Here is a 72,089-nt window from a genome sequence, read left to right on the forward strand (position 1 = left end):
GCACGCAATTCCGGTTTCTTTCCCACCGTTGACAAACCAAGCGTTTTCAATTCTTTTCTCAATTGATCCACCTTCATTGCGGCTATCGTTTCCTCGTCCAGCTTCTTAATTTGATTTCCCCTCTTGTCGGATCCACTTTCGCAATTCGTTCCGTCTGTACTTTTTCCTGGTTCCATGGTTTTTCTTCGTATATTGTTCTTTCACGAGATTCACAATTTAGGCACAACTTATAGACACGTGGTCAACTTTCCACCGCGCCGCAACAACGTAAAACCTGTATGTTTCACTCGCGAACCGAACAATCAACGTACAACGTTATACCACGTTTTCCCAACCGACGTGCAAACTTCGCGATCCGTCTGAATCTCTCGATCCCGGCTGAGCCCCCAATTGTAGGATCGGAAATTATCGAGGTTGACGGAATTAAAAAGTTTTTTAGGAATAACAATAATTTTAATAATTTAACAAGGGTATAAGAATCAATAGGAATATAAAAAACAAATACAAACACTTAGGCTACAACTTTTCGGACAACTTTTCGGACAACGTGTTACTTCAACGGTTACGACTGGACTGTCCCGCGACGCCACGCCGTTTTCCTTATTCGTTACCAATTCCCGCGTAAAACGAAACAATTGCTAATCGCTTCTTTGTTCCCTCGCTAATTTTCGCGCCAACTCGTAGTAACGCCGAATTATCTTGGCGCCAATTGTCCGCGTTTCCCGCTCGCCCGTTCGCGCCCGATCGTATTCGATGGACATCGAATAAACCGATCCCACATAAATATATTGAATACTAAGTATAGGTACTTAAGATAAGTATTAACAGCGCAAAAAATTGGCTAACGCTAATACGTTTAATAGCTTGGTTTCTCCTACTCGCGTACGATGCACATTTACTTTGAAATTGAAAAATAAATAAACAAACTATAAAACATAAATTAATATAGATCTGAAGAAGACCACCTTAACGAACTTATAACTTAAAACAAGAAGCTTGTTATATGTAAAGTCGTTTAAACTGTTTTGATAGGTTTCTGATCAGTATTATGTTATTACGTACTAGTGGTAACACTCTCATAATTCCAACACTTAATTTCAGTATATAAACAGAATTAATATGAAATAAAATTAATGTGAATTATCTATTATACATATAATAAATCTAAAAAGTCCTTACTACTTATAAAATTATATAACATGAATTAATTAGAACTGTAATAAAAATATTGTTTTACTTGCTGCAAACAAGCATAAAAACTTTGAATCTTCTAGTATTGTACAATAATGTTTTTACATAATATAAATATTGAATTATACAAATTTATAATTACATCTGTGTAAAATTAACACATTTTGATTATTTAAGACGTCCAAAATAAGCAGAAATATTATTAATTAGATTTTCACTCGATTACTACCGGGACTTGTAGAGCACTAAACATTTATTTTATTAAACAGTAACGTATTTTTCACACATGGTCTCAACATATCTTGATGAATTTTGGTAGTGTACTTAATTTTTCGACTTATTTAGCTGTCTTTTATCGTACTTATTTCATGTTTTATATTCTCTGCTTAACCCTTTGTACATTAAAAATTTCATTAACATCTGTTTAGCCGTTTAAATGTGAAAGAAAAGCAAACAAACAGATATATTTTTAGTGTTATTACATTAGAAATGATAATTTTATAAGAAATAATGTAGGTGGTGTATGGTATTATACATATGTGCATGTGCGCGCGCGCGCATGCACGAAACGACAAATAGAGGTTTTCGACGGCGCATGACGCCTAAAACTGACATGTACATAGTGTTCGGATGAAGAAACGAGCCCTTATCGTAGGATTTGGTAAATGCGAGCTGTGTGAATATGTAAGCATAAGAAGAATATTTTGCGTATCAATGTTTTATGGAGAGCGGAAAGTCGGAGTTAGGCAAAGCATCGTACAACGTCGGTGTGTAAACAGCGAAGAAAATAAATCTGGTGAGATAGTGAATACTGTAGCATGGGAGAATTGTAGACAGCATTTTTAACTGGAAGAATTTGTGTATCAAACCTGTCTGAATATACTTATTTTCTTTTTATTATTTACTTTCATAACTAAGATTACTTCGAAAAAACCTTCAGTTATCTAAAACACTACAATGACATACAAGATTTGAAACTATTTGGATGAAGTGATTTGGAGACTTGTTGAATGCTAATTAAAAAGTTCTAGATTCACATTTCTCTGAAATTATATAAAATTTTTTTAATTTATTTTTCGAATTTATTTATTTCTGGCTAAAACATCTAATTGGATAATCATTCTGCTTTAAAAAATCTATCGGCTATTTGTTTTTGAGCTTCTTTACCCATTTTATATCGGGACCTTCTCCCTGGCGTAGCGAAAGTTTTATTTCGATAAATTCTTTATACAAAAATGGAATTCTTACAATTCTGTTGTAGTGTTATCGATCAATATTAACAACTTACAATAAATGTAAAAGTTATGATATTTGTGAGATTATATGAATGAAAATAATAATGAAACATATTTTTTTATAAAATCAGCAAGAATTTGATTGCTTCAATAACAAAAGTGTAAGTGCATGTTTTATAAAAATTTCATATTTTGTCGTATTATACAAAACAATTAAAGGACTGGCCTGTTATCGAAACGCACAATATATTATATTTTTCAACCTCGAATAAAACTTTAAAATAAAAAAAATGTTTGCGTAAAATCTTAAAGGGTTCGTAGCTAGAAGAGTTAACTTTTACGGACGCATAAAAATACAATAATACGCGTGCTGGAAAAAACCTGAAATCTCCATAATATTTTATTAAAACTGACTGCTTCAGATTCCCGTCGAATAAAAATTGTAAAAATAGTGTACAATATTTTTTATTTGTTATTTTTAGCATTCTATTCTTCTTACAATCCATCAACTCCAGGGTTCATCCAATCATAATCAAATCACAAACGAGATATCTTTCGTTTAAATATCGTATTTTTAATTTCGCACTGGCACCAAATAGATTATATATATATATATTTAATACGCTATTACTACATATGTATATGTAATATACTACTTACTACAATAATAGATTTTCATAACTATTGTTGGATATTTGTGTGAATACAAACAAACCAAAAATTACTTTCACGTTTCTAGCACAGTAAATATATTTTCTTTGTGGTTATTGCATGTTTGCAACATATTATACAATTAAATTATTACTTGCACACGTTTTTAGCACACTTCAAAGTCGGTCACATTTTTTTTAAACAAAATTTTTATTTTACACTTTTTAGTGGAGTAAGCAATATTAGGAAGTTAAGCTATTACGATTGTTATTTGTTCGGCAGAAATCGTCTCCAAAATAAATTGCTTCAGTGTTAATAAGTTTCGACGGTATTGGCCTAGAATATTTTACATTAATAGTAGTTAATACTAAACTAATCTGATTATTTTACAAACAGATCCACCGTAGGAACATCATCTACAAGTTACAGAAGGTTCCATTCAAATTTATCCATTACTAACAATAAGTAAGTAATTTTACATGGAACACGTATTAACAGTATATGTATAAAGATGGAGCACATTTAAAATGAAATACAATTATCGAATTTTTACCCCATTTTCGATAATAACAAGTGTAGAATTGTAATAAAAAATATATTATTGTAACAAATATAAAGTTCAATATGAAAACATTATTCTAATTTCGCTTGCAGTTGCGAATGATCACAGTAAATGTGGAAATATTAATGCACTCTTTAAAACAAAATAACTTTTTGAAAATTGGCCTTAACGATCTGATTTTGTATAGGAGCTAAATAGGACAGCTTATTAGTAAACGTGATTCTGTTGTAATCTTCATTTATGATTTTATAAAGTAATCTATAATTATTAAAAGAAACTAAGACGTTTATTCTAATCTTAAAAAGTTACTCTATCTTAAAAAATGTGTGAATATGTTTTACACTGACACTGTAATAAATAACCTGTAAAATTTTTGGGTGATCGAAATAACCATTTAACGTACGTTTTTTTTAACCGAGGGAGAAATTATTTGTTCATCTATGAAAATCATTACTTAAACAGATTTTTATAGAATATTTATATTTACCAGGACAAAACACAAAATGTTTAATTAAAAATATTATTTTTGCTCTCTGGAGTCAAAATTTAGGCACAATAATTATAAAAGCAGATACTGATAGTAAATATGATAACAAAAAAACTCTTTTTAATTTTTTTAATAATAATATCGATTTATGTTATTTGATACACTTTAACGTTTGATTATAATAAATAATATACAATGGTTTTATTGGAATTGTATTTTAATTCATACTAATTTTGGCGGTTCGGTTAGCTATGGTAGGGAGAGGCTAGGAAAAGTAAAGGAGAAACGTTTCGTGTCCGGGGCCTGCTAGTGGACTCATCAAAAGTAAGGCGTTCTAGCAGGCCCTTGCCTTAAATGCGGGGATGTAAGGAAAGGATGGACAGGAACTATATATATGAATAGGAAGGCTCTTGGAGTACTAGCGAGAAAGTCTAGGTCTCGATTCTATGCGCCGTCTAGTGGCGATGAGCATGGGAGTGAAACCGCCACATAATCTTAAAGAAATTTTTGTTTTGCCTTAACTGTAACAAATTCATCAAATGCTTCAGTTAAGTGTAATGTCTTCATATTCAATCGCTGAAATTGCTAGTGATTTTAACTTTCCTTTTAACGTAGTAATACTTAAATAGTATTTTAATTTACCAAAATTTCGTTCTTTATATATTTGCAACAGTCACCAAAGTTATATACTGATCCATATATGAATGAAAATGTTATCCAAACAATAGTCATAAATAAACTTCAGTATTAAGTAGTGTAACATCTTAAGTCTCATACTTTGTGGCATATTAGGCGAGTATCAGGTGCGTGTAATTCATTAATAATAATTAATCGCTTTTTATTTATGCAGTAACAGATATATTAGAAATTAGAACAAATAACGATTTTTTATTGCCACGCCCAGCGCCCCCGCGAAGTGGCGCCCCAGGCAATCGTCCGAGTTGCTCGTACCTTGAGTCAGCTCTGTTCTACAGATAACAAAAATAATTAAAAATGCAGTCAAGCTATACAAATGTTAAGATAATAGTTCTTTTGTACAATCATAACTCTCTAGAAATTATTTTCCATTGCTCGTGTTTATTTGAGCATGCACTTAAATTACGGTTACATGAAATGCGATGCTGTTCGAATTAATTCGAGCTTGCCAGTGGGTATTGCCTGCTCGAGTTAATTCGAGCGTGCGCGTTAAAGGGTTAAAGATTTAAGAATATAATTTCTGTAATAAACACACGAGTATTTACAATTAATCAACGATTTCACTTTCCTCGCAACGCTCGTCAGTCTCCAATCTGATTTTCCTAAAAATATCAAATTTCTTTTTGGAGACGCTTAACATTTGACGGTAAGTCAATTATCCAAAGTCTTCATATTTTTAATGGCTGTAACGTTCATCATTTGTAAGATGGTTTTCGATTGGACAAAGGTGTCATGTTCCAGATTCATTATTTGGAGAATTAAAGATTTTCATACGAAATATAACCAGCAATTTTTGCATAATTTTGTAGTTGTTATTACAGTAAGTGTATATGAATGTATATAACAAATATATCTTTTCTCTTCTAAAAACGTAATTAACGTAATCATTGTAAATTTTCCGAAAATATAAATATTACTGTCCTTTGCAATTCAGAATTATTATAACAATAAGGAGAAGATAAAGATAATAAACGAATATTATGCTATTTTATGATTTCTGAAGTAATACTGTACGACATCTTCGACTTTTCCATCTCACACTTTTAATAATATCTCCTATTCCTCTCTTCATTTTTATATTCAGTGTACCTTATTTATTTTTTATTATGTAACCTTAATCTCTTTGTATTTAACGATTACAAAAACAGTAAAGTTAAGCGACAGATGGTATCTGAATGGTATCTGAACAATTTGAATAAGAAAGTGCTTCCTTAACTGTACGTAACTGTTCACAGTTTAGAAAGAAAGCAAAAAAGAATCTAAGCAACTTATAATTATGTAGAGTTTCCTAGATCAATATCAGTTTTAAAAAAATGTACACCTTTCGATCGTTCTACCATCTTCCTAAAAGTGATGTAAAGTAGAAGAAAGCCATGAAGGTTTTAATTATATTTAAATCTTATTTGATTCGAATTTAAAAGTATTAGAATTTGCTTGATTTATGTAATATTCATAATATGAGTCATATTGCACAGTCACTTATTTTTCCTTGAAATCACATATAGATTGGCATTTATTTATGACACTGTATAACAAAAGATAAAAATGTTTTGCATTTACAAACATATTTTATTGATTTAACAAAAATAGATTTTTTCGATCATCTTAAATTAGGAAGTGCAACATAAAAAGATTCTTCGCTGATATTTAAATTAAAGCGTGCAATTGAAAACAGTTTATCCATTCCAATTATATCCTTTCGAACGGTCTATGATCATTTGTTTATAAATTATAATAGCGAAAAATCAAAAATGAGCTTTTTGTTTTTTGAAAATTTCAAATTAAATTTCATATACATATATTTACATTTGTGAATATATTTTTTACTTCATATACTTACCGAATAAAACATACTGACATTTTTTCAATGGACTATAATTCTTCAAACTCTTTAACACTTCGAAGTGTTTAAAAAAGCGATGTTACAATAATCAAAACCCAACTTTATGTAGAAATATCATTATTTTGTCCTAAACAAACTACGTCTCTGTTGCACAGTCATAAAAATTTTTGTTGAAGTTTTGCTTTTATAAAATGAATAATAAATTTAAAAAAAAAACGTCATGCTCTTAGATTGAATTTGGCAAAAAGAGAAACTGAGAAAGTAAGAAAGTTTTACTACCATATCAACGATTTAGAGGTGATATTATTTTATATACTTATAAATTTTTTATGTTTTACAACATGTATAAATAAACTTATATTTTATAACAGTAAAGATCTTATTAATAAATTACTCATAGAATATAACTTTTGGTTTGAATACAATTTAACAACAAGTTTACATTACTAACATGTTAATTTTACTAACTTTGTTAATTTTGCACAAATTTTCCAATTACTTTTTTCAATTATTTCCGTATTTCATTTCTACCAAATCCCTCAAGATATACATATTAGTACTGTGAAGTATAATAATTTCCTTTTCTATTTAATTCTGAAATGAACTGTTTTCCATCACTATCTATTAAATTATGACCACAATAAAAATTATTAACTTTAATGAAAACAATTTCTTGCAATCTTTTCATCGTTTAATACCTTATTATTATTTTTTAGTATCATCCCGTTGTATTTTCGAAGCTTCATCCTTAACGTCCTCATTATAATCAGGAACATTGAAAACAGATTGATCACGTATTTTCTCGCAAACGTAGCAAGTTCAAAATTTCATATGGTCAACATAATCATTCTATTGGTGGAACGAACAAATACAAACGGCATATGATCCATTATTACGTGGAAACATCGCGTGGACTAATACCGCTTGCGGTGAACATAAAATACAAGGTATTAACGTGGGATAAGTCGGTCGATACGGATTTGCCATGATTATTTGATACTACGTGAAACATTTTACCACGTGTTGCACTCTCCGCTTCCGGCTACGTATGCATGAACGTTTGAAAACACCGTTACGTGTTCGATACTCGAATTACAGAACGCTAAAACCTCGCTTCTCCATACTCCATAGCGCGAAATGACAACCCTATAGGAAATCAATTCTGATAATGATTAAGCATTATACGTTTATAGTTCTATTCGCACTCGTAAACAGATCACTAATTCAAATTATCAGTTATTACTTCAAAAGCAGAGATTTGTAGAAAAAGGTTAATTATAGTTGGAATAGGTTTAAAAGTTAATGAACTTTTCACAATTAATGTTGTTTCTTACAGTTCTGTCTAATTTCTTTCTTGAATATTATATGTTCTATAATTTTTTCTCGACCTTTTATCTATGTTGTAAACAATCTCTCTGTACAAGTGGATTATTTCAATTTACATGGTCTTATTTTTAATGATTATTTTTTATAAGAAAAAATAACTCCATTTACGAGGAAATCCTTGTGATTGACACACGTCGATTTTATAATACACAGAACACAAAGTGATAATTGTATACAGAGTGTCTCATACAATTTTGACATCTTGATTCTGTCACTAATGTTACATGTAGCGAAAAATATTTCATAGGAGACTTAAATGGTATCGAGTTAAGTATACTGTAGCGTTATTAGTTGCTCTGTAAATGGACGCACCAGGGATATATGAACGTCATTTTTATTTTCTTAAATAGAATAAGGTACTTTTTTATACATTAATGATGCAGCGGTACATTCTTTATAAAAAACATACTGCCCTATGCATGTCGAAAAGCTAGCACTAAGGTCTGTTTATGTATATATTCCAATGTAAGATTTATAGCGACGATTAATTGAGATTAGTATAGTTGAAATTTAAACCTTTAAGAATTATTTAGCCATTTTTCATTTTAAATTCATTATCAGTATCTGTAGACATGTGATAGCTTTATCTGTTTGATATCAAATGAAATATGGGATGTGGACGCGACAGGGAAAAATAATGACTTTACTTTTCCACCTTTAACTTTCCGATTTATTTTACAAGAGTGATCCACGACCGAACTCTAGGACCGGCAGTGATGAACTAACCTTCATGCTTACAACGCTCACCTCCACACACCCTGATGCATTCTCACTCGGAATCATTCTTTCCTCGTCCAAACCGAATCGCTCTCACTCTATACCAATCATTCAACGATACACGCGTATTTCTTAGGCATTCCTTGAACTCGGACACCCAACGCGACACTCGACTCGATGATCCAAACATCCTCTCGCAAACGCTACACAGCATTCCCTGGACTCAGGCAAACAACTCATTATCACATCTCATTCACACCGAAAATCTTAAGACTAGACTAAATACAATAACTTAGGCAGGGACGTGGCGACCGCTAAATCGACGCCACAGAAATATTCAGGAGATGAACAAATTCGAGAGAGATTTCCTCGCAGAAATCAACCATCATGTAATACATTCAGTTGTGCCTTCAAAAACTTTCATCAAACTGGAAATTCGTCACTTAAGACGCCCTGGTCGTTATTCTTTAGTAGCAAGAAATGCTATCAACAATTTCTGAATCGTTAAACTGAAAGAGACGATCCCATTTAATTTCCATCGCGGTCACCTGATTCAACGTCGCTGATCTTTGTCTTACAAGGATATTTAATGAATAAAGTTTATGCGAAAATTTCAACTACAGTGACTGATATGAAGTAACGTATTATTGAAAAATGTGACAATGTAATAACTATTCACAAAAATACACGCTTCCGACAACAGTGCATTATAAATTTAGAAAGTTATGAAACTATCGCTAAATAACAATGTTCTGAAATAATAAAATAACAAAACATTAACAAACGCAACAGAAAATATTAATTATTGTGTATGTATATTATTTACACTAGCATAACACAATACAATATTAACAAAATTTATTTCACAAAATTAACAAACATAATAAAAAGTATTAATTGTTTTGTGATACATTATAGAATATTGAAAAAGGCATAATTAGACTGTGTCCCACGCAACTAAAACAGGCTAAAATGTGCAACTAATTTTATGCACTTTCGTGCATCGGTGCATTAGAAAAACGCAACTGTACTTATTTTTTAAATAGAAACCTATATTTTTGACTGCACCAATCGATACTGCTTCTTGTGCTCTACATAAGAGTATTAATATACTTATACTCTAGATTTATTTTAAAAGAGGTCGAGGAGTATGGGGTCCGGTAATCGCTTTTGCTTCACAAGTTTTACTCAAATGTATGGCATCTATCCGAGAATTGTGTGCAGGAGCACCTTTTGTTGAAAATACTTCATTTTTTGCCGTTCTCTTAAAGAAATCTCTATATCGTATAAGAGAACTGATAGGTTAGATTCCAAAAAGCCTACATATCTTTGACCGGTCAATGTTCCAATGTTTAAAAAAATATGGTCCTATAATCCATTTGTTAAAAATTTCGCACCAAACATTTGCGCTACATTGTATTTGATTGTTAGTGTTTTTGTTGAAGCGTGGATTTTCAATGGACCTTGTATGTTCATTATGTCAATTGAACATCCCACAGTTTGTGAATGTCACTTCTTCTGTCCACAGAATTTGAAACACATTTTCATTTTCCTGAATACGTCGCAAAAAATATCGGTAACAGTTCATTCTTCGGACCTGAATGGAAAACCGATAGAGATAAAAGTTATATATTCTCAAAATGCGTTGAACCGAAGATATAGAATTTCCACATTTTCTAGCTACATCCCTCACGGACGCGTATGAGTTTAATTCGATGTTCGCCAGTGTTACGCCCTGATAAGGAATTTGTCACCAACAACCCTCTTTACTCTTAGTCATTGCTGACTCCGAAGAGATCACAGAGCCTTCTCCTTCAAACTGATTCACCATCAACCCTAGGACCCGATTAGGCTCCTCCACCAAAGACAATATGTATAAAAGACCCCGTACAGAATAAAGCAAGATCATTGTGTTTCGAAAAGTTACGGCTATAGCGAACCTCTGCCCGTTAATCCTCTTTCTACGGAAGTAGGGACCGCGTAAGTGGAGCAATCTTCGATCTTTTAAAGTTTTGTGTCCCGGTCCCCGTGACACCAGCACTGCTACTACATTACGTTAATTCTCAACAATTAGTTTCAGCACGTCTTGTTTTGGTTTATGGAAACAACCGTATTAGCGTAAATTGAACTTTAGTTTATAAACATGCGAGGGCTGTTATCGATTGGGATACGTCTCTCGATACAATCTTGCAACCTATGTTAAAATTTTGTTTAAAATTTTGGTTGCAATTGCTGAACAAAATGAACATATCAATTCCACCATTATTTATAAATGCCATAATTTCGAAACACTGGATCTTCAAACGATCGGACACTCGTAGTAAATAGTTACTGATGGAAATTTTAATTTTATAATGATTAATGTTGGCAGTCGCTTCGTGTTTACCAATACACAAGAATGCATAAAGTTAATTGCACATTATGCACAATCTGATAGCATTTAACTTTCACTTATAGCATGTCCTTTTATTCTCAGCCGTTTAGGAGGTACAGCTTGTTCCAGTTGCGTGAGACACCTTTTTATAAGTTATACGAATAAATATTTCAACTTATGTACTTCTACGACTCACTAAATTTCGTGTTTCAAAGAATAGATGAATTTGATTGAGGAAGAGGGTAAATAAAAATTGTTTAGACATAATTGAGCCTGAAAAATCATAATAATTTATTGGCTCGTATGATTCGAATTAGGGGAAAAAGCCTTGCGGTATAAAAAACCCCTTACAAAAAATATGTATTCGTTAACGATTCTACGGTGAAAATGTGCACGAGTATGTATACGTTATGTGTATGGTAAAGTTGATTGTGGATTGATTTGAGGAGAACAAGGTCTCGCTCAATGTTGTTCGATTTGAGGAGAACAGGGTCTCGCTCAATGTGGTTGATTTGAGGAGAACAGGGTCTCGCTCAGTGTTGTTCCATTTGAGGAGAACAGGGCCTCGCTCAGTGTTATTCGATTTGCGTGAAATTATTCACGATGATCTATTCCAGGAGTGTAGGACTCACTCGAATAGTGTTGCAATGTATGATCTTACCACCCTACCGTGGCCTGTTCGAGGAGTGTAGTACTCACCCGAACAGTATGTATGTACGATCTCACCACCCTACCGTGGCCCATTCGAGGAGTGCAGGGTCCCACTCGAATGGTGTTGTGAATGATTTCCGAACCACTCTGCATTGGTTATACACTACGTTGCGTTACGCGGAACCTTCTAACTCACGATTGACTTTTTCGACTCTCGATCCGAACCGTGCAAGCTTCAACGTTCGACTGACTCTTCTTTGTACGAAAAATCGCCTAAATACCCTCGCGTTTCCGAAGGCGACAGTTAAGAAACACTCTATGCTTTTGTTTGTCCAAAACTGTTTTAAAAACGAGAGATACAGCTGTTAGCTGATTTATGGTACGTACACGTCTACGGTAAGATTCGTTCGGACCGGATGTGATAGACAATAGGGTCTTCGGTGACCCGTATTCCGAGGTAAAAATTATTGACGGTGGCCTACGCGCCGAACCACTTGGACCATGCAATAAATCGCTTAGTCGCGGCAAAGGTCTCGGTTCGCGGTCGAACAAATAGTGTTCCGTACGACGGTACATCTGGGTGAGGATTTCGAAAGTTTATTTATGATCGGTCCGTTAGGCAGCCGTTTTTGAGTTAGAATATTTCGGGTTTTTTCTAGTTGTTAATTTTACTACGTGTCTTGCCATAAATTTAGAGTTAATTTTCGCTTCATCTTCAACGGTCACTTTCCGATCATAAACACGGTTTTTTCCGAAGGGTACTTTAGAAACGGTCACGCACCGACCTAACGGGAACTTATGGTCGCCAAATGTACCTAGAAGAAAAAATCGCGGCATTACCGGACGTTCGGGGTCCTCCCGCCAACTCACCGGATTCCCCACCCTTCCTAGAGGAAGACGCTCTAAGGGAGCTATGAAGGGTGGGCCCAATCCCAAAGGACACGCTGATTGGAATTTCCTAAAAAAGGCGAAAAACCAATCAGCGTACGACCTCTGACTCCATCGTCGACGTCGGAGTCAAGACGACAGCGAGTCATCAGATTCACTCACGCATTATTGAAAGAAACATCTCACCTATTCGCTTTGCAGTCGTTGCGAACATTACCAACCTCCAACAGTCGGGAACTTTGAAACATTGTTTGTAACATTAATTGTTAGAAGCAAATCGCGTTGCGGTAATTTTTTAACCAAATTTTTTATCGTGACGTAGTAGCGACACATTCGGCACGCTACAAATAGTTTCTTTCCAATGCTTTACATTTTTCTTCTTAGCGCCGTTTTCCGTTAGATTTTATCCGAAACTCACCGAGCAAAGTACAATTTTTAAACTAGAGAACTAGATTAAGATATAACTTGTAATATTATTGAACAATAAATTGATTATTGTATTCAATTCGAGTTACACCTGATTCGGGAACTCCAACATAAAATCTATCAATATAACATGATGTTATTAACGTATTTTTTTTAATTTAGTCTAATAAAATTTTAAAATGTAATCAGAATGTTGCAATAATTATCTTTTGAAATAAAAAATATATTCTTAATATCTTCTAACCACGAAACATTTTATTTTTCAAGGTGTTATTTGTTTAATTTATTCTTTCGAAACTATGCATTAGCATTATTTTTTAGTATACATATATATTCATATCTATAATAAATTAATTTCGTTAAAAGAAAAATGCACTCAGCAATTACATGAGTTAAAATGATCTAATGATGTGTTCTTTGGAGCAAATCTAAACTGTGTGACCTGTAAGTCTAAACAGTTAAATCCTCATTACCCGGAAAATCGTTTACGGCAATAGCTCATCGTTATTCCCATCAGTTTTGAAAATCAATCTGGAGGAACGAGCCATCGCACAATGTTGTGGTATACAATGTACTAGTCGTTCATTGTATATTTATAATATGCCAAGTCACTGTCGTTCTTCTTATTTAGTGGAATAGACCTATAGGGGAAACCATTTAAAAAAAACGCATCAACAATAGTATCTCCTGGGTGATGTGGAAAGCTATTGACAAAATTGTAATTATTATAACATGTACTATTGTTATTATATGTATATATGGAAGATGTTTATAGATGTAAACATAGTATTAATAACTTTAATAATCTGTAAAAATAATAATTATTAACAGTGCAACCAAAATTTTTAATCACGGATGGATCCCGACAAATCTATCGTACAACGCCCCTGGCACACGACGTCACGTGGCCAGCGCGGGAGTGGGGGCACGATAGGCGTCTACTCCGAAATCGGCCCGAAAAGTGCAACTAAATGCGAGCACTGATTTATATCCAAAATTATATCGAATAACTGAATTTGTTTGAGTTTTATTACATAAATATTATAATAATATCAGATCATAATCAGATCATAAATTCTATAATAAAATAATTTAAAAAATATCATTATTAAGAAAACGCTAAAAAAATTACTACACTAAAATATAATATATGTATGTACATATTGTAGTTAAATTATAATGAAAGAAAAGAACAAAAAAATTATATGTAGGGCGTTATAATACAGTAATTGTTTTATACAGAACCATCGCAATTATATTACATTTTAAGGACAAAAAATAATTTTTTAAGTTGGAAATAAAAATTAAACATATCCTTTTAAATTTTCCGTATTTAATGTGCAACAGAAAATATTTAAATAAAAGTCTATGAAAGGAGAACAGATGATGTACAACAATACCAATTTATAATTTATAAATCATAATAAATAAATTATTGTTATCGATTCGACATTGATTTTTAGAGATCCTATTCTTATACTCATAATATTATCAATAGGTAACTAAGGACTGTGAAACAAATAGATCAAAATTAAACCATAATTTTTTTTATTTTTTTATTATTGTATTCCACACTGTGTGTCGGGTAACACAAACGTTTAGTACGCGACACTTGATGTTGCCTTATACTGACAATGAGTAATGTAATCGCAACACAAAATCGTCTATATACATATATGTGCATGTATAACATACTATAATAATTGTATAACAAAACATAACACATGTGTAACGTCCCGCGGAACCTTTTCTTTTTGTACATTACCCACCAACTGGAATAATTCATTTATCGACAGTATATCAGGTATCTATTACCATATATATCAAATTCGACAGTCGGTAATCAGTATGTATATATATATATTTTCATTTATACTAATTATCTTATGATTTTGATTTAGAGTAGGTAATATTTTCCGTAAAAGTAATTGAATATTAAATTAGAATGATTAAAACAAGATAATGTATTATTTTATTTTAATTCTAATAAATGTATAGTTTTGTATGAGAAATTTCCGTTACGATATGTACCTACGTGCCGCGATGCTCGCCCCGACATCCTTGAGATCAGCGCTAATCCTAGAAAAGAATAGAGATACTATTTCTATTTACGGCATTATCAAACATTGAATTAATTAATTAACTAAATCAATTTATATACGTAAAATCAACCAGTACTAAACTATTCATGGCCGGAACCAAAATTATTTCCTTCAATTAAAAAGCTGTAAATCGGAATAGATTCGGCTCACGTAGAATTTGTACGCAGTTCATTAGAAAAGGACAGAAAATGTATTTTTTGCTAAAATACCATTATACTATTATTTTAGTATCGAAATGTTAGTTAGAAATTAAAGAGCGACATTTAAAACATAATTAAATCATCCAATTTTATAACTAATGTATAATAACGAATTTATATAAAAATTTAGATATTCTGACGTCACAGAAGTTCCAGGAATTCGGCGAACCTGTGAGTATAAAAGCGCGAGCGAAACCCGTCTATAGGCAGAACAGTCTTCGAAGTCGAGCACGATACAAGTCTCTTTGATAAGAATAACTAGGAACAGTTTTCGCTGTCAAGAGCCGCAACGAATCTTGATACTTGATTGGTCAAGCGGGTATACTTATTTAGATAAGTACTTGGTCGTGGGTGGATTCAGCAGCTAGCTAACGCAGGCTCCCCATTTGAGCGGCTTGGTCTCTGAAACCCGTGTTTTTTGGGTGGCAGTTCAGCAATCACGACTTTACGTTAGAATCAATTGATTTGCTACCCTGTCAGACTTATACTTTTCATCTGACTCTGGATCGTTGGGTTGTTTAGCAGCTAGCTAACGCAGACTCCCCAATTAAGCGATCTGGTTTTGGTTGTCAGTGTTCGTTTTGGCTAAAAGGGTCATGAACAATTAGTTGTCGAGCCAAATTAATAAAAGAGTAACTGTTCCGAAGAGTAATTCATTTAGATTCAGATAAATTTTGATAATTCGAGTTATTAAAAGAATACTGTTCTCACTCTAGCGTAATTTCCGTAGTCGACTACACCGCGTTAGATTTTGCGAAAGCGTATTTAGGTACTCCTAGAGAATCACACTTAGGTCGGATTTCTCACAGCGGTAGATTGTAAAGCGCTAACATTATTAATTTTGTAAAATTTCATTTATATAAAGTTAGAAACCGAATCACACTTAGGTAGGATTCATTATAAATTATAAACGTGTTAGTCAAGTTAAATTTTGTCATTGCGATAGCTTCGAACACGAGAATCGAATGTATATAAAGAATATCAAATTTAGTTAATATTGCAAATTAGTTAGCTTTATCAGAGATCAGACTTAGGTACGGTCCAATATAAAGTCTTGACTAGCGAATTTCATTTGTCAGATTCACAATTATCTTTAAATTGCTGAGTTCTATTATTTCTATTATTACTATTATATCAATACCTATTTAGTTCTTTGTTCTAATTGATCATTTATAATCTATATACTTATCTTTATTTTGTTGTTTGTTAGTTTCATTTCTTATCGTTTTATTGAATAAATCTAATTGTTGAAAAATATTGACCTATGGATTTCACTCCTTAACCGCACACCACACGAATCCCACAATCTCTATTTGCGAAAACGAGTCGTTCAGTGGGTAAAAGCCGCTCTTTACCTTCCTAGCGCTTGTAACTATCTGAACTTAGGTTCCAGGGTCGTTACACATGGTCATGACCTACGTCTATATCAATCAGTATTGCTACAGCAGCGTTTATTTGCTTTTTCAAATAACATGCTTTATTGTTCGCTTTCAGTTCCTCATCACGATCAGTTATGGGAACTGTATTGTACTTTCAGTGAAATTCTTCATAATTGTTCTTGTATCTTACTTCATTCCACCAGCTTTGTTCATTTTAATTTTAATGCAAAACAATGAGAATTTTTGAAACAGAGATGCTATATGTATGTATATGTATACAATACATGTACATATTTTTGACCAAATATCGATAAAGATGAAGTAAAGAATTTTGTTTTATTTTACGTTATGTCTAACGATTACTCTGCAATGAATGGAACAATTGCAATAAATTCTATCAAAACAATTTATTATTTTGGATAACTATTTAAAAAAACTTTCAGCGCCGATTTTAATGGTCCTGAGACGTATTGCTAGAGCATCATTTTAAATAACTTCTTCTAATATATGCTATCGTTTGTCAATCCTATTTTTCAAGACATTCACAAAAGTCTTTTATTTAATTTAAGTGACGAGAACAGCATTATTATTTAAACTACCTTAAATCTAACTTATTAATAATAATCATTCTTGTTGCCAATAAAAGAAAAATATTGATCAGTTATAAACTATGTTGAAATAATACTTAACTACCGCAATACGACCGATAACACTAATAAAAAGTAATCACTAACAGTTAATTCGAACTGCGATATGACACTTACTATGTAAACAAACTTTGTATGTTTCCATTCGAATATTTACCGATTTTTCACAATTGGATCGAATTTCAATTTCATTATACAATTACTATCAGTTAAAATGTAGGACCTAAAATCATTTTCTTATTTTGGCTAAAAAAGTACACATTTTTTAATTATGCAAGTAAATTCAAAAGTTAGAAATTCGGAAATTAGAAAGTTCAGCATAGGCCATTGATGTTTTGTCAATAGTCCTTGAAGAGAACCGTTAGAACAATTTCTTTTCAGGACATTTTTGTTGTAGCCGTCTTGGCGATAGCAGATCAATTACACAATTTACAGAGTACACACTTCTTTTTATTTAACGAAAACTTTTTATTTACAGTTTTTGTTATTAACTTTACACTACAAAAAACTCGGTTATTCTTATAGTTGAAACAAAATCTTTACGCTTCATTTCATATGCAAGAAAGCTATTTTGATCAGAATTGTTACAATTATTATTGGTACGAATTGATTTATTCCACTTTCAACTGAAACATTTTTATAATAACATTTTACAATTCAACTTTCTTGATTAAATTGTAAAGATATTATGCACTCTTGACTGTATGATGGTAAAAAGAGGATATTTATATGTGACCAATATTATCATTAACTAATTTTTCCAAAAATGGACTTATGTCACTTAAAAAATGGCTCATATATTGATTGTGTTTATTTTTGCAATGTATGCTCAAAAAAATGAATGAGTTTGCTGGTCTTGATTCTAAAACTGAATACTTTTGAACTTATTCAATTATTCCTTTTGTTATTCATATATTGTTACAGAGTAATGTAAAAAAAACTCGTTTAAATCCTTAATAGCATACAATTTTGTAGGTATTACGGTATTTCATTTTTTCTTTTTCGACAACATTAAGGTCCAACTGTTCCTTTTCGTTACTTCTCCTATTACGTATTCGTTACAGCAAAGCAATTAAAAACAGTACCGTTAAATTCAATGAAAAATAGTATATTAACAAGATCGCCGTAATTTTTCACACTAAGGAATATATTGATATTACATTTTAATAACATCCGTATGAAAACAATTTTCGAAACAACCGCAGGTCGAAATTCAATTGTTTTAAAAAAAAAATTATAATAAATCATAGTGATTACGACTTAAAAGGATGTGATTCTATGTGAGAAAATAAGCGAAACAATTTTAAAATGAAATTTTTCGCCTGACCCTTCATTATTTTGGGAAGTTGATCTTGAAGATTAAGCAGATAAATAAACTGAACACAACATGGTTATTGTTACATAAACAATTCGAAACAAAATGGCACTAGTAACAAATGACGTATTATTCATCTGACAAGTTTTTCAACTCAAAACTTCGGATGAAAAAATTTCATAATAAATTTTTTATATGTATATTTTTGGATATACCATGATTAACGTGTCCACCTTGTATTCAAATTAAAATCAGTATGTAATGAAAATTCAACATCATTTTCCAAAAGAACATTTCAATTCTGGACTATGTTACTTTGAAACCTTTTATTCCCTTAATGTGTATTACACGATATGCCAGTACAAAAATTTAATCTTAAATTTATAGATGAACATCAATTGCCCAACACATTTTTTTTACAAATTTACTCTTATTTAAAAGCGTAGAATCACGTATAGAAACTATAACAAATAATTTTGTTACACCCTCTGCCGATATATGAAAAAAAAGAAACACTCGGCAAGTGTTTATTATTTTGCGATGTTATTATTGCGCACAGAATTCTAAACTTACTTCTGCTGTTGCACCTGTTGCATAAAATGAATTAATTGCATAACATGTAAATATATATAGTTATATAAACAAAAGAACAATATAATATAATATATTGGACAAACTGAGGAAATAGCTTGAAATGAAAATTATATCGTCTATATTATATAAAGTGTCTATTACGGAAATTATAAAATACTCCCACACACAAGAGCTCAGTTTAACCTATTTTTTTGTCCGTCAAAACATGTAATTACACATAACAAAGTTACTTTGAGAGACAAGATAATGCAAATATTAAATGTGATGATGTGTTTAAAAATGTTGCAAATTTTCGTTTATATAAAATGTCATAAAACACGGTATTACACATAATTTTATATAAATACATAACACAATTTACAACAGCACCAAGATTTTAGGACAATATTTTCCTCTCATTACAGATATGCTTTTATCATGTAAGTAGCAATGCTTGTTATTAACAGACACGTGTTGAGATTTTTGGATGTAAACAATACATGTGTGAGTTAATACGCGCACACAGAATTTGGTGGTATTAAAATTAAGATGAACTATATAATGTAGATTAAAAATACATTGACCACTTCTTTTTGTTTTCATATTTAGTTGAATAAATCTTTTTAATATGTTATCATATTTGCACGTGTCATTAATATTTGGATATTAATACACTTTCTACAAGTTAGCAATACTTAAAAGTCAGTTGAACTAAGTGATTGGTTTTCTTTGGATACGTACGTCTGGAATACAATTTTACTTCAACACAAAGTTATATTCTGAAACATAAACAATTAAAATTTAACATACAACGAAAAGAATAACAGGCATGAGAGTTTTGATAAGAGGCAACTTGTAATTTATCATAGAGTGAAAGATAAAACTTATTGAGAAATAGCATAGTTATTAACAACGAAGAAAAATATTCTTATTATTCTTAATTCTTTATTTTTTATAAAATGTCCAAACATGAATGTGACGTGAAAATGTGATAGCCATTTTAAAATGTATTAAATTGAAGTGTTATAGTTAAAAAGAAATTTATATAAGATATATAATGTATAAGAGTTTATACATCTTCAATTTACAATAAATCATACATATTATTATAAAAGAAGCAGTACAATATATAAATCATTCCTTCCTGTATACAATAAGAAATACAAAAGTACTACAGTGTCCAAATGTTAATACGACCAACGGTATATTTAAGGTATAGTTTCATTAAGCATCATTTGTATTACTGGGTGTAACAAATTTTATCCATTTACTTTTGCATATGAAAGTTTTTCCATTCTCAATTGAACGATCAGTATTGGGACATCCTATACATATACACAATTATATTAATAAATTACTCACACTTTGCTCCTATAATTAAATATAGGAAACTCTATAATGTCTTAATGCGCTCCTATATTTAAATCCCGATCAAGTAAGAAATTTTATAATGGTAAAATGAGAAAAATGATTTCATAGTCTTCCTTTGAGTATCTGTAATGGCATACAGTTTCTAAGGGTTGAAGTCTAACAGGGGCTGAAAAGGAACAAGAAAGAAGCGGCTTCCAGGACAGAAGGCAAGCTTTTTGCCTGCACGGATGTCGACGAGTGCTCCCGCATCCGCTGGTATGGAGGGAACGGGACGGTAGCTTCTACATATTTGATGCGATTTTAATGTCTCTGCCCGGCATATCCGCGTCCTGTGCACCAATAGCACCAGAAACACCATGTTGCCGCACCAGACACGAATGACTGCCGTGATGCTCTAATCGGCTTACGCAACAAGCCCCCTTATCCCTAGTTCCCATCACAGCCCACAGTACGCTCACCTCATCCACCGAACATCTTCTAGCCAGACCACCATCTTCAACAACGTCAACTGTTACTCTGCGGTTGGATGTTACTTTGCTACCTACGATCTTCCTTCCTGTCTACTTTCTGTCCATTTAAATATATATGTATGCAACCTGTTGTTTTCTTTTTTTCCGAAAAAGCCGTTGATGTTTTATCGTGGCTAAACCTAGCATTTCTTTCTCCATTAGATTTTTCTTTTTGCGACGCCTTTAATGGGAATTATGCTCACAGAAATATTAAGTTGCTCATTATAACATAGAGAATTTTTATTAAAAGATAGAGAACTTAAAAAAAAATTATGAGAATAAAATAATGCCTAATTAGTGGAAATATTATGAATATTATTTAATGAGTTTTTTCTATTTTTTAGCAACATAACGTAATCGCTGCTGCGTAGACCACTGATGATGTGCGACATTGACGGGATACATAGTTTTAATTAAATTTAAAAAGTTTCTTCTTGATTTCATCTAAAATTAGACTAACAATAAAGATGAATGAAATCGTAATTAATGTAATATATGCAAAATTTGCTTGTAATTAAACCATCCAATATTCTTTTTCTATTTAGTTTTACATCATTTATAGCAAAATTTCATATATTACTTAACGTATTAAATCTTTAATAATGTAGTATGAATGTGGTTTTGTAATAATAAAACATGAGCAAACCACGTTTCAAACTCGTAAGAAACAAGTTCGATGCGAATAGACTGAAAGTATAGGAAAATTGTTGAACTACTTACTGGACGCGATGTCTAAAAACGGATAGTTTCGAAGTTAAAAAAGTTCAAGTATTAGAAAAAATAAACTTATGTCTCAATCGTTTTTATCCATTGATGGTGATACCATAGTAATCTCGATTTTTGCCAACAAGCAAACTGCTTATAGACTGAAGCAGACAATCTGAAGAGACAATCTGAAATTCTTAGAAATTTAGAAATATCATTAAAACGATTAATTCATTTAAACAATACTTAATGCATTGCGACTTTCGATTAAATACAATGATATGATGAAATTATCCATGACGACGATTGTTTTATGGTTCATTCACATATGTGTGTACATATGCGCGCACGCATGTCTAATGTACCCGTACGCGTGTTTGTGCATTATATGACTCTAAAAAGAATTTATTGATTAGTAAAATATATATATGTACCCATTCTATACATACGTATGTTTCCGTTATTGAATTTTTTATATGCGTTCGCGGATCGGTATATTGTGATCGAATTTCTCTGTGGTGTATCGTGCTCTTCTCGATTTTTCTTGAAGACAGCAGGACAGTTACTCCCAATGTGGCGGGTGAACTCGATTATGTATGAGATAGGTTGATTGATTAACATTGTATATAACTTGCTGATTGATTTCATTTCGCATTAGGTTATACTAGGTTTTAAAATAACTTGGTTGAGTGTTGAATCAATTCTGATATTTTTACATTCTTGTACATATGCGGTAAAAATTAAAATATTGCGGTTAAAATTTGAAAATATTCATGTGGTCCAATAATTAAACAATATTCATGAGTTATTCGTCTGCCCAATTATTAATGTTTTCTTAAATATTAAATACAGGGTGTTACCTTTCTGTGATGAGGCATCCTCCTTATTCACCTGATTTGGCTCCATGCGACTTTTTTTTATTTCCTAACGTTAATTTTGGAAGGGACTTCCAAAAACCTCGTTCCAGAATTGTTACCAGCAATGGCAGCGCCGAATGCAGAAGTGTGTAAATGCTGAAGGGGTCTACTTTGATGGTGATAATGTCACGGAGAACTGATTCTAAAGATACAATGATTTATTGGACTAATCTCGTTTTTTTTGTGTTACAACTCGTACATCATTCCACAGCAATTCTACTTTCTCATTCGCATACAATAAAAAAGAGAGATATGCTGAGAATTGTCTTCACTCTTATACCGATAGCCTTAACGTGACATTATTGAAATATAATCATGGTAAGTTCTTAAGATTTGGACTCCGAAACATTGTATCTTAACTGCGACGAAAATAGAAAGAAAAGACATGTTGAAATATAACGTAATGTTATTGTTATATTTCTTTTCTTTTATTCGTGGAAAATCTTTATTGTGTGATTAATAGAATATAATAATGTAAAATAAATGAATTTTAAAGTCCATTGACTGAAACTAACTATGCCAACAACCACCTTTGAGAAAACTCTGCTATCTCCGTGGATGCTGCAACCCACACTTTAGAAATTATTGTTTTATATTGTATTCTGATATATGTCAGTAATAGAATACAGTCTACAATAATATACCCTCTACTGGCACTAGTTTTCTTTTTTATAAGTATGCAAATTGTAGCAAGCAATTGATTGACAAGTTCTTTTGCCAATAGTTCTGATTTAATGACTGAATAAAACTGCATAACTCAACAAGTATGACTAAATAAAATAGTTACTTAAGTCCATGTAAAATGATTACTTGTATTTTTTATTTGTAATAATATGTATACAAGCTATACAATAAATTGTGTGATTTTTGTTTAAAAAAATACCTCTCCTACAGAGAAAATATGGCTACTACATTGTCACGTGTTTGTTTAAGCACATTTTGATTTAAACAACTTAAAATTATTTAACATAATATTAAATTTATAAATTGGATTGTTTTTATAAAGTAAATGATCGAATAAAACAAAATATAAACAGAAAAATACATGCTATCATTTAACTACATAAAAGATAAATAAAAACAAATTAATACGAATCATTTATCATTTCTTTGTTGTAAGGTTAAAACTCAATATAAATCTTAAAATAATCACAAAAAATTATCAAAATCACCAAAAATAATCGCAAACAACTGTTAGTTGCAGGTCTATTTTATAAATTGTCTGCAATTACGTATTTAGAATATGCTTCAGCATAAAACACAAAATAATCGAATCAATTGCATGGAGTTAACTATTGCTGAAATCGTTTCTCGAAGGGTGCATTTTATACTTTTATAACTTTATTTTGAAAAATATTAATTTCATCAAGAATTGTTAACAAAACAGTTGCATATCAATTGTCAAGTCAATTTTTATACGACATTTATTTCTTCCAATTTCTCAAGAGAAAGTAAAACTTACTTATTAACAATTGCTTAGAAAATTTTAATTCTTCTAACTACAGATTATTTACAGATGAAAATATCATTAAGTTCTATCTATTTTTATTATTATCTTCATTTTTTGAAAATTGCGGTTTCAAAATTAATGGGTCATATATTTATAAATATTGGAGATAAATGCGATATAAGAGCGATACACGAATTAGCTGTGGCGACTGTACCGACAGCGACACATGCGCCTTCTGGACAGTTCCTATTTTTAGTTACTTTTTATTTCTTAGGTTAAGCTGTAAATAGTAGTTGGTAAGCCTAGTTTATAAGGAACGCGGCGCGAAAAAGAAGAACGTCGTTCTTCCACTTCTTGTACGAAAGCGAAAGAGTCAGCACGTGCGCGTATTAATAAAAAGTGCAATCCTTGCAAATAGCAAGAAAACGTCGTCGTACATTATTTATTACACCGGGCTCTCCTTCACGAACCTCAGTCCCCACATAATTGGTGCCGAAACCCGGGAATTTTCATAAAAGGAGAGAAAAAATGAATCCGGAAGAAAGTGCAACCGACGCTCCGGCAGACGCCAAGCGGCATGAGATACAGGCAAGTGAATTTCGGAACGTAAAGCTTCCTGCGTTCTGGAAAGAAGAACCGCGCTTGTGGTTTATTATGCTCGAAAGAGAGTTCGCAGCATACGGCGTGCGAGCCGATACTGTAAAAAGCTCCGCGGTAGTCCGAAGCCTGGACCAGGACACGATGAAAATCGTACTAGATATAATAGAAGCCCCGCCGGATAAAAGTACATATAATAATATAAAACGCGCATTGATATAAAGGCTAGCCAGGTCGGACGAAGCCAACTTAAGACATCTCCTATCTGGCCTTGAACTGGGTAACAGAAGACCGTCCGAGCTCTTAAGGGAGATGAGCCAGCTCGCGGTGGCGAACGTTGGGGAGAGCGCACTCCGCGCGCTGTGGATCCAGCGGCTTCCGGGCAGGGTGCAGGAAATCCTGTCTATAATCGATGATGCGGACCTGCAAAGATTGGCGAAAGTCGCCGATAAAACAATGGAGCGTTCGGCAGCCGAGGTGTCGGCCATTGCCGATTTCACCCACGCCAAACGGGACACAATGGCGGACGCAACGCGGGACGACAGGCTCGGACACCAAGATGGCGAATTGGCGGCAATCGCGAGGCGATTGTCTCGGGTGGAGATCGAGCTGACCAGGAGAAACCGCAATCGCAGCAAACAGCGTTTCTACATAGCATTAACATTTGTCTCCATCTAGCGATGTTAATCATCATTGTTCGTTCCTTCTTGTGTTCGCATGTTTCGATTCAATTTTGTTCTCTAATATTTTTCTCACGTAATTCTGATTGTATTTTATATCGTTCTTAAATAAATAATTTTTGTGCTTTGTATATAATTAATTGCGACACTATTCGTCCACGGATCTCCTCGCCTTCAACAATAAAGTCCATTTTCAAAAAAAAAATGAAGATAATGATAACAATGGATAGAACTTAATTACATTTTCATCTGTAAGTAATCTACATTATAGTCAGAAGAATTATATTGATGATTAACGGTATTAGAAAGATATTCTTTTTGAAAATAGTGAAAATCCACCTTGGGTTAAGATTATTTTTAACCAAATATATTACGTTACAATTTATCTCCGGTAAATGTTAGTAATACTGTTAATACTGTGAAAAGGTACAAATTGTTTAACATTGGTGGTATAGGTCATAGGTAACCTCACTATAAGTGAGGATGTAAATTATAGCTCGGTTTCTAATAAATATTCGACAAAGGCATAGTTCTTGTTTTAATATCGCTGTACAAAGCCCCTTACTAATTTTACTGTTATTTAGAAATTAATGACGTATTATTGTTTATTTTACTAAAAAGAATATGACCAACGAAAATTATAACTGATAAAACTGTGAAAGTGAAACTAATAGGCAGTAATAAGAAAATAAAAATACTCTTCTGGGTATTACCCTACTCCACTAAAATCCTTATTTCCAAGGAATTTTATTTTTATTACAAGTAAGACACATGAAAATTGATAATAACAGAAAAATATTGAGGTCTGGATCTGAATACATGAAAATCCGGACCAACATGGTTCAAAGAAGTCGAAAAAAGAATAACTAAACAATTGAAATATTACCCATTTAATTCGTGATTATAATAGTTGATTAATTTTGAGAATGTGGCATTTGGGTACAATAATATCTTTATTTTTTAGCCAGTACTTTAAATACAATTGGCTGGTAAACATAAATTATCTAACACCACAAAATACAAAAAGTTCATCTAAAAAATAATAGTAATAATAATGATAATAACAAATTTTGAAAGGGTATAGCCGGATAAGGTGGTCAAATGTGCCCTTGAGTCGAATTTGAGACCCAACTCGTCAGTCGGTAGCATATCCCAAAAAAACACCTCACACCAAGTTTCAACCCCCTATCTCATTCGTGGGGGTAGTAAAAGGGAAAAAACGAAATTCCGGTTTTTGGCCCTTTTTGCCTATTTAATTTCGTACAAAAATTCTGAAAAAATTCTAAAACATTGAGGTCCAGATAGCGCATCTTACAGAATTTTTTCAGATTTTTTGATCGCAAACTGTAGTCGTGAAAAATCAAAAACCGAAAAAAAATCCGAAAAAATGCGATTTTTTAGTGAAGATGTCGGAGCACTACTTTTATATTAATGTGGTAGTTAGGTATTAGTACAACTATTATTCTCTAATTTTTTCAGATTTTTCGGTGAGGTGCGCCGTAGTTAAAAAAATCAAAAACCGATTTTTTCGCGCGAAAAACTAACTTCTGCTTTGAATTTTTATGCCATTTTCCCATAAAAGATGCATTAAGTAATTTTAAGAGGATTCACGTTCACACAATTGATCTATGGATTACAACAATGCAATTAACGTAATTAATTAGTTTTATGGTACGTTCTTTATATACTTAAATGTTTGAAGGGCTTTCAACAACATCGGTGGCGCAGCGGTTATGGCGTCTGACTCATAAACCGCTGCATACTTTTTTTGACGCGGGTTCGATCCCACCCGACCTTACATTTTTTTGTCTTTTTTTTTTTTCTTTAAATTGTTAATTTTTTTAATTCTAATTATAGAACAATGAGTGTTACTTATTTAAAAACATTTCTAACGCACTTTAGAAATATTTCAAGGTTTGCTTTTTTTTTAACTTGAAAAACTTTGACAACTTTAAATTCATATAAAAATAATTGTGGAACATTTTGATTATATATCTTAATTGTGCTACAAGTTTATAAATTTTCAGTTGAGTGCATATATCAGTACAATTTTTAAATACTTTTTAATTTTTAAATTAAATTTAATTTATTTTGTCGTTAGTAAAAGAGCAATAATATTCTAATCGTATCCTAATTTTATATAATTATTCTCTACATAGGAAAATGAAATAGTTTGATATTCAGTTTATAGAAAAAAAATAAAAATTTTTTAAAAATTGTTTTAGCCTTTAAATCGTCAAAAATGCTTATCTTAAATATTGTTTTACATTTAAAAGGGACCTTTTTTCAAAGTTTTGCCGTAAATTGGGCAATGAATATTACCGGAAGTTTCACTATGTTATTTATTTATTTATGAAAATACTTAATTTGATTATTTCGGTACTTATAATCTTGAAAAAAATGCGCTATTCATATATGTATGTTGAAATGAACCGATTTAAACAGACTGTATGTTCGATGCTGCACACGAAAATTGCCCTAGGCGAGGGCGCGCATTATTGGGTAGAATTACATTAAACAAACGGTCCATACATCGGCCAGTTCCTCTTTATCAATGTTTTTTTTTTCAAGCCAAAAGCTACGCGGATAGATCACTTCGATAAATATTAAACAATTAAAATTTATTTTAGTATAAGTAATTTATTTATAATTTGTTTAACAACAATAAATTTGTACAATGGTTTTTTGTAATCTATAACAATTTAAAACTAATATAATAAAAGTAGTTGTAAACTTAAAATAATTGTTTTATTATACAAACACTTTTCAACTGTTCTGTAACAATATGTCGTCTCTAGGAATAATATTATCTTTCTTATAAAAATAGTTTTTACTTTCTAAAAAAATAAATAAAGTTTTTATCTCGAAAATATGTGCCATTAATATCGTCCATAAAAAATTTGTTGTATCTAAGAGCATCTGTTTAGCTAAATAAAATCAGTCCTTCTCTGAAAACATTTAAAATCCATTTAGAATTATATTAGATATTGTAACTAAACTTTTATTTGTATAATAGTCGTGTTTTTTGTTCAGCAAAAAAAATAATTAATATATAATTGTAAGAATGTAGTAATATAATTACAGCTGTATATTAAAGGAAATTCTATCATGCAAGAAGACACCGCAACCTCCGAAACACCGATTTCATTTGAACTACCTACAGTCATAGAGTATAGTCGAAGTTATTATGTATTTTGCTAAACCATACCAACTCTCTAAAGGAAGAAAGAAATTTATGTTTAATTTTATATTTATTAAACTAAAGAGAGATCGAGACCCGCAAAACATCTTTTCTTATTTTTTTATACCCCGAATTGTTTTGCTGTAACTAATCAAAAAAAAATTTGAACATTTACAAACATTTTCTACAGAATAAAAAGAAATTTATTTTTAAAAAATTTCGAACAGTTAAATACAAATTACAAAAACTTTTAACGTAATTACTCCCTTATTTTATAGTTACATATTATGGTTTTGCAAAATTTTTACCTTTAGTGTTCTCTATAAGTATGCAAAGTTTGTGCAAAATCGATTTGCCAACTATCGCGATATCTGCTTGCTAGCCTTTTTTCAATTTATTTACCCTCATGCAATACTTACTGCTTGTGATTTTATGTACAAACTGGCATTAACTGTACAATTTATGTATTTTTTCTCGCTTTAGAAGATTTTGGTTGAATTTTTGATGCTGTTAAACTATCTTCTTCTGCAGATGGATCTATGTGGGTGAAGACAAAATTTTTCGTGTTTAAAGATGGTAAAGTTGTTTCCTTTTGTCTAGCTAATGCAGCCAAACGTGCCAATGATTGTTCTCCTTTTGCAAGAAACGAGCGTTTCTGAAGAACACTCTAAAAATTCAAAACGTGTTATTCATTAAATGTCATATAATTATACAACATTCAATTAACTTATACTTTAAATAACTTACATGTATCACGCGCGAACCTCCTTCTAATTTTGTATTGTTCAACATTTCTGCCACAGTATGGGGTATCCTCGATTTCATTTTGTAATCATGATCTATTAATGTATTTTCTGTATCAGTTACATTAATTTTTCTTTTCTTTAAAATCTTCATTCCAAATTTAAATACTTCACTTTTATTTAAATCTTCTTCAATTTCTGCATCTATAGTCCCCTGCAAACAACTTATGAGAAATAAAAAAATACATATACGAAATATACTTTCAGTTTCATTCAAATTTGTTTTACCACTTTTTCTGCTAAGAATTTTTCTCTTTCATGTTTTATTTTACGCCAATTGGCTTCTTCTTCATCATCCGATATATCTACCCAACCGTCTTTGTCTTGTAATATTGGAGAATCATCGTTGTTGTCTTGCTTATCTGAAATAAAATAATTTACAATTATTTTAATTACTGATATCATTGCAACTGATATTGATATCAATTAATACAAAAAAAGTAATAAACAATAAATAAGCGATATATTAAAGAAGCATTCTAATTTTAAGGTTTGAAAATGGCGGTTATTTTTTATATTTTAAAAACAAGAATCTTCCAAGAAATATCTTGAATGTTACAGTCTTATCATGTGGAGATTAACGCTAGTTAATAATATAATAATAATACTAACACCGTTTTTTTCTGCCACTGGCACATTTAATGACAAATTACACAAATTATAGAAATCGTATATAAGTAACATGATGTACTCATCTTCATTGCTAATCATTATAAAACGACCATTAAAAAAAGAGGGTTGAAATATCGACTGTAGATAAATATAAGCTAACTGAAGATCTATTGTAGATGCGTACACATAGACCAGCTACTATCAATTAGTGATAAATACATTTTCAATATAAAAATCTAATACCTAAACTTTAAACGTAATGTTGTTGAAACATCCTTTTGAGATGTAGGTACGAACAAAAAAACTAACCAACCAATCAGTATGCAGTTTTACCTCTTGTCGGTAATCGATGCATTTTTCTTATTAAAAATGTCATATTTAACACTGAAAAATTAACGAAAATACATTGAATTTCGATATTTACTTTTCAATGCCAGCCACTTTTTTAATTTTTCATTTCCACGTTTGAATTCAATGTAATATATAACGGCACGTATAATGATTTCTTTTATATGAAATGAATCTACCAATTAGAATCATCTGACCTAACAAGGAATCACTTTTCAGAAATGGCAACTTTATTTTAAAATACTATACTAAATAAAAGATAAACTTCGAAAGTACCCCATGAAGAAATTAAATTCCTGTTCATTATAAGCACGAAGAATAACAATTTTAAATGTGGTTAAAGTTTTCGGCCTTAGAGTTAGAATGTCCCTTTGATAACAAAATTTTTAAATTAGTCTTATCATACCTATGTTTCTCCATTTAAATTTTCGTTCTCGTGTACTTTCACTGAATAAATCTCCATCTTCAAAAAGTAATTCTTTGAGCATTCTTACTTCCTTCTGATCTTCATGCAGTATTTGTTTCACATGCAGTTGCTCTAATTGATCTTTTACTTTTGATTCATCGATTTCTTCATCATCTGCTTCTTCTAATTCCAGTTTGTCCAATTCTTCTTCATCCTCATCAGCAGATACGTCACAATCACTTTCGCTGAGTTCAGCTTCTTCTTCCAAAAATTTAGTTGCATATTGCTTTATGTTTTTTTTCGAAACAACAACTTCGTTTTCCTCCGAATCATAATCTATATATTTATCTTGATCGGCATCTTCTTTTTCTACTTCATCACTGGACTCTGCACAACTCCTTTCACTTTCATCATCAGACAAATCTAATTTTTTCACTTTTTTCTTTGATCGATTATTTATTTCGTCTTCTGCAATATCTTCTTCATCAGAAGATACAATCTTTAACTTATTCCAAGATGCTATATCTTTGCTAAATTGCTGTTTTTCAGTATATATATCTTTCGCGCGTTGAGACTCTTTTTCAGAAGATATTTGACAACTTTGTGATATCTCGCCTAAAAATTCATTTGTTGATTGTTTAAGATCATTTACTTGAGAACTAAATGTTCCTGAACATAAATCTAACAATTGTGATTCGGTTACACTAGGTTCCTTTGATAAATTGAGTTTATTTTGAGTTAATTCTTCATCTAACAGTTTCGTTTGATCAACAAACAATTTTCTTTGTGGTAATGCTTGTTTCTTATCAAACAATTGTTGAGATGATTCCTGAGATAGTGTATATCCGTTTAATATGAGATCAATTTTTCTAATAGGCGACTGTTTTTTAATTTCAGGTGATTCTTCTTCTGATTCTATATGCTCATTTAATGCTGTCAATTGGGTCACGGGAGAAACGAAGTCAAAGTAGTTTGTTTTAATTTGTGGCGTTTGACATTTTAAATCATTTTCCATGTGACCTTGAGAAACCTGAATGTCACTTTCATCATCACAAGACTGTACATTGTCATTAGCATCCATGTTAAATATATCTGTTTTTATTATTTGAGAAAAGGAAGCCTTTTTGTTTTCATTCGTTGTATTTTCAATACTTTCGGTATTTGAAGATCTGGAATCATCTTCTAAAGATTCCACGATTCGTTTAAATGTTTTACATTTTAAACCTTCATCATTACTGTCACAAATATTATTAGCTTCATCTTTTTCATCTTCTGACTGTTCCAATATTTCATCCTCATTTTCTTCTTCATCTTCTACTTCATCGCTATCGCTTATCTCATCAGTACTAACGTCAGCTTCATCGTCTATATAAGCACTTTTCTTTTTCTTCTTCTCTTTCTTTATACATACATCATTTTCTTCTAATTCATCTTCATCAGATCTATCAGATTCTATACTTGGCGAACATGGATCATTTAAATGTTCTTCTTCAATTATAGACTCATCCCATTCTATTTCTTGTTCTTTCATTTCTTGCTCTCTTTGTTTCCATTCCTCGTCACGTTTAAGTGCCATTTTATGTTTCAATTCCTCCTTTAAACGTACCAATTTAGCTCCAGGGTTTTTTAATTTAGGATCTTCATTCGCTACAGTTGATACTTTATATGGAAGTGTTTCTTTAACAACTGATACTCCATTTGGAGATTCTATTATATGAGTTGCTGTAACATTAGATGTGTCATTGATGTATTTCTTGTTTTTAGAATGCTTATTCATAAATCGTTCAATCAAAGCACTTATTCCATCTTTATTTGTCTTAACATCATCTGATAAATCAATCATTGTACCTGGAGTTCCTTTTAATTTAGGTTTTAAATTTTTTAAATTCAATAAACTTTTCTTTTCATTAATATTTGGTGAATCATTGAACTTGGGCGGTGGTAAACCATATTCATTGTATTCATCCAATTCGTTTACATTTAATCCCAAAGATTGCTTTACAAGATTGGCATAATCGTTATTAATTTTTGGTACAGAAGGTTCTAAAGATTCGATTGAAGCTTCAATATTAGTTTTTTCATTGTCACTGCATGTATTCTGTTTTTTGCTTTCATTTTCCACGATTTCAGTAACATCTTTTGATAATAAAGCAGAATTTATTTCATCATTCTCAAATTTTTCAAATGACTGTACCATTTCTAATTTCGACATTTCATTTATATTTTCTGCGTCAATAGCATCACAATGAACCTCTACTATCATTGAATCATTTACACTTTGTATTCCATTGTCCTCTATTACTTTGTTATCTTCATTTTCTTTTGTTTCAATTGAAGTTTCGTGTAGTTCTTGTGTTTTTTGCACTTCATTAGCAGTATCTTGTTCTCTAGTATTGTTTACAAGTAAGTTGTTACCAGTAAACAATTTACGTGATATATTGTTATTTTTAAATTCTTGCTTAGATTCTAAATTTTCTTTATCTGATGAATGACTTTCTACAATTTCATCTTCTGAATCTGAAGATTTATAGAATATTTCTGCTTCCTTTTCTTTCTCTTTTAGAACTTCACTATTTAACAAATAAATTACAAAATGCATTAATTCATATTATATCTAACTACATTTATTACCAATATATTTAATTTATAATATTACTTACTCAACAATAGCAGAAGACATTTTTAATTTAGCTGCCATTGTAGGTGCTTTTGGAAGTACTGTCATTATTTTTTTTCTGCTTAGAAAGTCTTGTAATGATCGTTGCTTTGGTCTATGATAAGGTAAAGAAACTTCTGTTTCTCTTATTAAACGTTGAGTTTCAATTTGTATTTGTTTCATGGCTTCCATTTTAGAGGCTCTTAATGAAACCTGTAATAAAAAGTATCTTTATTTATAATACATATTATAAAAATCATATATAAGATTTTAAATAAAATTTCTTAATAACTCACCTTTTTCATTTTAGATTTAGAATTTTTTTCATCTTGTTTCTTAACTTTCTTATTTCTTATAGGACTTGGATCCTTCTTATGATTATCTTTCTCTTCATCTGTTTCCGAGTCCAAGTCTATTAAACTTTGAAACCTATTTTGTATCTATAAAAATCAATAGAAATAATTATTTTAATAACTACATTGCTTATATACAATCTAAACTTACTACCTACATCATTTGAAATTTTTTTCTTGGGTGATATTACTTCTTCATTATCATTATCATTAATAATATCAGTATTCTTTTTCTTATTTAAACGTATTTTACATTTATTATTTTGATTAGAATTAAACATTTCATCCTCTGAACTGTCATAAATAGCTTTCGTACTTTTTGATTTAGAAATAAACATGTTTTCATCTTCTGAATCACTATCTACTATTGTCGAAAGCTTTGTGTGAATACCATTTTCTTTAATAATCTCTTGTTTATCTTTACTTTCCAACAATTTATCGGACGTATTAGTTTCAATTTCATCATCTGAATGATTTTTAGATTCTGAGGATTTGTAAATATCCTGCTCTGTAATTTGATCTGATTTCTCCATGGAATTTGTTCCTTTCAACTCTGATTGTACATGCTCATTATCCACTTCGTTTGCATTATTTAAATCATAATTATCCATTTTCCTTAAATTTAATCTCCTTTTGTCTTGATAAAATATTAATTTATGGTCGCACTTTTTTCTATATATATAAATCAAATTGCAACAAAAACAAATTTCAAATTCTAAAACTAATAACTTACAATACTGTATGCATCACTATTTTTAAGGCCATGAAAATTAAAATTAACACTGAATTGTTGATAATTTTTACACGATTATCAACTTAAAATAAAATTTATATTGTATATAAAATTGATATTTATAGAAAAATCTAACTACATCACATAACATATTAATTATTAAATGATCCCATGTATGTAAGTATTTAATAACAACTTTGGCGCGAAAGTGATTGAAGATTACATTTGCCTTTCAACTATTGGCAAATTCAAACTCCACCAGATGTCGCTGTTATCGCAATTGTAAATTATACCAAACTACTTACGTGATTAGTGAAGTAATGAAATTCACTAGATCGAACGGTGTGAAGTTAGTCGAATGTTCTCTGTCTACTTACTGGGGTTTTGCTTAGGAGAGACAAGGACGGTAAATAGGATGTTACGAGAAAACACGCATTCTCCCATCCCAAACGACTCTGCGAAGAAGTAATATTTCGACATGATTTCTTTTGCATACTACTCTCAGAGGTTTAATCTAGGTCGCTCTCGGGGCCGATTTTGGAAAAATGGGACGTGAAAAATTTTCTTCTATAAGAAATGTCAGTTTTCAGTGCATAAAATTGTTTTGGACAAAATTGCAAAATCGGCTCCGAGAGCGACCTACATTAACCTTCCGACAATAGTATGCAAAAGAAATCATGTCGAAATATTACTTTTTCGCAGAGGCGTTTGGGATGGGAGAATGCGATACATCCGAGCCGTTTGAATAACAACATGGCCGCTGGCATATCGCGCGGCTTGGTGCTGACTGGGTTCAGGACTGGCTATACGTACATACATATGGCACCCCAGAGGGTACCGCTGAAAGGGCCCACCATTAAAAAATAGTTTGCATCAAAACTAATAGCAATCGTATCATGATATTTTCTTTTCAAATGTATCATGTGCAAACACAAAATATTAATTCCAGAAATAATATATAATAAATTAGTTATGTTTTATGTTTTTTTAACAATTTTCCCGATCTTTTCTACGATATATAATTATTTCCTTTTGAACGAATAGGAAATTATAACGAACAAATAATGAAATTAACACACTAATAAGTTAACGAAGTGATATCATAAAAATAATAGTAAAAAATAAAGAGCAATCTTTATGGAGCGCCAATCTACGACAAAGTTTGAAAATCATATATGACACTCGGTTACATCTTGCTCTTCATTCACTTTTCTATCGATTATTGCGAAGTGAGCACGTTTAAAATATTTTACTTCTTTATTTTATTCTTTCGTGGCCATAGCCGATACAGAACTGTCGTCAACGATACAATTCATCCTGATGACACACTCATTCTTTACTGCGAAGAAACGTCTCATTGGAAGGGGAATTGCATTTGTACACAACACATGAACAGTCATAACCTGCCTCACTATTTCGATTTTTATTTTCATAATACGTAATTAATATTGTACGTGATTAGGATCTCTATTACATGTATTAAATATTATTGTACATGTATGCTATTAATTGCAGATGTTTTATATCTTGTAAATAACAATTATTTAAAAACACTGAATTTATTTTAATATTATTACTGTTAAATAATCAGGATCGGAAAAAATCAAAAACTAATAACACACTTCCAATTACAAATTAATTATTTAACGTTAAACACAAAGAATACACATATTAACTATAAGATTAATTAATAATGCCGGGATAACTTTCTCATACACCAATTTACACTGCGCGCGTTTTCATTTTACGAACAAGGAGAAGGAAGTGCATTTTTCAATTATTTTTTTTATGCATTTCTAACGAAATGCATTGCTCGCACTGCAAGATGACGCCACATGCTATATTTATTTATAATTTCACAATTACAAAAGAAAAAAAATGAAAAACGTAACATGAAAAGAAACCACCTTCAGTGGGATCGAACCTATGACAAACAGGATGTACAGATTACGAGGCAAGACTCCTCACCTCTCAGCCAATTGTTTACTTGGAAAAGTGTCTTACGTTCCGACACATAACGGACTACGACGTAAAATGTTACGCGTACATCGATGACTTTACTCCAATAAGATATTGCAAGTACATATAACTGAAATTACATCGTGTTTGGTCTCATTTTAATCAGGAAAATGTCACGAATATGATGAAACAAGTTGTATACGAAATAGATCAAAAATAAAAAAGTTAGCAATGCATAAGCATTGCAAACAATTGAACAGACTTTTGATCTTTGCCGACTGCCACGACCGCAGTGTCTCTTTCTTCTTCAAAGTTTCATTCACGAAAAACCAAAAATAAAGAATTTTGATTTTTGAATGCAAAAGAGAACATGCACGAGTCTTTCTTGTTTGCCGACCGATTCAACATTCTATTTGTCTTTCTTTTCCATTTGCCGATCTCTTTCGCGTTAAAAATTTTAATCACCCGAAACACATTACATATTTCCTATACCTGACCTTTGAATATTTTTCTCTTGCAGGAATAGTATTAAAGCAATCACATAAATTATTTTTGTATATAACATTCTTTTATCATTAAGTCTGTATCTATTTTACAAAATATGTAGAGTTATGGCAATTATTACAAACAGTGCATTTGATTAAAAAAGTCTTTTTATTACGCATATGCTTTATTTATAAATTTTTGTCTCTTCTCTTTTTAATACAACTAACTATTTTGTCTCGTAGTAGTAATCGATTCTTGTCTTATATCTGCGTTATTTCTTCCGAGGAACGTGCAGCGGTAACGCGCGAAATGTGTATACATCTTACATTTCATGCGATACGGTATCTTCTTCGAATCAGTTTAGCATATATAATTTCAGACTAAATAATAAACAAATTATTCATAAATACTGCGCCGAACGTCCATCGCAGCCAAATTTTGAATCAGTTGTACGTGAAAAAATGACTAATTTGCTGAAAAAACAAACTAACAACCATAAACGATTATTAAAAATATATTCTTTTATTTCCATAAAATTGCAAAAAAAAATTACATGTGCATACATCCGCATATAAAAATTTTTTAAAAATCGATGCCGCGGGCGCCCGCCGACCTTGCTACGGCACCATCGTTTCGCCGCGCGTGCCAGAGAACGAATTTTGCCTCGCCTCGTGAAAAGAAAGATACGTTGGAGAGACAAGGATCTATCTATCCTTGTCTATAGCTTCCCAGTTCGCCACCAGAGGTCCCCATTATCGTATTTTGGCTTTCTTGAAAATCATGGCATTACGCATAAAACTAAAACTTTGGTGTTTCCACCGTAAGAGCGCTCACCTCAACCCGACTCTAACCCGATTTGAACCCTCGGTGGAAACTCGGTCCATGTACGTTCACGTTACACTACCTAATTACGAGTCTAATGTCTTTCTGCGGACTGTTTCCACCTTCATGACCATGCACATGGTGCAACAAAATAAAAAATCGATAGGAACCAGTGGTGATATCAGAGAAGAACATGATAAAAAAATACGCTGGATATATATTTTTGGTATCATATTGTTACAAGAGCACATGCGCATCGTCATAGATTGCAGACAGCGCAGAAAGAACGGAAATTCATCATCTAGAAATACCACTCTCTTGTGGAACAGAAAATACATTACTATATAGATAGTCTTGGAAAAGTCAATAAAGTTACCTTACAAGATCTTTCATATTCTTGGTTACCAACTCTTGGTCGATAGATCAAATTGTCGACGTATTTTTGTGACAGTAGTGACTGTGAAGAGTCACGCTCAACAAAGTCGTTCTGTTTGTAGGTTGTTTAAATAATTTGTAGTACGTTTTTTAATACTGACAAATTTTAATTATTTTCGAAGTTATCTTTCAAGGTTTTTTGTTTTTTTTTTCAGATATGGTTACGATGGGCGAACCCCTCACTTTAGCAAATGGTACTTTTTTATATATAACCATTTTAATAAAATTATACAGTACTCTTTTTAATCATAAATTATATGTTAAAAAATATTAATAAGATAACACAATTATTACTTAGCAGTTTCGAAATAATCAATAAAAATGTTAAAAAATGTAAACTATTACGAAATTAGTTTTAAGGATGGATAAAATATACTATTTTCATTATTTGCAGATGTTAAGAGATCCATTGAATTACTAGACAAATTACAGAAAGGTAATTGATTAAATATTTTAATTTCAGTAATACATTTTATATGGCAAAATTATTATTTTAAATATTATGATAAAAGTTTCTTCTTTATGTAGATTTTCATAGTTTTCTTGGTTTGATTACTTATATGGAAATTAAGTACAGTATTTGTATCTAAATTTGATACTTATATATTTAAATTTTATTCCAGGTGGAGAAATACCTGCAACAAAATTAGCTGCCTTACAAAAAGTTTTACAAAGTGATTTCCTCAGTGCTGTACGTGAAGTATATGAACATGTATATGAAACTGTAGATATTCAGGTATTGTGTAATTAAATAAATGCATATATTGCATTAGCTTCATTAACGAATTATTAATATTAATAAATTTAAGGGTTCTCAAGATGTTCGTGCATCTGCCACTGCGAAAGCAACAGTTGCTGCTTTTGCAGCCAGTGAAGGACATGCACATCCACGGGTAGTAGAATTACCAAAAACTGAGGAAGGCCTTGGTTTTAATGTGATGGGAGGCAAGGAACAGAACTCACCCATATATATTTCACGAATTATCCCTGGGGGAGTTGCTGATCGACATGGTGGTTTGAAACGTGGTGATCAGCTTCTTTCAGTGAATGGAGTTGTTAGTTTTAATTTTGTATACTTTATTTAAATTTTATTTTGTTGTTATATTTACATAAATTTTTTGTAGTGTGTTGAAGGAGAAAATCATGAGAAAGCTGTAGAATTGTTAAAGCAGGCACAAAATTCTGTGAAATTAGTTGTGCGATATACTCCACGTGTTTTGGAAGAGATGGAATTACGATTTGATAAACAAAGAGCAGCACGAAGGCGTCAACACATGCAATAAAAACTAAAAATATTTATTTCATTGTATTTTTATCAGTGATCTTATCGCACGTATATTAATACTATTTTCATTTCTATTTTCCTTTTCATTATTCGTAATAACAAAAAACTTCAATTAAATAAAGAAATTCATGAGACTTAAGCTTTTTTTAATTTTATTGCTATTGCAATTGTTACTGCTTTTTATGTTTTAAAAGATATGTATGGATGTTATACAATTTTAAGAAATAAAGTTACCTAATAATACAATTTATTTTTTTATTTGTTAAAGAATTTAAACAACTTTTTTAGCGTATTATATGCAGATAAAAAATTAATCAATTTTTTTATAATTTTCATTTTCAAAAAAAAACTTGATTGCAAATATATGCATTCTCGAATAACTTTATTATCTATCTAAAATTGGACTTTGTATACGTATCCTTTTTCCTATAGACCTCTCTGTTTATAAAGATTATACATAAACTGCGCTTTTGACCGAAAAACTGTTAAAATTGAGAAAGAAAGCAGACTTCTATTCCTAATTTGACTTTGTCTAACTGTTCAGTTTGAAGTTTACATCTCCCTCTTCTTTCTTGTTGTATAAATATACTATGATGATCACTTTTTTCCATTACTCATCATTAAAAAGAACAAGATGCTTTTTCTATAGGGAACATTAAATTTGTGACATCTAGGTATAATATATCACAAATATATAGAAATATATTTGCATACTTCATTCTATGAAAGTGATCTTTCTCGATAGTTGACAAGTTTGCGTTTTGATGGACATGACATAATCTGATTGTACTACAATTTTTACTTCGTCAATCATGTATGTGATGGACTAGATGCATGACTGTACGAAAACAGATAAATACATATACAGGAAATATACACGATAAAGATACATATAACCTCTATGTCTTTTTAATTGAATCTGTAAATCACAATTTAATCAATTTCATTCAATCCCTAATAATGAAATTAACACTCCATCACCTTTTTTATTATTAACGATTTATAAAACTTTTTTCCCACTGGGTATATATGCTCAGCGTTACAGAAGTCGCAAAGGCGTTTTCGCATTGGTCTCAGTCTCAGTCGCCTCAGTTATAAAGCGCATTCGTACCAGTTAGCGCTGACATGCGTAGGGCAAATGAAAAGTGATTGGTAATAATTACGCTTTTTCGATAACGAAGTATAGAATAAAAAGTGAATATAAATGTTTGCACTGACTGTGCATATATAAATATGTGTATATAGATAAAATATGCACATTCATTGTGTTTTAGTGAAACTCAGTGAACTTTAGACTACTTTTAATTTTGCTTGTTTAACGGGAAAGGCAGTATTGATATAAAACTTTTTATTAACAAAAAGATTGTAGTTAAAAATTTATTTTAAATCTAACACAATGAAGGGACCAGCAGAATTACGTTTTGATGGCAAAGTAGTTATAGTAACTGGAGCTGGAGCTGGTATGTAATACTTATTTTGTTCTCATATGAACTTATTGTTATACGAAATTTTCACTGTTTTAATTTTTACAGGTCTGGGCCGAGCATATGCATTACTCTTTGCTTCAAGAGGAGCTAGTGTTGTGGTAAATGATTTAGGTGGAGGAAGACATGGCGATGGAAGTAATACCAAGATTGCAGATGAAGTTGTCAAAGAAATTAAAAAAAATGGTACTATATTTTAAACATTTTTAATCGAGTATTAATGTTTAATTACACGTTTTGTAATTAAACTCTATTTTGCTACTTATAGATTTTCCTGTTTTTGAATATTTATGATGATGCATAATTTTTATATAATAATGACCGGGCACATTTAATTAACATATGAAGTGCATTACTGCAGGGTATCAAAGTTCATTCATTTTATAAATCTATTTCAGTAATTGATAACATCTTATAATCATAAATATCTTGTCACTATAAACTAAGTTTATTATTAAGGCATTTAAAACTTTGTTAATATTTCCAATAAAACTATTTATTTACTACTTATTTAATATAAATATTATCATATGTTTTAAAAACAAAATAATTTATACATGTTTACACTGTAAGGGATGTATTATAAGTATTTACTACAATCAGGAATATACTTTATGTTCATTTTATAATTTTATAACTATTTTATTTATGTGCAATATTATGTAATATGTTTATAAAACATTTTTTATAAAACAGTAAATTATTTGTTTACAATTCGAAATGATGTTTTAGGTGGGAAAGCAGTTGCAAATTATGACTCAGTACTTGAAGGTGCAAAAATTGTTAAAACAGCTATTGATGCATTTGGGCGAGTAGATGTACTTGTTAACAATGCTGGAATTTTAAGAGATAAATCGTTTGCTAAAATGTCAGAGACAGATTGGGGTGTGTATAATATATCAATAAAATACTTTTTAGTTATTATTCTCCAAATGTAAAAGATATCATTATTTATAATTTATTACAGATTTAGTACAAAATGTACATCTAAAAGGTGCTTTTAAAACCACTCAAGCTGCTTGGCCATATTTTTCTAAACAAAATTATGGTCGAATAATAATGACAGCAAGTAATAGTGGATTATATGGAAACTTTGGTCAGGCCAATTACAGTTCAGCAAAAATGGGTCTTATTGGTTTGTCTAATACATTATCTATTGAAGGCAGGAAGAGAAACATACATACTAATGTAATAATTCCAACTGCTGCTTCTCGTTTAACGGAAGACATTTTGCCATCAGGTTAGAATCATAGTTATATTGTTAAATAAATATTGATAATTCCTCCAACATATATCCTGTTACCTGAAAATATTCACTGATTAGACAAGGATAGCAATCTTTAATGCTAATCAATTGTTACATTATTAACATGCTGTTGACCTTTGACACATAAGATAAGCTATTATACAAGTGTGCTTTGATAGAGGCACTAAACATGCTATATATGCTAAATAGTTTTTAAACTTTTGAAGTTTCTCTTTGATATTTGATATATTAACTACATACTAGTTTTATCCACTTTTTATAGATTTCTTTCAACATCTAAAACCTGAATTAATAGCACCAGTAGTAGTTTGGCTGTGCCATGAGAAATGTACAGAAAATGGTTCAATTATTGAGTCTGCACTAGGTTGGGCTGGAAAATGTAAGTATGAAAAATATAGTAAAATGGATAAGAACGCATATTGTATTTTTTATTTATTGATATTGTTTTCTTAGGTCATGTGATTCGCTCATCAGGATCTACCCTGAGGCACAATTTATCGAGTGATGTAACTCCAGAAGACGTTGAAGAAAGATGGGAAACTATTACTGACATGTCATCTGCTAAACATTTTAATTCTATTCAAGTACATAACTGATTATGATTAAAATAATTTCGTTGTATAAAAATGTATTATATTATTACATTTCACAGGAGGTAACGGGACAGTTTATGACTAACATTGAAGAAATGAGTTCTGAAAATTCTATATCTAAGGTAACTATTGTTTTGTAATTTAAAATTGTATATTACTGTTTTTTACAATGAATGTTTGTTTCTTAGAACGACAATGTTTTTAAGCACACTTATAATCACCAGGATACTATATTATACGCTTTAGGAGGTATTTTGCAATTATTATAATTATTTTTATAAAATCTGTTATATAAAATTAATATATTAGAATCAAACTTTTCATTTTAGTTGGTGCTACCGTTCAAGAACTATCTGATTACCGTTATTTGTACGAAAATGATAGTAATTTTGTTGTATTACCTACATTTTATGTTCTACATGCTCCAATACACTGTATGACTTCTCCGATGCTGGAAAACAGTTTACCAAATTTTCAAATAGATCCAACAAAAGTAATATACTGGTCATTTACATTTTTAACTACTTTTTAAAATAATTCATTTATAGATTTATTATAATTTTAGATATTGCACGGGGAACAATATATTGAAGTCTACAAACAATTGCCGACAGAGGCTACAGTGGAAACGCATTTTAAGGTTGTGGACATACTTGATAAGGATAAGGGAGCTGTAATTGTGATACGCCGTATGAGAACATAATATCATTTTCTTGAACTATACATTCAAATGTAAAATGCAATAAAAATTTGATAATTTATTTTACAGACGAAACATTTGATACTGCCACTGGTGATAAATTAGCTATGGGACAAATGGCAGCATATATAATAGGTGCAGGCGGTTTTCAAGGAAAACGAACATCTTCAGAGAGTATACCAGTTATTAATCCTCCAAATCGAAAGCCTGATACATCTGTTACGCAACAGACTAGCTATGATCAAGTAAATAGCAATAATCCTTTCTTTCACAATACTTTGGAATTATTAGAACAAAATGTTGTTTGAAGAATCTTCCTTTAAATCTGCCATGGCATTAAATTTTCAAAAATAAGATATGACTTTATATTATCTGAAAAATACGTTCACTAATTACTAAATATTAAATTGAGTATTCATTGTTTGGTTTATAGGCTGCCTTATACAGATTAAGTGGAGATGCAAATCCTCTACATATTGATACAAATATAGCTGCAATGGCTGGTTACAAAAGACCTATTCTACATGGACTATGCTCTCTTGGATTTTCTGTTCGTCACGTTCTTCAAACATATGCAGATGGCGACCCAAGTTTATTCAAATCCGTAAAGGTACATTTATGCATAGTCATTTATTTTACTCTTCGCCTTGTAAAATCCAGTCACACTTGTGATGTACATTACAATTCAAATGTGACAAGCCTAAATTGTATTGCATCATGCTTGAGTTTTAAGTTTCATATTATATAATAATAATAATAATAAGAAGAATATATATGTATATACATGTAGCAACATTTGTATGTAAGTACAAGTTGTTTCGGTATAGATTCAGTAAAGTTTTTCGATATAAACAACAAAATTATCCTCAGCATCAAGGAGTAAACCCTTTGAGATAAAGCTGTGTACAGACGAATGCACCGCAACTGCAACGCGGCATTACAAGGTGTGTGCATTGTTTCGGTTTTATCACGAACACATGCCGCACATGGAACGAACCAAAAATTTCGAACCATAGATGCGCAACATAACGAAACTGTGCTTATATCTATTGATGTAGTAGTAATCTCGGTTTACAATGAGTTAGAAGAGGCAAGAAAAAGAAGGAAACGCGATAAATCCGAAAAAACTATTCGCGCTGTGGCAACAAACCCCTTTCTGTTTGCGAAAAAGAACGACAGAAACTAATTCGCTGTGTGGCATTGCAGTATCACCGCGCGACACGTTTGCTCCTTGCCGCATGGCTGTCTTGTACCCAGCTTAACGTGATCTGGATTCAGGAATATCCATAAGAAAGTATCAATGCAGATGTAAACGTTTTTATTTTTTATTTTTCTGTTATAAAACTTTTACTAACATATTTAACATTTTCTTGATTAAAATAAGCAAACACGATATAATTTGGAAAATATTTACTTGTAATAACTTATATAAGCAAAACACTTGGAATTACAAATAAATATGTTTCGAATTTGGTATCATTTTAATCAGGAAAATATCAAAAATATCTTAGTAAAAGTTTCATAAGAAAAAACTAATAAATATAAATGTTTTATTCTTGCATTAGGATTGTCCACCCGATATGTTACTGTTTGTTCACATTCGGTCGTTCAAACGTTTCTTTCGCCCGCTGTCCATTCCTATGTTTGGCAAACACGAGTGAATATTCGAATAAACGAAGTTCGAACTCGAAAAATTCGTTTATATCTAAACATTATTGTAGTACAGTTAGATACAGATTGCTTAAAACGATAGCCGTGAATTTCTTCATGAAAAAATAATTCGAATGTATAAAGTTTGGAAATCTTCGTAAAAAAAATTATTTGCGGCAAACAAGATGATAACAATTCATTCCAAAGTTGGTTGTCTTATTTATATCGAAAAACACTGAATATGTATGTATTATCCTAAAAGTTACTTTTAATATTGTGTGTAATTGTTTCGATTATATTCACGTATTAACAATATTTTACAAGTATAATTACTGAATATTGCTTAGCAATGTTGTTCTTAAACAAAGAGGTATTATTGTATTTGAATTAATGTAAATTTTAATCGATTTAATTGCAGGTTCGTTTTGCGAAACCAGTTTATCCCGGGCAAGCATTGCGAACCGATATGTGGCAAGAAGGAAATCGAATTCATTTTCAAACATACACAGCAGAGAATAATGTACCAGTTTTAACAGGTAAATATATGAGTATTTACAAATATTAAATTTTGAATTCATGAAAATTTTAAATGCAATACAAAGTATAGTACGCTAACAAATTTAAACACAAACCTAAATACAGTGGATTCCGAATAATTGGCGTAGAAATTATTTGAAACAAATACTAAGGAATAGAAACAAAAATTATTTTTATTTTTACTTCGCTTATATCGAACATACAATTTACCTTTGTACAGTTTACCTTTGAAAATACAGTAAAGTTTGTTACAACGATTTAAGTTGTAGATACTTATCGAACATAGAAAAGGACAGCATGAATGAGAGAAAAAGGATTCAATAGTTAGAATCATTAAAAGCAGATAAGGTAACACGTATGAGTCGTGATTCATGTGCATAAGCGAGACAGAAAACGCAAGTGAGATAAAAAACGTGGCACGACGTGGCATTGACATCTTCTTACAACAGTTCTGGCAATAGCTTTTTGTTTATCAGCGTAAAAATGTTTTATTCGTATCAATCTGAGTTCCAATGTGCAATAAACATATTTACTTAGTTTTGTTTCAGTTAGTTAACAATTTTATTTATTGAAATTTGCTTTATTGAGAAAATTTTTATAATTGGGACAAATTAATGCGGTGTCAATAGTCTTAATTAATCAGAATCTACTTGAGATACAATTATAATGTTTTAAACTGTGGCTAATTGAAAAGTACTTTTGCATCCTTTTATATGTAGGTGGTTATGTCGATTTAAAAGATATCAAATCCAAACAAACAACAATGCCTTCACTAAATATTTCCTCTGACGATAATAATCTTGAAAGTGATGCAGTGTTTACTACAATTGCTGAATTTATAAAAAAGTATCCAGAAGAAGTAAAGAAAATCAATGGAATCTTTCTTTACAATATTTTAGTAAAAGGAAAGCCACAAGCAACATGGAGTAAGTACACCTGTATCTTGATTTATATTAAATTAAAATATAATTTACTATTTGCTTTTTATATATCTTAAAGCTTTGGATTTGAAAAAAGCTGAAATATATAGAGGAGAACCAAAATCGGGTAAACCCGATGCAACGCTTACCCTTGAAGATACGGACATGATTCAAATAGTATATAATTTTTTACATTAATCAACTTCTATATGCTTAAAATGTATGTTTCTACTATATTCATTACTTTTTTTGCAGGCTTTAGGAAAATTAAATCCACAAATGGCATTCATACAAAAAAAATTAAAAATTACAGGCAATATCATGCTTACACAAAAACTAAAATCACTTATGGAAGCTGGTAAATCGAAACTGTAATATTATACATTGTTAATTTGTTATATTAATATGTATATTTATTCATTTTTGTTATTCAGTATTTTTATACTTTTGTATATTTTTAATATTGTGTTGGTGGATTAGGTGAAGGTGGGAATAAAATGTATATACTATATTATAAATATTAGAATACCGTTTTTAAATACAGTACTTCCTTGAAAGTTTATTGCTATTCTCACTAACTTTTAGAATTGGTTTTATGGAGTGAATTAATATTGTGTCAAAAATAGATAAATGCATAATGTAACATACAAGACCATACTACATCTATAGTATTTTATTATTGGTGCATTCTTAATTTCATGAAAAGTAAGTGTAAAAAAAAGAACGTAAATATATTAAAATGGCCTCATTATATAAGAGCGAGTATATAATATCTCGCGCTTTGTACTTTTTAATTTACATAATTTTAACTTTAATTATAAATCAAAATATTACGATTTTTTTTTATTGGCTTCTTAGTCAGAATTACTTTCCACTTTTTTTTTAAGTCTTTGTTTTATTAAATTTATGAAATATGAATCAGTATTGTTTTCAAAGCAGTGTTTGGTTCTAATTGATTTCTGCAAAAGGTTTTTAGTATACTTTCCCTTCTTGTTAATGCTGGTTTGAACTTTAGATATTGCTTTAGACTGTACATCTTTTTCTGAATTACTTTTCGTATTGCTTATGAAGTCTGAATGTTCTGTCTGTGAAGATGAGTTATTCTCAAAAAATGATTTTCCATTATCATGTAAAATATAATTTTCTAGTGATGTAATTTCATCTGTATCAAATATTTCTTCTTTTTTATCATTTTTTTCATTAACGGATTGTATTTCATCTACAATGAATTCTGTGCTATGTGCTATAGCTATATTTTCATCAGAAGTATCTAAATGTATAGTATCTTTATTAGCAACTCTTCCTCCATGCAAAAATGCAGACATATTTTTTCGTCTCCACATTTTTGAAGTTCTAGGAATAAACTGTTTACATTTTCCCTCAAACAAAAATTCTTTTGTATCAATATTCTTAATTTCTCCTTTTAAAAACTGCAAATACTTCTTTAGAGAGGTAAAAAAGTGTAATTTGTCAGACATTCTCGGAAAATTTGCACAACGAGCACTGCTTGATGGAGTGACCCAAAGTGCAGTATCTCCAATACATTCTGGTTGTAATCCAAAATTGAAATCAGCTGTTTTATTAGCAAAGATTTTATATATACATTTGCCATTAAAAACAGCGATCGTTGGTTTATAAATGTACAGTTTTTCTTTTATCACCTCTGAACCTTTTTCAATTTCTAAACGTTTTAAATCAGCAGATGATCTTGTAGCCCGTTCTACTATATTTGTTAAGCCAATTCCATACTCAAGAAGTTTGTAATCTTCTTCATAAGTTAGGCATCGAGGTGTTAATTTTGATTCATATAAAAGTTTATAAAAGTGATTACCTGGACCTGCATAATATCTACCACGATGTGCGGCCATTAAACTCGGATTTATTCCAACAAAAACCATGTCTAAGTTCATTTCCAAATAATCTGGCAAAGTAAATTTTTGAACTTCTTCCTCTGACAATCCATCAAATCGATCAATTTTCTTTTTTGATTTGTCAAACTTTTCTAAGGGTGTCTTCTTCTTCAACTTATTTAAAGTAAGAGAACTCATTGTTCTGCGTAAAATTATTAACATATTAAGAATCAGTTACTGTTATCGCAAAAAATAACATTCATATTTCCTTAACTATTTCAAAGCACTATTATTTATGTAGCATCCCGACGTCCTTGAATATTCCCGCTATTTTGAATTTGATCATGCTAATGAACTGTAAACTATCTCGAATGACAAATACATTTCATTTAGTGAGATTAACGTATTACTAGAAGACGAATTTTTGTTTATGATTGCGCAGGTTTGTTCTGATTGGTTATACATTCTCCATAATTTAAAACAACTTGCAAGAGTTTGAGACTTCCAATAGGTAATAAAATTTTCGTATCTTGAAATCCTCACTTTTGCGTGTTCTTTAAAATGTATATTTACGCACGTTATATAACTTAGGCTTAAGAAAAAACACGCTGATTTCTCTAAATACAAAATATATTTCCTTCTACTTCTATTGACAACTACTGAATTAGTTTCCTGTGAATCGCGTTCCCTCAAACTGGATCCGTGACTGTCTATCACTATAGGTTTGATGCCAATTTTACAAAAGTAAAGTTAATACGAATCTTATTCAGGTTCCAAGCCCAAGAGTGCTACTACAAAAACAATGTCACTATTACCATCTAGCGGCAAGCAATGCTATTAGGAAAATACAAAATTACATTTTCTACGATCTTAATAATACTGAAATAATGTCATTACAATGCACTAAAAGCGTTAGAAATGTAAATAAAAAAAATGAATTTCATTCTCAAGTTTACAATCAACATAAAAACTAATGCACGCATCCTTCGTTGACATAAATAGATCGTGTATATTCCATTTTGTACTTATATTTTACTCGTGCGCTCTCACATATTTTATAATACCTTGCAAGGCATGAACCTTTGAATAATTAAGAGTACATAGTGTTTTACGTGAGAATATTAAACGTAACTTAAAGTAAGTGCATCCATTAGTGAAATTTCTGGGTAGCAGATTTTGATGATAATCTATACCATGTTAATTAAAAACAATAAATGATGGAACAAAGAGAGCACGAATAATAAATTAAAATAAATATTCATTAAAAGGTTGATAATACTTAATACTTCCTGTTTTTGTAGAAAATATGATAATTGACTTCAACATATGGCTTCTTCTTTTACACGAAAAAGGAAAAAAGAAAAGAGAATTGTAGTTGTACTTTCAAATAGAGTGTTCGAAGTAATAATTCATTTAAAGTAAAATTCTTAAAGAATAAAAGTAAGATTGAAATCCTAAAATCAAAAGTAACGTATTATGATAATTTATTTAAAATATAACTCTAAAAACAAGGACTATAATTAAAAAAATGTAGGGAAAAAAATCAAATAGCAATTCATAATAGTAAAAAGACCTTAAATGACTACTCTATGAAACATAACTAAATCATAGACTACTACACCATAAATATATTAATATATCTGTATATTTATATACAATCACATGTCTTAATACACTACCCAGCGCTATGGCACACGAAGAACCACATAAAAACGTATTAATACATACATCCCCGTATATATGCATAAACACGCAACCAAATATAAACTTTGATTTAGAGACTTGCACTAATAAACTAGGTAACATAGAGATAAATACACAAGCAATTAATTGAATTCTTGACACTAATACGTGATAAAAATGTAGATTTGTCCCTAAAAGCTCTGACAAAATTAATTACATGTACCCTTCTTCGCAGACATAGTTAAGAATATTTGTTAATTACTGTGTTAAAATTAATTTTTTTATAATTTTCAATTTTTCAATTATTTATTTATCAAATTATTGTTATATCTATTAAAGTTTATCATTTCTATCATTTTCACGCGTACATATCTTATAAATTATCTATTAAGTATTATATTAAAATTTAATTTATTATAATACTTACTTCGCAATTACTTATTATTGCATTATTGAATTATTGTGACATCTACTACATTCTTTTCTTTTTTCAACTTTCAGACGTGGATCATGAAATTTTTATTAATTATTGTTATATCTATTGAAATTTATTATTTTTATTAACTTTTATATTTATGTACTTTTATGTGATATTAGGAGACAATTATAAATTGTAAATTCATTTTAGCGATAATTTTAATTATTTGAATAAATAATCTTTAAATTAATATCTCATTATAATTTTTTGAAATTATTACATTTACTTTCTCTGAAACAGCGCAATATTTGCATATTTGAGTTTTACTGAATGCATTCAATTGATGAATACAAAATGTTAATCCTTTTTATTGTTTTAAGTAACAAATGTGGATCAGTATTTTCATATTTAATGGCAACCACTAAGATAAGAATAATTTTCTGAGGAATTCAGAAGGATTGAGGTTTTCAAAATATTTTCTATTTTTTAAATTAATTATTTTGCAACGAATGGTAAATTTTTGTTGCAAAATGGGTTAAAATTCCGTAAACTTTTAGGCACCAAATTGGCTTAAATTTTAGAAATAGATTCTTTTTTAATAAATACGCGAGTAGGATATCTAATAACTCTAAAAAAAATGTTACCATATGAATGCCACTCCCTGCTTTATCGTAATATCTGCATCTACTGGTATCTACAATTTCTGTAAAGACATCATAATAGTTATGAATAAGTAGAAATCATCGGTGGACCTAACAAAATTAAATTTCATTGATATCTATGATTTCTATGATTGACATCTAACCTAATCTAATCTAATTCGCTGAAATTAAAGCTTGGATTGTGGTTGTACATACAAAAATTTTATTGGTAACAGAATATACATATTTAATATCATCAAGTAATTGCACAAATAGATCCTTCCCATTTTTTCTTGTTTGAAAACGCCACAAAAACTCACATATGTGATCAATGAGAGTACCTTTTCCAAACTCTTTTCTACCTCTTCTACTGACAATGAGTCGTGCTTTTAAAGGATGATTCAATATTCTGCGTATAAGCACCGGTTACTGGGTATACGAAATTAATGTTATGGTTTAAAATTTTATAACACAGCCATATTTATTTTTTACGCAAACCGTTCAGCAATCTGTATGTATCCGAACCGGCTGCTATATGTTTTCTAATTAACGAAACGAGAATATCTCTACTTCAAATTTTTAATATAAAATAGAACATAAAAATTAAAAATAAATGTATTGAAAATAACAATAGCCATAAAAATTGTATCTAATATTTATGCTCCTTCACAGGATCGTTCAGCTTTCAAACTTCCTTTGTCCAATTTTGCACTTATTACTTTCAAATATTAAATAATGAAAATCTGATTATCTGAAAAGTCTGATTATCTGAAAATCGCCGTGCAAAAGCATTAGTTATTATTATGCAACTTTGTGCACTTAAATGATAATGCTCGAACCTATCAAAATATTTGCATAATAATTTCATATAAGATAAACAATAGCATCTATAATACAAGCATGCTTTCAAAATAAGATAAATAATAAAAGTAGTATCTGCAATGTACTATATGTATAAAACTGTAATACTGTGGTCATATTTTCCAGATTTGTAACATCGAAAATTGTCTAATCTTTGTGTTGTATTAACGTAAAGTATCTTTCTTTTACTTTTTGCACATTACTTTTCCCTAGGAATTAAATTTAACTCTTGCAGTTATTCCAGCGCTCTTTCATGGTCACTCATTAGCTTTGTAAGAAAATATAAATTAATGTAATTCACTTTATACAATAAACTTACTAGCAAAGTAGCACATTGAACTGAACTAAGTAAGTTTAAATATTGTAATTCTAATATTCTAGATTCTAGATATATCTTTTAAAAAACAATTGAACATAGCAGACTTCATAACATCAGAACCGTTTTCAAATCTGCCTCAATTATTCTTGCCGGTATAATTGCGTCGGTAAAGTAGGAAAGAACATCCAAATGACAAAAAAATTTTTATCGTAAAAAATCCTTTTTGGAATCATTACTTTTATTAAAACGAAACCTATTCTCAAAATATCAGTCAATTTGGAGCATGGAGGTTTTCGAAAGTACAGCTACGAAATGAACCAGCTTGCTTTGAAAATGAAGTATTTATGTAAAAAAATGTCATTATTTATGGATTTTTAGGAATTAGGCATAACACATGTCAATGCTTAAACGCTACGTCAGATTCCTTCCCCTTGGCCGCTGTTTTCCCTAAAGTTAGCACTTGAGTATATCCTTGAACGCAAAAAAACTAACGAATTTTTTGTATGTTTTTTATTCATTATAATTCATCTTCAAATATGATACACAAAAAACGAAATTAACATTAATATAACACTATAGGAACACCTTTCAGCGGTAGATGGTGTTGGTGATGGTGTTGGTAATTTGGACTTGTTTGAATCTGAATAAAGAGCTACATTTATAGATCTCATTAAAGGATAAGTGGGGTTTTCTTGTTCTAACGAATCCTTTAGCGATGCACATTTTCCTTTAAAGTCGTCAGTATCGATACTCCAAACCATAACTCCAGCCAGATTTAAACTCTTCGCGTATTCAACCTAAAATAGATAAGGAAGCATTTAGATTTAAGTGGAGATGTAAAGTATAACTGTTCTTCTTTTGCTGTAATATACGACCTTTGCTTTAAGACTTCTTGGATTATCGTACACGATAACATAATCATCTTTGATCGCATAAGGCGTATTGCTGCTATCATCCCATCCAATTCTCCAATTATTTGAAGTAACTAATTCTTCGCAAATCTGTAAAGATAAAAAGATATTTAAGCACTATTTTATTTTTGCGAGTCAACTATTGACGAAGGAGAAAAATGCACCAAAGTAAAGTAAAGTGTAAAAGAGAAGAATATAAAATTATCAAGTAATTCTGCGATTTGAAAAGACGTTTAAAAAGTGTATCATACTTCGTTGTATCCCATGAAGCCATTTTGACCAGTATAAGAACCATTAAATCCTTCCGATAGACTTCGCTGACCGATAGGACTTTCATCAGAAGAATTTAATTTGCTGGCCAGTATAAAGGTCCTTCCATACATAGGCAAACCAAGCACTAGTTTATTAGCAGGCGCACCTTTATTTAATAGGTAGTTCATTGTATCTTTCTAAAAAAATCAAGTTTGTATTATGTTGCTTGCATAGTATCTTTTTTTCAATTGTGTTTCAGCTATCTAACCACACTATCCAGTGGCGAATTCGGAAGCACTTTATTATCCCACGTCCCGTGATAGTCGTAAGCCATTACATGAATGTGATCAAGATAGAGCGAAAGTTCAGGAATATTATATGCTGTGTCGATGGTGCCTTTGTTGGCAGTTATAGCTGCCGTTAATAAATAGTTTGATTTTTGAAACGCTTCTTTGAGTTCCTGTTAAAGTATGGTGTTTTACGTTAACTGATAACAGAATCGTAATCTTGGAATTTGGAATATTTATTATTATTTCATGTATTTACTTTTACGAGAGAAACGAAGTTTTCTTTATCCGCTGGAACTCCTCCACGTGAACCAGGAAACTCCCAGTCCAGATCGAATCCGTTGAAGTCATACTTCCTGTACGAAATAAAATTTTTCCTTAGGAAAAATTACTAAAAGCAAAAACAAATTGGTTTCTGTTTTGATTCGGTACCTCAGGTAATACACCACGCTGTCGATAAATCTGCTTCTTCGCTCGGGAGACGAAGCGAGCTCGGAATAATTTTTACTACCTTCATTCCAACCACCGATAGCAAGAAGGACATTTAAATCGGGATACTTGTGGCGAAGTTGAGTCATCTTTTTGTAATTGCCGATACCTAACGAATTTACGAATATTTAATTCACGTTGCGTATTATTGATGAAGCTAATCATTTGGGCAGGTATTGTTATTTCTGATTATTCAAGAAATTTACAGAGTACGTATTTACCATTCTCAATATCCATATAAGGATCAAGACTCCTAATAGTCCAAGTTGTGTCGTTCAATCCGGCGAATGCATATACAAGATGCGTACAAAGATTCGGGTTGAGATCATCGATTCCAAATTTGCCATTTTGTGGTCTGTAAATGGCCCAGGAAGCGACATAACAGGTTACAACCTTGTCACGCGTAGACCTTATCAAAGCTCAGAAAAAGAAAAAGACATCAATTATATAATTATCGAAAATCCGGGTTTGATATAGTGCGAGTTATTTAACGAACATTCAACGAAAATTTTCTGGGTATTGTAAAATGAACGATATATGCTTAATTGAATGTATTGAATAATTCCAAGTAAAGTTATAGTAAAGATGCGTCAAAATGCTAGACTTGCGTTGCGGAGTCTATCGAAGAAAATGTCAAATGCATTCCATACTTTCTCTTATCCTGCTACTGGCATCACGCGACGTACAAGGATGCAAGTATTTTTGCAAAAAATCGCGACAGTGTTAGTTACTTCAATATAAGAAAGAAGTACATTTTTAAATAATATTTCAGTTGTAGAAATTATAAAAGTAGCTTTGGTTTATAATTTTCTATTATTTTTGACATTACAAAATAAACATAAGGTGTCCTATTTTCCAAATTTCTCTATTATTTTTGTTTTTATTTCAATAAATATGGATAAATAATCAATAAATAATAATGGAATAATCGAATATTAAAATAATAAATTGTTTGTCATTTATTTTTTAAATTTAAGTTAAATCCTGTGATAATAACACGATAAACAAATTACATTAATTCGGGTAAAATATGTATGTACTTACATGTAATGTCATCGATATTCGAAAATAATAATGTAAGCAGAAAGAAAAATGTATACGTCTTCATTGTAAGATAGCAACTACGCGAATGCGAAGTCGTAGTGTCCTGGTAGTATCTATATATAAGATAGCTTTCACTCCGCGTGAACCCACCGCCCACAAAGAGAGACTACCATACGGTACTTTGGACAAGACAACCAGTTGCGATTGTGGTATAAAAGAAGACAGAGCTAAAACCTGTTGCTAACAATTTTAATTCTTACACGATGAAACCGTAGTCTGTGATGCACGTTTAGTGGTCGCATATTTTGCTCACTTAGTAGTCGCGAGTTGTCCCCGCCAGTTCTTGCGTTAGAATTACTTTATGCACTACTTATATGAATCATAGGAATAAGAAATATAGAAATTTTATATCTATCACTCTGTAACGACCAGATTAGTTTTATCTAATCGATAAACTTCGCACTACGAAAATGATACTAAGTACGAATACACTTAAATAATTTTGTCTTACTCGAGTTATAATGCGTATTTAAATATCTATATATGATGATGAAAGTAATAATAAAAATACACATACATGATATGGACATAGCATGAAATGAAACCGAATTAGCAATTGTAATCAGCATAAAAGAAGGTGAATATGTAAGACACAATAAAAATACAATATCATATATAAAAACAAGAAAAATTACTAGAATGAAATATATTACATTATACGCTATAGATTGTTCAGCATAACAATCTTTTTTTGTAAAGCTTTATTGTTTCTTATATCTAGTATAATAGTTTACAAATGTGTATTATAAACACAATTTCTTATTTCATCCTACTGTAAAAAGAACATTTCAATTTATTTCAGTTCTTACTGTACATGACTTTTCCTCTGTCTCCCTAATACTAGTCGACGGGGAGTGAGCAAATGAAACATGAGTCGAACGTTTCCTGGAATAAAAACGCATACTTGCACGGCTTGTTATCGCGTTCCGGTCCCGTCGTTTTAGGAACTACGTCAGAATGTAAGTTAATATTTTTTTTATAATTGAGTTTTACATAAAAATGTACGTTTCTAATGAAAGTAATACAAAGATTTAATATATAAAACAAAGCTAAAAGGCCGTAGCTAATTGTAAAGTAAATAATTTAAAAAGAAAAGTATTTTGAAAGCCACATTCTTACATATATTTTAAAATTTATATTTTTATGCGAGATCAGAAGACCTATATGAAGCTAGTCGGAAGAAATACCAAAATATGATTATTTTTAATTTTCCGTAATATATTTCGTTTGTAAATCGTTTGTATTTGATTGTGAGTATATTTTTAACGTTTGTGACAAATTAGTTCTTTCTAATTAGCAACTTTATTTCAGTCGTGATATCAGATAGAACTTTTTAGTAATTTTTTATAAGAAATAAATTTTGTGATAACAGATAACTACAATTGATCGTAAATCGCTTGTGATTTACAAATGTATCATTTTCACTGTTTGTGAGTGAATAATTTTTTAATTATTTAGAAGTTTGTTTTATAATAAATAATTCTAGTACGCATGCGCAAAATATACTGAGAACTCTTGCCAACAGAGAGCGCACCGACGCGTTACGCATGGCGGAAATCATTTAAATTTTCTAACAAGGGACCATCCCGAAGTGATAATCTCCGATTTTGATGAAACTTGGATATAATGTAGTTCTCGAAAAAATATTTGACACGTATTTTTTTTTAGCTGCCATCATTCATGTTAAGGGGGTTAAAATAGCCTTCAAAGTGGGGGGTGAAAATCACGTTTTGTGGAATATCTCGGAAACCAGTAGAGCTAGAGGGATGGTTTAAATTGCAAAGTTGTGTATTTTTTAATGCGGAATCCAACTGTGCAAATGGATTTTAAAAAATCGCATTTGTTTAAAAAATATATTAAAAAATGACACTTTTTTGTCAATTTTTCTATTTAAAAGTTGTTGTATCTTCTCGTAATTTTTTATGTGAGAAGTATACTAGTAAGTATAAAATACGGATAAAATGGAATTTTCATTTTTACATTGTAAATATAGTTAACGAAGTTGTATTTTTTTCGTACTTTTTCGAGACGCAGTCCTCGAATGTATATAATCAAGTACGTAAAGAGCTCCTATGTCTTTACTGGTAACTGTATTACAGTGAACTTGACAAATTTTTTCAATTGGGATCAGTATTACCGTCCCAGGTATAAGAGTTAGCCGGCGATGACCGCTAAGGTTTTCCCGCGCGGTCACAAGGCTTTTATTGAGGGGGCTATTGCATCCAACTTTTTTCAAGATTTTGGCAATTGAAACCAAGTTGTTCCACGTTTATAAATATATGGTAGCTCTGAAAAGAGCTGGTGTTACTATTCATGTGTGCAGCATTTAACTGCGAATAAAAATGATTTCGGTCTTCTTTTATACCTTCCTAGAAAAGAGTTCGGCTCCAAGCAAGTTTCTGATTGGTTGAAGCTCTTGGAGTAGGGATTGAAAATTATGGCAAACGTATAAAAAGTCTCTCATTAGCTCCACCGATAATACTTTTCTTAACATAAGGCGTAGGCGCAGTTCAGCTGTACGGACTACGATTATTATTGGAGCGACATTTAATTGACTATAGGTATTCATCCTGCAGTTATTTTTGCAGCTCTCTGACCCACTAGGATACGGTATTTATGTTCATTTTATCATAACATTCATATATTGTAAGCGTTACAAATATTTTTCATAATATTTGTTCAATATTTTAAATTTTGTATACATTTGTATAATACATTTCACGTATTTCTTTGTGTAGTTTCAGTAAATCTAGTTGTAGCATCATGAAAATTAATGCAATTAATATTATAGATATTTTGATAAAAAATTATAATTATGAAAATAATAATTCTGCACGAACTGCTACGAATGCAAAAGAATTTGAATTGGCCCAAAATATTATAGATTTGATTGACAGGTGTAAGCAGGCTGCATATACAGATGTCGAAACATTTCAGGAATTAGTATTTGACGGAAATTCTGGTCACTCAAAATTTACATCATTTGATTACGACGATGAAAATGAATTGCAAGAACCAACAACGTCCTCGTCAATAGCTACTGTGGATGAGAAATCTTCTACTTCACCCGATGACAATCCTGAAGAAAAAGAGAAAGAAAATGTAGATCTGGAATATAAGCAAAAAGCTGTTAATTTTTGGAAGAGTGGAAAGAAAGGGAGATTGGCCTTTAAAACCGTGCAGAAGAGGTATCGAAAGTTATCAACGGTTGGACAGTTGTATAGATGGGAAAAACATGTAAATATAGGTGGAAGCCGAATTAATAAATTAAAACTGCTTGCACAAAAAACAATAGCACGTTTCATTGAAATGAGGAATCGAAAGATACCAATACACGACATAGATTTACGACGATGGGCACTACAGGAAAACGAAATTGTTAATTTACCGGGATTTCAAGCATCATACCACTGGCTCTGGAACATTAAACATAAATACAATATTGTATCGAGGAAAATAACAAAACTAGTCACACGAAATTATACAAACAATTTATCAGAAATAAATGCAGCTGCTGACAATTTTGTACAGCATGTAAAACAACATTTTGAATTTTATGGAAAAGAAAATATTTTTAATACTGACCAAAGCGGATTTCACGCTTTGTCATGGAAAGGAGAAAATCAAACAGAAAGTGCTGTTCAATCAGTGTCATCAATGACACATAGTTATACCATCCAGCCGACAGTTTCAGCTGATGGTAAACTACAATCTCCACTCTTCCTTGTCCTAAAAGAAACAGGTGGCCAATTAGGACCACGTGTACAACAGACGATGTTTACAGCTCCTAACATCGTTATCGGAGCTTCATCATCAGGAAAACTGACGAAAGAATTACTGAAAATATGGTTAGAAAAAGCGTTCCTCCCGATCATCAAAGAAAGGGCAATACTGATTTTAGATTCATGGAGCGGCTATGATGAAAATCTAATTCAAAGTATTGCCCCAGCAGAAATAAATTTAGAAATTTTAAAAATCCCCAAAAACACGACAGGGTTAATTCAACCATTAGATGTTTACGGTTTTCGCGTCTGGAAAAATTTCGTAAGAAAAATATCAGATTTAATCATAACTTTAAATTTAAATATAAATTTACATGCCCGTGACACCATTATAAAAATTCAGTCACTTACACACAACCAACTATCAGCACCTCGATACATAAAACTGTTCCAGTATGCATGGTTTCGATGCGGCTATGTTGACGAGAGGCCAGGAGAATTCGAAAACCCTGTGGAGTTCTGCTTCACCAAGACGTCAAGCATGATATGCAATCGTTGCAATAGTGTTGTTTGCATAAGATGTTCGTGGTGTCAGGAGCACTTATGTTTCAATCATTTTTTAATAGAATTCCATTATTGCAATCAGTATATTGAATAAATACTTTCATGACTTTCAGCTTTCTAAAATTTCAGGTACCAATATTAAAACCAGCTCTTTTCAGAGCTACCATATATTTATAAACGTAGAACAACTTGGTTTCAATTGCCAAAATCTTGAAAAAAGTTGGATGCAATAGCCCCCTCAATAAAAGCCTTGTGACCGCGCGGGAAAACCTTAGCGGTCATCGCCGGCTAACTCTTATACCTGGGACGGTAATACTGATCCCAATTGAAAAAATTTGTCAAGTTCACTGTAATACAGTTACCAGTAAAGACATAGAAGCTCTTTACGTACTTGATTATATACATTCGAGGACTGCGTCTCGAAAAAGTACGAAAAAAATACAACTTCGTTAACTATATTTACAATGTAAAAATGAAAATTCCATTTTATCCGTATTTTATACTTACTAGTATACTTCTCACATAAAAAATTACGAGAAGATACAACAACTTTTAAATAGAAAAATTGACAAAAAAGTGTCATTTTTTAATATATTTTTTAAACAAATGCGATTTTTTAAAATCCATTTGCACAGTTGGATTCCGCATTAAAAAATACACAACTTTGCAATTTAAACCATCCCTCTAGCTCTACTGGTTCCCGAGATATTCCACAAAACGTGATTTTCACCCCCCACTTTGAAGGCTATTTTAACCCCCTTAACATGAATGATGGCAGCTAAAAAAAAATACGTGTCAAATATTTTTTCGAGAACTACATTATATCCAAGTTTCATCAAAATCGGAGATTATCACTTCGGGATGGTCCCTTGTAAGTTTTATATTCTACAAGTAACAGTTCTTTTAATATTTTGTAGCAACTGTCATTATACCAAAGATCTTTTACAATCAAAGAAGTTATCAAGCAAAAAGTATTTAAAAGAATTATATAATAACAAAAATAACACAAGATACATATTAAATAAGTATTCATTTATTAAACAATGTTAATTTGTATGTTCTATAACAATGTGGTACTTTGTGTAAAATTGTTTATTACAGAAGTACACAGAAATCAAGTAAGTTTTACTCTTGAAAATGATAAAAATGGACATATCAAAAGATAATAGTTATTAAAACTTAGAAAATTGGAAATGCACCTGTAAAGAAAGATTTGATATACTATTACTAGAATAGAATTGATTTATTTTCTGCCTTCTGTCCAAGAAAAGAAACTTGGTTTACAATAGTTGCTAATTTTTGTTTATTCACTCTGTTACATTCGCAATCTTGTTTGCTTCCACTTAAATACTCTGTGTATGCTATACCTATCCAATCTTATATTATCACTATAATATATACAAATTTATGAAATGTTTTAAAAATGACTAATTTTTACTTTTTGAAAGATCATTGTATACTTTCTACCGATTTGTTATTTTCCAACTTTACTAAACAATGATTTGGTAATTATGTTATAATTCCTGTTAATCTGTATTCATTCTTTCCTAGAGTCAATAACGCGTAGGCATTTCAAGTAGTTTATGCTTTTTTGCCTTTAATAAAGCGTTTCAAAGTTTGACATCTAATTCAACGAAAATATGTTTATTTAATTTTGTTGCTATAATTGCAGATTCATCAGAAAAACATTTTTGGTTGTAAATCTTAGGAATAAATTATAATGCATGTTGTAATGACTTAAAACTATTTTCTGTAATAATTGAAGGATTTGAAGACAGTATTGATATATTGATTATAGATATCCCACAATTATTACAATTGTTTGTTGAAGTTCCACTAAAATGACTTTGACATAGTTTAGTCCAAAGTTGTTTTACATTATCAGTAACATCTATTGTTAACAAATTTTTTCTGTTTGTTAATACTTTCGTAGCGGTATGAGTAAACTCTAAAAATTCTACTGCATAAAGGCAGTACATTCATCATACTTCACAGGTGTCAGTAAAGTAGAATCCTTATTTGAAATAGGGCCTTACAATTCTGTAAATGTTTACAGAATCTAGGGGACTCTACTTTACTGACTCCCGTGATGTACGGTACATAATTACACTACTTTTTGAATAATGGGATTATTAGAATTTATTTATACAATAATTATTCATTAGTTTATAATGTTGTGAATAAAAACTGGATTTACTTATTCTAAAAATAAGATGTATAATAACTAATACAAAAGCTCTGTTTTGCCACGTCCGCTTTGTTTTATTTTACTTTACTTTATTGGTTCTCTTTTATAAAAAAGAGGGTGGTTGAATGACAATTGTAAGAAAAATCGACCGAGCGATAGCGTAAAGGGTTTAATTAAATAATAAGAAACTGTTTGTGGGCGTAAAATAACGTAAGTATATATTTTGTGAGACTGTGGTATATTTGCCTTGCTCTCGCTAAGACGTCTACAATAAGAATGCCCCAAAAAGGACACTTCTAGCCTTAGGACCCCCTTCGCCAGTCTAGTCTGCGAACTGTTTATGGCTTTTAACGGTTCCCTTCAAGGTCCACTGACAAAGCGTCCATGGTCTATGTTCAACTTTCTAATTTACGAAATGGAAGCTTTCGAATTTTCTATTGCAGTGCAATACGTCTCATCCTGCACTTATGCGTGCATCACTCCTGTGCCTATGTTACCTTCGCTCGAGCCAGTCCAAGTATAATGTGAAACTCACTGCAATCCCTTTAATGCGAGCTGACAGATTTTCAATTCCTAATATAGCAATATGATGTTTTAATTTTTACATTTTTTTTACTACAAACTTTTTAAACATATTCGTGAGGTTTTTCCGATTAAAATGAGATCAAGCACGATACAATTTGGATAATATTTATCATTCATTAAAAAATGGAGTGTTCCTCGAGATTGACTTGAGAATCGCGAGTGAGTTCTCATTTTGCAACGCAGAATACATATCCCCCCACAGATCGGCTTGAAAACAGTGACCAAATTCTCACTTTGCAACGATGCGACAAGTGCGTATCCTCTCTCAAATCGATTCGAAAGCAGGTACCGAATTCGTCGACTTGCCGTCTTTTATTTCACTTACAAGTATCGAATAACAATTCGATTCCGATCTCTTGAAACTTTCTCTGCTTCCAGAATCTACCGGAAAGATCCCCACAACTTTTCTACACCCCCATAATTTCTCCACCCTTGTCGCGCCGCTTTCAGTCCCAAGATTTGGGACTGGCCTATCAACCTAGACCTAGACCATCAGCGCCATTACTCGCAAGACCCAAAAACCCTCTTACCGCAAATTTACGGTTTCCTTCATTATCCTTACATAATTATGCTTTTGTAGAAAAACCTCCCTTTCCAGGAATATCTCCCCACCACTGGACTACCACCACCAAAATTATAACATAAAAGAAGGCCCTTCGAGGAACCCAGCGAGTCAGTCTATTTTTAACCTTATACTGTACGGGAGTCTTTGTAACTTAATTAATATAAAAATAAATACTTAAATAAAATCCAGCCTAGTTCTTCTTGATTTGACGACATAAATTAGTGGCAGCGGTGGGATACTGTTCGTAGACTTCAACCAACGGGAAACCTTCTAGCCAAACTAGATATGCTCCGAGAAGGAATCGTTGGGATATCCTGAAAAGAACCCGAAGAATCTCGAGGAACACGCAAGCTGGACCACAAGTGGACCCATTGGCGACAGAGCAGAGCCAACGTAAGTTTGCTCCGCCCGGTATAATGTCAAGCGCGCAAAGCCGAAATAGGTTCCAAGTAGATATGAATTTACTAGCGGAAAAACTTCTGCAAGTCTCCGATAGACTCAGAGCGTTAGAGGAATCCAGACCTACCCAGCAAACAGCAACGAACGTCCAACCAGGCCCTGTTGACGACATATCTGGAAGCTACACAATCGGAAGATATGATCAATGTCTACCCTTGATCCTAGACTTCGACAGAAGCAACACCGAAATATTTATTAGCACCCTGATCAAAGTTTCCTTCATATTGCATCCAGAGCAGCATGCATTACTATTGCCTGCGATTATATCGCAAAAATTAAAAGGATGCGTAACTTCTACGATACGACCAGATACCATACATTGATACCAAAGTTAATAGAGAAAGTCCGCTTCATGTATGGAAAAACGGTCGATGCATCGGCAATAAAAACCAAACGCGATGTATGCAAGCAACGACCAAATGAATCGATAAACGATTTCATACAACGTTTCTCCCAAATATAGGACGAATTACTAACAGCCGTCAACTCCGAAAGAAGGTTGCAAATCTACATCGACATAAAAGAAATAATATGCAATGAAGAAGGTGTTTCCGTTGCAATGTCAGGCCGGAGATATCACAGTACCTCTTCAGCCAACAACTGGAGACTCTCAACCAAGCATGCGAAGCCGCATGCATGTACGACATGGAATTGCAATACATACAACAACAAATGCGAATGTGGCAACCACCAAGGGAACCAAGAAGAATAAATGACCAACGCCCCGCAATCCAGAGATACCCAATTTCGGACTGGAGGAGCATGGAATGCACCTATTGCAAGCGTCGAGAGCACACGGAACCTGAGTGTCGAACGAAGCAGAGGGACCAGTCAGGACGGCCTACCGGACAACAACGAAATTTTCGTTGGGGTACACCGAACACCAACCGCCGGAAGGACGGTCACCATCGGGAACGCCAAGCCAATCTCAACAGAGAAGCACCAAATGATTGTAGTTCTAGAATGCTATCTCGTGTGTGGAGATTAATGTCATAGTGCAATATAACAATTATGTCCGAAAAGCGACGAACATAAAAAATGTGTTTTTTTTTTCAAACTCAAATTTCTCAAAAACTGTACGTGCTGGAGAAAAACGGGTTGCAGGTTCGTAATCAGCGCGAAAAAAGCTATAAGAAACACTGAATGAAAATAGAAACGCCAATTGGCTGTTGGACAGTGTTATTGGCCTTCTAAAACAGAAAAATTTGCACTTTGAATTTTTTGTTTAGGCCTAATAGTTTCTGAAATATTCGAGAAAATATGTTTTGCAACTCCAACTTTGGGGGCTATTTTCACCCCTTCAGGGTGAACCATGGACGATGGCCGGTAAAAAAAATACGTGTCAGATATTTTTTTGCGTTCTATATCATACTCAAAACGTATCAAAATCGGCGTGTGTCGATCGGGTAATGTCCCTTGTTAGTTTTGTTTTTATGAGCCATCTCTCAAACCTTGGTAAATTCGTCAAATTCGGTCGATTATCTTCGCATAGCCACCTGTTTTTCGCGCGGCACTAAAAGAGTTAAATGCTGTTGTTTTATTTGCGCGGCGCCTGGGCATTCTCGATCTTAACTTTTAAGTGTTTCGCGAGTTTTCGATAGTCGTTGAAACTGTGAATGTTTTGTGACATACTCGCTCCGCTTGCCATTTCTTCACAATCATACCCTTACACATGCACACGCTCACTCAGGGTAGACGCGCTCTAACGTAAACATGGGTAACGGCTTTGAGCGATCAGCTGTTAGCCGCGCGGTGTTTTTGTCGTCTTTCTTTCCTAATTCGCGATATTTCTAGCACGTTCTACGCGACGCACAGTGGCGAAAAACGGCGAAAATGTGGACAAAACTAATATCTTCGATTCTGAGATAAATTATTCAAATGTTTTTTGATAAGATGATTGTATTAGTGTTGCAAATTAATTTTTTGTGTTGAAAATCGAATTTTGATTTGTTAGTTAACTAATACGGAGTACTGTACGTATGAATTTTTATCTCCGAAACTATTTAACGAAATTAGTTAAATCTTTCTTTATTTTAATCTTGAATGTTTGAACTACCTTAACAATATTTTTATTTATTGACAAATTAATTTTTTAATAACAGAAATTGTAAATAAATTTTTATTTTTTAAATTTTTGTATTGGGGCGGTTTCACTCCTAGCTGCAATGCTGGCGAAACGTTGAGAACTTGCTTCCTTCAGGACATGGCTTACACCCGAAAGCCTCAACAGTAATACCTGTATTGAGAAGGGAAGTATGAATAAAGTGAAAAAAATTTATAATTAATAAAAAAAAATTAATCGCTATTTTCTTTAGATATTTCGGAATCACCTGTATCAAGAATATTAAAGAATTGACTGACAGCTTTTGGATATTTCTTTGTTTTTTTGACAAGTAGCTTTCTCAAGTTAGTTACATACGGATCTGAAGATACTAACAAATTGTGAACAATATCCTCCATGTTTTTAATTATACAAAATTTTCGCGAATAACTTTCTCTATATCTTTGTATATCTTTGTTTCGGGATTCTTGCGCCTCTTCTCTCAACTGCCCAATTGAAAGAATTGCATAATTGATTATATCTTTGCAATGAATTAATACTTTATGAACTCTGGTGGGCATGTTGTACCATGGATATAAATGAACAAACTTTTTTGCAGTGTCAAAGCAATAATTTTGAAATGACTCTACTTTTATGTGATATGAACTCGAAATAGTCAATAAAATATTCTGCATACGTTTAATGATTTCTTCGTCAATTCCGGTTATCTCTGCAGAAAGATTTGCTTGTGTGAAAAATCGGCGCGCGGTATTAACACCATTAGTATTACCATATCCAACTTTCGGTTTGTTAACTAATAATCCCATTTTTTCTTTAAAACTATCCTGTATTTTTTTTTATTATTTGCTACTTTTTCTTTATCTGCAAATCCGCGCACTTGCCATTGGTAAATGATTAATTTATACGAAACATACAGAAGGCGTTCAAAAAATCTTATCCAGGCATACAATGACGAAAACCCGAAACATAATTTAGACCTATCTAAAATGTCTTGATTTAAAACTAGATCGATGTTATTGAAATATTTGGATGTTAATCCACATAAGTAACATCTTTGTGTGGAGGAAGTTTTGGAAATTGTGTTACAAACTATACCATCGATCATAGTAAATAATAATTTATAATCTATTGATAGACTAATGTCCCTAATTTGAAGCGTTGTTGATTTTAAAGATACAATTTGGTTTTTGATATTTTCTACTTCACTAATAGTTAAGGTTGCGGTTTCATGTATTAATAATAATCTAATTGGTCTAAAATATGTGGGAGAGGAAGGACGAGGATTCTGCCAGACTACAATTTTTCCGTTCGATATTGGATCTCCAGATACTAATTACACGGGAACAAGAGAGCTAACAAATATACTAATATTAAAAATATTAGGATCTCTAAATTTTTGCTTGTGTTCATTAAAATCAAAGGTTCCATCGCAATCCCATTTTGCTGTTAAACAGAGATTATTTATTTTATTGCAAATTATAGTATCTGACACTTCTTCGATTTCAATTAACCGTATAGTTGTATGATCTAATAAGGTTTGCAAAGGTACATTAGCGATGGATTCAGTAACAAGTATGGTTATGGGGTAACACTTTTTCCTAGCAGCAGTAATAGTTTCGTAGTTCGGATATATGTGACTATTATGAATTTTGGCTGTGTCTCTACCAACGTTATATTGAAATTTCGTTAATTTTGCTTCGACTACTATTGATAATGCCTCATCAGGCGAATATGGTATTATAACATCACTCATTTTACTATGGGCTTCTCTATATTCCAAGGCTCGATCAGGCGAAGCAAATACGTCCTTTATAATCGTAGCTGTATCTATTATGTGATTTTTTCAAAATTGCATTTGTGCGGCATAGGCTAATTCTTGTGGACTGAAACTAGATCGAAGACATTCCGTCTTTCGACTTTTCGATCTTTTACTTACCTCAGAGAATTCAGTGGGCGATCTTCTGGTTTGAGTATGAAAGATGCCAATCGAAAATGTGGTCTGTGCAATTCTTTGATTAATAGCAACATGGTTTTTGTTCCGAACGTGCGACGGAACACAATACGCGAGGATTTCGTAAATAGTTTATGATGGGTCCGGGACTAACAGTTATTACAATCAGTAGATTGTAGCGTTACGTTCGGACACGGTAAGTCTTAACTATAGTTCTCAAGATTAATTTCGATTGAATTAACTCACGTCTCGTTTAAATTACACTGCCGATTACGGTGTATATATAATAGGTATATATAATAAGCTCAGGTATGGCGGAACGGCCCGTGGCCTAGAATGTTCAAATTGACAATAATATCAGTTACTAAATGCACAGAAAATAATTGTGCAGTAGTTTTAAGCAGTCACCTATTTTTATGAGTATACTTGTCGTGAAGAAATAGTAATTGGTGAAATGAAACAGTTAACTGGTTAAAAAAATTGTGCGATCATCGTGGTCATGACGAAAATACAAAATTGCTAGCGAAACAAATTTATTTTTTGTGCACAAGGAATGACGATCGCGTTACGTCAATCCCATAGTACAGAATATTTAGCGAATTTGTCAAACGCATTGGAAATATTGTTCTTAATGAAGTTACATTTTCTTTGTATAAGCTGTTCATTTCGTTGTTTTTTATGACTTCTGATTGCTTTTTCAGTTCCTCATTTTGGCTTTTGATATTTGGGTTTCTTGCTTCACTTTTTTTTTTATGACGACAAATCGTACAGACCGTGCACCACGAGGCACATTAGAAATCGTATACAGCATTGGACATAAACTGCGCAGGCGCAACCCACCATAAGATGATACCCCCACCATGACCGCCCATTATATTAACAACCGCGCCAGCGAAAAACAAAGAAAAACCCGGAGCACAGTATAAGATAGCTATACTGTGCCCGGAGTAAGACTCCAAGGAAATCTCTTGATAGCACTGTCCTAAGCGAATCTAGCGGTACGATTGCGAGCGGTAAACACTGTCGCAATTATATCAGAAAGGGGAAAGAATAGCCAGAAAATTTAAGTAATGGTTACAATCAACTTTTCGGAGGCCGGATAATTTAAATAATGGTTACAATCAACTTTTCATCGGACAGCTAATTTAAATAATGGTTACAGTCAATTTTTCAGTGGATGGATAATTTAAATAATGGTTACAGTCGACTTTTCGGACGGATAATTTAAATAATGGTTACAGTCAACTTTTCAGCGGACAGATAATTTAAATAATAGTTACAGTCAACTTTACAATGGCCGGATAATTTAAATAATGGTTACAGTAAACTATTCAGCAGTCAGAACATTTAAATAATTGTTGACAGTAAACTTTCAGCTGCCGGATAATTTAAATAATGGTTACAGTAAACTTCACAGCAGCCAGAAAATTTAAATAATGGTTGACGATGAAATGGTCTTAGGGGAAAGAAAGACCGCGGTAGAATTATCCAAGATCAATCAAATATTATGGTACTTATGGTGAAACTTTTCAGCAAGAAAGGGATGGCCATAAATAAAAAAGGCAGTAATGAACATACGCGTAGAAATGGGGAACAGATACACCGACGCCGTTGCAGCAGACCTTAACCTTCAGATAGGTTGGGATATAAATCAAAAAAGAGAGGAACATGATGAAAAATCCACATGCAACATTGTGACCGCAAGGAATGTAAATATAATTTTCAAATTCAGGGAGTGGAATGTGGGAAAAGCCGAGCTTTTTTTACGCGGTGATTATAAAAACTAGAGTTGGAAAAATTATTATATTATGTCCAGATTAAAAAACTAGAAATTCAGAACATTAGATATTTAAAAATTCAGAATCCAGAAATATGAGAACTTAGAAACTTAGGGACTTCAAAATTTAGAAAATCTGGAATATTGGAATCTAGAAACCTAGAAATCATGTAATTTACATATTCAAGTTTAAAATTAAATTTAAATTTAGATTTACGTAGAAGTCTGGAAATGTTTATTTATCTACTTAGAAATGTTCATTTGTCTGTTTTTCAGATGTCGATATTATAACAAAGATCGTTGCCTTCAACATGATCTGTTGTATCTTAGGTAAAAATACTTTAGATGATCCTTTCATCATAATAAGAAAAAGAAAGAACAGTTTTCCATTGGCAAATATAGTGGCTTGTGTGGTAATGCTAGCAAAAATAAAATTAATAATTGTATATTATAAAAAAACATAACTTTTCTACTAAAGTATTTCGTATATTTTCGCTGGTTTTCAAAACAGTACTTATAGGTCGAAACATTGAAAACTAGTTTCACTTCTTAAACTCCCACCTCAGCCGTTAAAATATATACGTATAACTTATTTTTGCTTGCTTAACAAACATAAAAAGTTTCTTCAAAATAGGAGGGGGATTTTCATGGCGCTTGGAGGAATTCCAAACAATCTTTATTTATCCTATAAGGATAAATTATTCCTTTGTGCAGGGAAGAAAAAGATAGTAGACAAATCGACATTCGAGAATGCAACGTCATTCTTTCAAGAATTTGAAGCAAAAAGCAATTTTTTCTCACGTTTGCTGTTTTAAAATAATCTTTGTATCATGGTATAGGATGCTATAAAACTAGATTTTGAAATTATTTTCAAAATGAAAAAGCATATAAAAATGTTCTTTTTTGAAAAATTTTAAAAACAAAAATGCAATATCGAGTTCTGTAATACCTGCCATTATTATATAATAAAGAATGGCATAAAAAAAAAAAAGAGGAAATTTAAAGTCTTGAAATAACGAAGTCGCATTCTTGAATATTAAAATGTCTTCTATTCTTGTCTTTCTTACACAAAGCAATGCAGGATAAATAAGGATTACATAGAACTTTTTAGTTTAGCTGTATGGGACCCTCGAAGTCAATTTCGAATTGGCCTGTCGCTTTAGCAGATCCTGAAGTAATTTGAAAATAATAGGTATATTTTAAAACGTAAAATATATACTTATATTTTTGCTGCAGAAAGCATCAAGCAAAGTTACAAAATCACTTTCGTTTACATTTTACAAGGAAAATAGTTCGGCAAAACTCGCGTCGCTGCCAGTGGTATTCAATGTTGGCGCGGCGCGGTGGTCGCCCTGCCTATTGTCTTGACTTGTCAATTTCAACTATTACACTTTTACCTTTGACTTGAACTGATGTTTTATTCCATGCATGAAATAGATAATTCTTGGCAAAAACTTTCTGTTTAAATAACTGTTTTTAATAATAGATGAAGTTTATTTTCTAGAAAAGCACGTGTTAACGATCTAAGCATAAAAAAAAAAGAGGCAGATATTTTGAATAGGAAAATCTGACCGTTTAAACCAAGGATTTGTGTATGAACTAATATTTAAATTATATTCTACTTCAAAACGTTTATGTTAAAATGTGAGTAAAAAATTAGATGGTGTTTTTGAAAACAAATCTCCCGAATATGCTCACTTCGCACGTCAGTAGTATTGAAAACAAATTGTTAGAATTCGAATAATGGAAAGTGTCAAGTAAGGTTGATATGAGTAACACAACAAATAAGCTGTAACTTTGTTAACAATTAACTAAATGGAATTAAATTTTGTGAGAATCTGCCTGTTGAGTGCAACAAGCTTTTCTTAAATCACTTCGGTAAACGTGAACTACAAAGTGACAGTCACTCTCAAGTAATGCAAATACCCATTATGAAGCTCTTTAAATCTACCAAAATATTCTGACATTAAAGAAATACGCTAGAAATATTAATCCAAGAAAAAAAGGTAGTTGTCATTAGAATGTTTGTAAAAGTCGAAAAATATTCAATGGCTTCATAAGCTTACCCTTGTTATGGTTCAGTCTAAAATCTCTTTGGACGGTGAAATTCAGTTACAGTATTAAAATCTAAACTGTTCTATTATATTATATATGTTAGCGTGAAAGACCGAAATTGGAGAATGTCGACTTTCACCGGTGAATGTCAACACATACCAAATATGTACGTCGGTGAAAGATCGAATATTTTATTACATTCTTGTACATTCGGACCTTCACCGGTGTATGTCGATAATTACAGATATGCACTGGTGAAGATCCAAAAGAGAGGAGCCGACAAAGAAGCGACTGGCTCTGTCCCACCAAATCTTGTGTTCTGCTGGGAGTCAGTCAGCTTTGCCAATCTTATGCAAGCTTTGATGATGCGAGCAACGTTTTCTTAATTTTTTTTTCAATACCGCAATTTATACTGAATGGATACTGCAGTAAATCGTGATCTTTTTCTTGAAGAGTTAAATGCATTAATTGCGAGTAAACGAGAAGACAATTGTTTTTATTTTTCTCAAGGAAAGTACTCTAAAATACTTTCTGAAGTGGTTTCTGCTAAAACTAAGTGCAACA

At 31.5% G+C, this 72,089-nt stretch overlaps 6 protein-coding genes and 1 long non-coding RNA gene across 23 annotated transcripts; 3 read left to right on the forward strand and 4 right to left on the reverse strand.

The window, feature by feature from the left end:
- Positions 1-28,172: 28,172 nt before the first annotated feature.
- Positions 28,173-36,204, reverse strand: LOC100875012 (uncharacterized). 8 transcript variants are annotated; one of them, XM_076531154.1, is made up of 10 exons: positions 35,898-36,201; positions 34,950-35,031; positions 34,070-34,548; positions 33,855-33,998; positions 33,563-33,771; positions 30,903-33,472; positions 29,765-29,898; positions 29,481-29,690; positions 29,153-29,400; positions 28,173-28,500 (listed from the first exon to the last, which is right to left on the reverse strand). In XM_076531154.1, the coding sequence occupies exons 3-9, from the start codon at positions 34,520-34,522 to the stop codon at positions 29,194-29,196; spliced, it is 3,927 nt and encodes a 1,308-aa protein (XP_076387269.1). In that variant the 5' UTR covers positions 34,523-34,548; positions 34,950-35,031; positions 35,898-36,201; the 3' UTR covers positions 28,173-28,500; positions 29,153-29,193. The 8 variants fall into 8 exon arrangements, with proteins under 8 accessions (XP_076387269.1, XP_076387268.1, XP_076387267.1 ...); XM_076531153.1 differs by having other exon boundaries at positions 34,070-34,583; XM_076531152.1 differs by having other exon boundaries at positions 34,070-34,583; positions 35,458-36,201.
- Positions 36,205-37,252: 1,048 nt separating this feature from the next.
- On the reverse strand, positions 37,253-38,063 carry LOC143264340 (uncharacterized). Of its 2 annotated transcripts, XR_013038051.1 has the most exons (3): positions 37,924-38,063; positions 37,653-37,859; positions 37,253-37,575 (listed from the first exon to the last, which is right to left on the reverse strand). It is a non-coding gene; the product is annotated as an uncharacterized LOC143264340 (long non-coding RNA). The 2 variants fall into 2 exon arrangements; XR_013038050.1 differs by lacking the exon at positions 37,253-37,575 and having other exon boundaries at positions 37,588-37,859.
- On the forward strand, positions 37,953-39,770 carry veli (L27 and PDZ_signaling domain-containing protein veli). Of its 8 annotated transcripts, none has more exons than XM_076531165.1 (6): positions 37,953-37,973; positions 38,502-38,540; positions 38,741-38,782; positions 38,970-39,082; positions 39,156-39,401; positions 39,471-39,770. In XM_076531165.1, the coding sequence occupies exons 2-6, from the start codon at positions 38,504-38,506 to the stop codon at positions 39,627-39,629; spliced, it is 597 nt and encodes a 198-aa protein (XP_076387280.1). In that variant the 5' UTR covers positions 37,953-37,973; positions 38,502-38,503; the 3' UTR covers positions 39,630-39,770. The 8 variants fall into 8 exon arrangements, with proteins under 8 accessions (XP_076387280.1, XP_012147713.1, XP_012147714.1 ...); XM_012292323.2 differs by lacking the exon at positions 37,953-37,973 and adding an exon at positions 38,271-38,404; XM_012292324.2 differs by lacking the exon at positions 37,953-37,973 and adding an exon at positions 38,274-38,404 and having other exon boundaries at positions 38,481-38,540.
- Positions 39,771-40,672: 902 nt separating this feature from the next.
- On the forward strand, positions 40,673-47,300 carry Mfe2 (peroxisomal multifunctional enzyme type 2). Of its 2 annotated transcripts, XM_003706285.3 has the most exons (16): positions 40,684-41,091; positions 41,164-41,301; positions 41,848-42,000; positions 42,083-42,355; positions 42,645-42,761; positions 42,836-42,966; positions 43,035-43,097; positions 43,164-43,224; positions 43,305-43,468; positions 43,541-43,664; positions 43,745-43,920; positions 44,109-44,285; positions 45,744-45,861; positions 46,582-46,788; positions 46,862-46,959; positions 47,038-47,300. In XM_003706285.3, exons 1-16 carry the CDS (start codon positions 41,028-41,030, stop codon positions 47,155-47,157), a joined length of 2,184 nt encoding a protein of 727 aa, XP_003706333.1. In that variant the 5' UTR covers positions 40,684-41,027; the 3' UTR covers positions 47,158-47,300. The 2 variants fall into 2 exon arrangements, with proteins under 2 accessions (XP_012147704.1, XP_003706333.1); XM_012292314.2 differs by lacking the exons at positions 46,582-46,788; positions 46,862-46,959; positions 47,038-47,300 and adding an exon at positions 46,126-46,256 and having other exon boundaries at positions 40,673-41,091.
- LOC100874901 (G/T mismatch-specific thymine DNA glycosylase) lies at positions 46,018-49,675 on the reverse strand. The gene is made up of 2 exons (XM_076531159.1): positions 48,907-49,675; positions 46,018-48,834 (listed from the first exon to the last, which is right to left on the reverse strand). The coding sequence occupies exon 2, from the start codon at positions 48,828-48,830 to the stop codon at positions 47,637-47,639; it is 1,194 nt and encodes a 397-aa protein (XP_076387274.1). The 5' UTR covers positions 48,831-48,834; positions 48,907-49,675; the 3' UTR covers positions 46,018-47,636.
- Positions 49,676-53,047: 3,372 nt separating this feature from the next.
- Positions 53,048-55,754, reverse strand: LOC143263920 (putative chitinase 2). The gene is made up of 8 exons (XM_076531158.1): positions 55,538-55,754; positions 54,715-54,912; positions 54,437-54,602; positions 54,264-54,360; positions 53,986-54,177; positions 53,717-53,914; positions 53,430-53,555; positions 53,048-53,351 (listed from the first exon to the last, which is right to left on the reverse strand). Exons 1-8 carry the CDS (start codon positions 55,599-55,601, stop codon positions 53,085-53,087), a joined length of 1,308 nt encoding a protein of 435 aa, XP_076387273.1. The 5' UTR covers positions 55,602-55,754; the 3' UTR covers positions 53,048-53,084.
- Positions 55,755-56,195: 441 nt separating this feature from the next.
- Positions 56,196-60,122, forward strand: LOC105663441 (uncharacterized). The gene is made up of 2 exons (XM_076531157.1): positions 56,196-56,556; positions 56,753-60,122. Exon 2 carries the CDS (start codon positions 58,361-58,363, stop codon positions 59,975-59,977), a length of 1,617 nt encoding a protein of 538 aa, XP_076387272.1. The 5' UTR covers positions 56,196-56,556; positions 56,753-58,360; the 3' UTR covers positions 59,978-60,122.
- Positions 60,123-72,089: the final 11,967 nt, after the last annotated feature.

This window comes from Megachile rotundata, chromosome 4 (genome assembly GCF_050947335.1).
Source record: "Megachile rotundata isolate GNS110a chromosome 4, iyMegRotu1, whole genome shotgun sequence".
NCBI classification, from domain to species: Eukaryota; Metazoa; Arthropoda; class Insecta; order Hymenoptera; family Megachilidae; genus Megachile; species Megachile rotundata.

Bases quoted from the DNA above. Each gene is read 5' to 3' on its own strand.
- LOC143263920 (XM_076531158.1), bottom strand. From the start codon at position 55,601: ATGAAGACGTATACATTTTTCTTTCTGCTTACATTATTATTTTCGAAT. The intron at 54,603-54,714 runs GTAAATACGTAC...TAAATTCGTTAG, and splicing joins TTATATGGATATTGAGAATG to GTATCGGCAATTACAAAAAG. The intron at 53,352-53,429 runs GTCGTATATTAC...TATCTATTTTAG, and splicing joins CAAGAAGTCTTAAAGCAAAG to GTTGAATACGCGAAGAGTTT.
- veli (XM_076531165.1), top strand. From the start codon at position 38,504: ATGGTTACGATGGGCGAACCCCTCACTTTAGCAAATG. The intron at 38,541-38,740 runs GTACTTTTTTAT...CATTATTTGCAG, and splicing joins ACCCCTCACTTTAGCAAATG to ATGTTAAGAGATCCATTGAA. The intron at 39,083-39,155 runs GTATTGTGTAAT...AATAAATTTAAG, and splicing joins ATGAAACTGTAGATATTCAG to GGTTCTCAAGATGTTCGTGC.
- LOC105663441 (XM_076531157.1), top strand. From the start codon at position 58,361: ATGAAAATTAATGCAATTAATATTATAGATATTTTGATAAAAAATTAT.
- LOC100874901 (XM_076531159.1), bottom strand. From the start codon at position 48,830: ATGAGTTCTCTTACTTTAAATAAGTTGAAGAAGAAGACACCCTTAGAA.
- LOC100875012 (XM_076531154.1), bottom strand. From the start codon at position 34,522: ATGGATAATTATGATTTAAATAATGCAAACGAAGTGGATAATGAGCAT. The intron at 33,473-33,562 runs GTAAGTAATATT...TTTGTTAAATAG, and splicing joins ATGTCTTCTGCTATTGTTGA to TGAAGTTCTAAAAGAGAAAG. The intron at 29,401-29,480 runs GTAAGTTATTTA...TTGAATTTTTAG, and splicing joins GAGGTTCGCGCGTGATACAT to AGTGTTCTTCAGAAACGCTC.
- Mfe2 (XM_003706285.3), top strand. From the start codon at position 41,028: ATGAAGGGACCAGCAGAATTACGTTTTGATGGCAAAGTAGTTATAGTA. The intron at 41,092-41,163 runs GTATGTAATACT...TAATTTTTACAG, and splicing joins AGTAACTGGAGCTGGAGCTG to GTCTGGGCCGAGCATATGCA. The intron at 43,469-43,540 runs GTAATATACTGG...TTATAATTTTAG, and splicing joins TTCAAATAGATCCAACAAAA to ATATTGCACGGGGAACAATA.